The 71,738-nt window shown below is 45.7% G+C and overlaps 1 protein-coding gene and 1 long non-coding RNA gene across 5 annotated transcripts in view; both read right to left on the bottom strand.

Moving 5' to 3' along the window:
- Positions 1-22,454: 22,454 nt before the first annotated feature.
- EMP1 (epithelial membrane protein 1) lies at positions 22,455-42,623 on the bottom strand. Its single transcript, XM_027129552.1, has 5 exons — positions 42,491-42,623; positions 27,705-27,817; positions 25,655-25,751; positions 25,400-25,540; positions 22,455-24,714 (listed from the first exon to the last, which is right to left on the bottom strand). The coding sequence occupies exons 2-5, from the start codon at positions 27,780-27,782 to the stop codon at positions 24,548-24,550; spliced, it is 483 nt and encodes a 160-aa protein (XP_026985353.1). The 5' UTR covers positions 27,783-27,817; positions 42,491-42,623; the 3' UTR covers positions 22,455-24,547.
- A 24,498-nt stretch (positions 42,624-67,121) lies between these two features.
- LOC113632410 (uncharacterized) overlaps positions 67,122-71,738 on the bottom strand; it is an 8,392-nt gene continuing 3,775 nt past the window's right edge. The window contains exons 3-4 of one of the 4 annotated variants that reach the window (XR_003437797.1): positions 71,145-71,233; positions 69,562-70,791 (exon numbers count right to left, since the gene is read on the bottom strand). This is a non-coding gene — a long non-coding RNA (uncharacterized LOC113632410). The other 3 variants (XR_003437794.1, XR_003437795.1, XR_003437796.1) reach the window with 3 other exon arrangements.

The raw sequence follows: 71,738 nt of genomic DNA on the forward strand, positions 1-71,738 counted from the left end.
CAATCCTTGCTAATGGACTCATGGTTGATAAGAAACCACGTGTTGAGGCGTTAATCCTCCCAGAGGATGTTGGAATCTTTGAACTTTGATCCAAAAGAGTCGTGAAGCTTGGATTTTCACACTCTCAGATTGAAGGAGATATCTGGGGACAAACGTCTCCCACCCCACAGATGACTCTGCAGTGCCCACCACCCTCGACCATCCTATCACTTCCAGATCCTGCATTGTACTTTTATTCAAGTTGATTCTGATTTAGATGACCATCAAAGGTAAAAATTAAGTAAAAGGGAGGCAGTGGCATAAGAGGGTGGGTCAGTGTACAAGGGGACTTTTGCTGGCAGAAGGACATCCTGACAAAGCTGACTTGGACAGAAAAGAAGCTGAGGTTTTCTGTAACGCAGGCTCCCTGGCTGCCTCTCACTGCCCCACCCAGTGTCCGCATCCCCGAGCCCTCCTAGCAGGGCTGGATGAGATCTCTGCAGAGCCCGGGATGCTCATTGAGTTTGCCCTTCCCCGGCTGGTCCTGCTAAGGGTTACAGAAGCCACAGAACAGTTCGGATCATTGTGTCAGAATGTGCACTAACGTCATCCCCACTAGAGCTGCCCACTCTTCACTGACTTATGGACTTCTTGTGAGCTTCGAGGGAGCCTGAAACTGGCCACCACAGTTGGCCCCATCTCCCCAAGAGTGGCTCCAGGCTGTGAGAAAAGAGATGAGGGCAATGTCCCTCTTTTAAATATGGGAAGACACAGTGGGTACTGAAGATCTAGCATGTGATGATCTCAGAGGATGTGAATCCACAGTCCCTTCCTGTCTCAGGGGGCTTCTACAGAAAGTGATCCTGGCCTGCTGGAGAACATATATACGTTACAGAAGTGACCTCCTCTGGGATAAGTTCTTTGCAACTGCAACCTAAGCAATTCAGCCGTGCTTTAGAATTCTCTGAATGCCCCTCCCCCTCTCTCCCCAAGGGTGTCTTTGAATATAGATGAAAGTGTTCTACATCATTCCCATTTTTATTGGTGCATAGTTTGTTCACATTTTAAACTATTGATTCATTCTTTCGGTGTTTTCATTCCTTTCAAAGCAACTGTGTGACAGTGCATCATTTTTATGTATTTTGGAGAACGACGAGCGGTATATTTTAGACCAAAGGATTTAGCTGGAAGGAGAAGGGAAGGGCAGGGTGGGGGGAGGCGTCATTTCACTGACTTTGTAGAGTGGCCAGCTTAGCACATGCAAGTGGCAGTGCAAAGTCGATTTTGAAAGAAACTGCTTCTCATAGGTCTCCTCTGAATTCTTGCAGTGGGCGTTTTGGTTGCCTCTCAACAGTATCCATTCCAACCCCTCCCCCCATTCCTACTGTGAAACACTCGGGGTTTTGGTTGAATGCACCCAACTCCTGGCCGTAAGGGTGGGCCTTGATTGGAGTCATTTGTAGTGAATGACTCAATGCCGGACAATGAATTCAGGCATTACGTCAATCAGCACATGTCAATCCCTTGGTCATGTCAATTCCAGCACATATGACCCTGGGCAGAAGATCCAAGGTAGTTTAAAAAATAATAATAATAAAATTAACAAAAAGAGGTTGCAGGAGCCTCCTTCTCTCCATCCCTGGAGGAAGCTTTGGTCCCTGTTGCTGCTAGGAGTCATCCTTTCATTCATTCTTCCCTTAGGTCTTGTTTTATTGGTGGTCTGTGTCCCAAGCACAGCTCAGTTCTAAGTGTTGGGGATACCGGATCTTCAACCTCACAATCCAGTGAAAAAGGTGGAAAACAAAGAAACATATAAATACATTGTATATTGTCAAGTGAGAAGGGCTAGGAAGAAAGAAACAAAGCAAGATAAGAAAACAGAAAGTCATGGGGTGTGATACTTAAGTAACTTGAGAGAGATGCAAACAAAGAAACAGAGCTGCTTGGCCGTGGTGGTGGTGGGGGGATTACCCTGAGTGGAGGAACCCAGGACGGCTGTCTCAGGAGCGGACATTTGGAAAAGTCAGAGAAAATAGGGAAAAGAGACTGAGTATGCAAGACATTTTGAAAATAAATGTTACTTTGACTGATTAGATTTGGGAGTTTAAAAAGGAAGATCAGGGGGCTTCCCTGGTGACGCAGTGGTTGAGAGTCCGCCTGCCGATGCAGGGGACACGAGTTTGTGCCCCGGTCCGGGAGGATCCCACATGCCGCGGAGCGGCTGGGCCCGTGAGCCATGGCCGCTGAGCCTGCACGTCCGGAGCCTGTGCTCCGCGACGGGAGAGGCCACAACAGTGAGAGGTCCGCGTACCGCAAAAAAAAAAACAAAAAACCTAAGGTAGAGTGTGACTCCAGCAGGACAGTGCAGGCTGAGGACTAAGAAGAAAAACAACCCGTCAGAGTCTGTGGATCCAGAGAGTGGCTAATGATGAACCTAGAGATTATCATACTAAGTGAAGTAAGCCAGAAAGAGAAAGACAAATACCGTATGACTTCACTTACATGTGGAATCTAAAATATGACACAAATGAACTTATCTATGAAACAGAAGCAGACTCACAGGCACAGAGAACGGACTCGTGGCTGCCAAGGGCTGTGGGGAAGGATGGAGTCAGAGTTTGGGATTAACAGGTGCAAACTATTCTATATAGAATAGATAAACAGCAAGGTCCTACTCTGTAACACAGGGAACTGTATTCAGTATCCTGTAATAAACCATAATGGAAAAGAATATGAAAAAGAATATACATATGTATGACTGAATCACTTTGCTGTACAGCAGAAATTAACACAACATTGTAAGTCAGCTATATTTCAATAAGATTTTTTAAAAGAGAGAGAGAGTGGCCAATGGATTCTAGCAGCGGTGGTATCTCAGACACAGTTTCACACTGTTCTTCCCAAGGCTGTAATTTTCCTATAACCTAAAGTCTTCAGTAAAGTTTCTTCATGGTTACAACCTGTCACTAATAATAACGAACATTTATTGAGGCCTTACAGTGTGTCAGCTGCTCTTCTAAGGGCTCCACAAATTATCAACTCATCCTCAAGGCAACTCTGGAAGGAACTATTATTATCGCCCTCATTTCACAGAGAAAGAAACCAAGGTACAGAAAGGTTATGTCACTAGTTTAAGACCATGCAACCAGCAAGGGTCAGAGCCGGAGTTTGAACGCACGAAGTCTGACTGCAGAGCTCATCATCTTAACCATTGTTACTCCCTACATCGTCATTTAGGTTCATGTTAGCCTGGGAAATAAATAAAGGGAGGATCTGCGATGACATTTTGGGGAGGAGCGGACCAGAAATGTTGGCACACCACAGAAAGGTGGAAATGAGCCCAGCGGGAGAAATCTGGGAGAATCCCAAAGCAGAAGCTAGGCAATGACGTCAGGAGGATATAGGGAATTTCCGGGAACCTCAGAAGCCTTCGGGAAGGACCCGGCGTTCCTGCAGTACCGTGGAACAGGGACTCTCCCTGGAGAAATTTGCACATGGAAAGGATGAGCTCCACCCCTGTGAACTGTGATGACACCGGCATCGTGCTTTTCACAAGGCTCCCACGCTCAGTAATTGGTTGCTTTGTATTGTTAAGTCTTCCTGCCATTTTCTGATCCTTTTTCTAACATCCCTTGAAGGACAATCCAGCTTTTCACTCAGTTACCACGATTCAGTGCCTATTCATTGTCGATCATTTGCAGGTCAGCAAGATGACTTTGTAATGTATTTATTTATTTATTTGTTTGTTTGTTTATTTATGGCTGCGTTGGGTCTCCTTTGCTGCGTGCGGGCCTTCTCTAGTTGCGGTGAGCAGGGGCTACTCTTCATTGCGGTGCACAGTCTTCTCATTGCAGTGGCTTCTCTTGTTGTGGAGCACGGGCTCTAGGCACACGGGCTTCAGTAGTTGCGGCACGTGGGCTCAGTAGTTGTGGCACATGGGCTTAGTTGCTCCGCGGCACGTGGGATCTTCCTGGACGAGGGCTCGAACCCGTGTCCCCTGCACTGGCAGGAGGATTCTTAACCACTGCGCCACCAGGGAAGTCCCACGATGACTCCTTTTCTATCAGTGTCACTTCTCAGGCATCTTCTCAGCCTCCTAAAATGCTTTACATACTGGAAAAGAGTTCTATTTCTCCACAGATAAATCGACTAGGATAAACCAATTTTTTCCCATTAAGAAAAAAGATTCAAGTGAAATATGATTTTTTTAACTTTTTATTTTCTATTGGAGTATAGCTGACTAACAATATTGTGTTCATTTCAGGTGTACAGCAAAATGATTCAGTTATACATATATGTGTATCTAAGATTCATGTGAAAATGATTTTTCATCAAGGTAACTGAAAGCAGATAGAGGAATAGGAAGTTTGTAGGAGCAGTGAGTGGTCAGTTCTGCAGAGGTGAAAGTGTAGTAGACCCAAACAAATCTGAGGTGGAACGATATGTGGTCACTTTATGCCTTTGGAGGAAAAATTCCAAGGAGAAACGTAGGTGTGGAAAGTGACGATAACTGCCTTCCCCCCAACCCAAAAGGAAAATAGGCTGCTGATCAGGCAGAGTGAGTCTACGGTGTATGTCAGCCTTATTAGCATATCCTAATTGGGAATTAGACTGTCATCGCAGGACACATTATAAGTTAAAAACTTGGGAGACAGCATAATTCATTTAAATTCCAAATGCACATCTCCTTTCCTACCTATTTGTTGAACTGTTTCCCTTTTGCTTTTCCTTCTTCTTCCCCTGTTATTTGTCTTTCTCCTTCCATCTACAGCTATACTCTCAATGTCCCTGTTCGCTGTCTTAATCCCTTCTTTTCCACAATTGTATTTGTGATATATTTCCGCAATTACCAGAATTCACTGCTTCATTTCTCTCCGTTCTCTGTGTTAGATTGCTTTTCATTTATCTCTACCTCCCGTTACCCGTCCTCATTCATCTTTCTCATTCTCTTCCCCTCTTTCATCATTCTCTCTCCCTCTTTTCCTCTCTACCTGTCTGTCACTCATTCACACAACCTCAAGCTGACATAGAACTTAACTTATAATTAAAAAAATTTTCCACTGCTGACAAATTCTACTCACGGAGCTTACGCCCGGGGATTGAGGATTGCATAAGACTGGATGCATCCCACAGCCTGTTGCTCTAAGCTTCAGATGCCTTCTTGACCCTCTCCCACTTCACACAACTGGTGGAGTAGCATCATCCGTTATCTCCTTAGAGCAGGGCTGAGAGGAACGGACCACTGAATATATTTGGCCGAGACGGCATCTCTCTAAGGAAGACAGTGTTCGTCCCCAGAACAGAGGACACGGGCTCCAGATTTGCAGCCTCATCTGTAACTGTGTTTGCATTGCTCTGCAGTTGGTTAGCTCATAGCAGCAAGTGCCTGGTGGGCCTCCCTGCCCCCTGAACACGGGGGAGAGTCATGAAAGCTATTGAACATGGCTCATATCCAGCCTAGGAGTGGGTATCACCAGTCACTTCAGGACTCAGTAGTACCGCTGGGTGGCGTGTTTGAAAGAGACTTTCAAATAAAGCAGTATGACCACACACCTTGCAACGGGCTGTTTATCTCACAGACCCGATCTGGCTGTGAGAAGAATGTAATGAGACATGAAATGTTTGCCAGGAGACACAGAAATGCCGTTGACGGGGGCTTTGTCTTGGTCCTCGTGGGTGGTGGTCTCAATTCCAGAGCCGTGCTCGGGAGCTTGGGTTTGCAGGGAACATGATCTTAATTGTACACTTGTCTTCTGTGTCGTGGATGGAACTGTTGGAATAACTCTTCTATAAGTTTGCACAAGCATGAAAGATCTGACCCAGGGTGGGTCTCCAGGAGCAGTTTCTCCTTGTGGTGGGTCTGAGAATGCCAAGTTCCTGCTAATGTCCTTAAGGAACCTCTGAACCTTGGCCCAAGGATGACTTTCAGGGTCTCCAACAGATCGGTGCTAAATGAAACATTCTGAACAGTCAAGGAGCATCTCCACTTAATTGGCCTTCAAAGTACATAAGATCCAAGATTGGCCTAGGATTATTTTTTTAAAAAAAACAGAAACAGGGACTGTGGAAACCTGCTCCAAACCCACCTCACTCCAATTACTCTAAAAAGTGCACTTGAGTATTTAGTTGACATGGTTATAAGTCACATAGCTAACTGTTTACAGCATGTCTTGCCTCTTAGACCACATGGGGCAAGTGGTGTGTAGTATGGTTGGTTCCTTTTCTCATTGGTAGGACATGCCCATGAGAAAGTGTATTTCTCCACCTAGAAATAGAGACAGAACCCCAAATACTGGCTCAGTGGATCCCAGCAGTCTCTCCAGCTGGTTTGGGTCTCCCATTGAGGTTGTGTTGTGTGGACCTGGCCTGATGTCATCTCCGTACAGAAACTGACAGTGTGTTTTCCACACCTAGCCCCCTGCTACTCCCTTCTGAACAAGAAGGGGATCTTGTGTGTAGAAATTATGTATCTCATCAATCAAAGAATGTAGGAAGGCTGTTCTCTGTCCTCTCCAAGACCCAAGAAAAGCAATAGAAGACAATGCACTAGGGGCTTCCCTGGTGGTGCAGTGGTTAAGAATCTGCCTGCCAATGCAGGGGACACGAGTTTGATTCCTGGCCCGGGAAGATCCCACATGCCGTGAAGCAACTAAGCCTGTGCGTCACAACTACTGAGCCTGTGCTCTAGAGCCCGCGAGCCACAATTACCGAAGCCCACGCGCCTAGAGCCCGTGTTCTGCAACAAGAGAAGCCATGACAATGAGAAGCCCGTGCACCGCAACGAAGAGTAGCCCCCACTCGCTACAATTAGAGAAAGCCAGCACACAGCAATGAAGACCCAACACAGCCAAAAATTAAAACTAATAAATTAATTAATTAAAAGAAAAAAAAGACAATGCACTATATGTTGCTGGTCTCAGGGTGTAGGTATGTGATCTAGAAAAAAAGTTCCAAGTATGTAACTTCACATTTGATTTTTTTCTAAGATAATTGGCATTTTTCTAGAAAATGTTCAGTTTCATTGGTGTGACTCAGTTGGTGTTCATTGGATGCCTAATTTGTTAGTAATGTTGGAAATCGTATATTTCCAAATTTTGCATGAGAAAACTAAGACAAAAGACCATTAAGAGACACACAAAGTGACTCAGGGAAAAGATAAACTTATGTATCTGGTTACTGACTCTCCAGGACTGTGTTGTGTTAATTAGATGTTCCTGAGTCCTTTGTCTCAAAATTAGTTGAGAGATTATACCATAACGTCAATCTTGTCCATCTCAACTTCTTGTAATATAAAGCTACCTTGGGATCCAAAGCAAAGAAATGTAAAACTCAATTAAATTTTGGGAAAGATAGAATGTTGCAGGAATACAATTTCCCATACACATGTGATCGATATTCTAATAATATCAACTTTTACATTTGCCTTTTATTTTGGAACATCAGATTACAGAAGACATTATCCCCAGATCTTCACCTTCATCCTCTCAATAGAGAGAAGGAGATTCAGAAATGATTTTGTGTATCATCTCCCTAAGGAGGCTAGGGCTCACAGGAGCCTAGAGGGGACTGTACTTCCAGTGCTGGGTGACTCTAAATCCCAGATTGCCCAAGGCACTTCCGCCTTCAAACATCCTGTCCCAATATCACCACATGTGCCCTCTTACTTCTTAGAGAAGCCTGGCTGGGCTCCAGATGACACGGATTCCAATCTGAGTGTTGTTATTCATCTACCCATTCGGCAAGTATGACTGACCTACCACGCACGTGACGCTGTGATACGTGAAGCAAACACCATCTCTGCACTAGAGGAACTTAGAAAAGTGGCAAAGACAAGTCTGTAAAAAAATCATACCAATTTTAAGACATAATTGTGGTGGTGGAAATATGAGCTGTGGACTACGGGCACAGTGGATTTCAAGAGAGGGGAGTCGGCTCACGGGAGTCAGCATTTGAGCTGGCTTTGAGGAGTGTGGGATTAACCTGGCAGGTAAACGTGAGGGGAGAGCATTTCCAACAGAGATAACAGCGTGGCAGTTAATGAAGTAGAGGCATGTTTGGGGGAAAGGTCAAGGTGCCGTACACATAAGCATGTAAAAGGGAGAAAGGAGATGAGTAGAAGTGACCGTCACTGGAAAGGAAGGTTGAACCCAGACCTTGAAGTGTCTGGGAAATCAGGCTAAGGAGATGGGACTCTGTTCTTCATGCATTAGAGAGTCATTGAGTATCTTTTGAGCAGAGTAATGGCAGGTGACAATCTGAACTTCAAGAAAATAACTGTCTTCTTGAAGGAGGACAATGTGGAAGGGAAATCAATGAGGGTGATTTCTGAAATGGCCACCAGGGGGCACACTTACACTGACAACTTTCCTGGTCCAGAAAAGAAGCAGGCCCAGGAGGGGTGTAAACGCCAAGAACTGGAGCAGAACACAGGTGGGAAGGGGTGAAGGCGAGTAGGGTAATCTGGGGGAAACTCAGAACTAGAGGCATGGAATGTTTATCATTTTAGGAAACTTGAGATGAATTTGTAATATGGGCAAGAGATAATGGAAAATCACATTTACTGAGTTCCTAATACACACCAGGGACTGTTGCTAATGCTTTTCTGCTCTTTCTAATCTATACCTGACTGCTACATGATGACTATGCATAGTCTCATTTTATAGCCAACAAAACCGTCTGAAAATTTCATTCACTGAGATACTAATTGAGCATCTACTCTATGCCAAGCACTCTTCAAAGCACTTGGGATTTACTGAGTGAACAAGACAACCCCTGCTCTCATGAAGCATATGGGACACGACAGGGAGGAGGTGTCAGAAAGCAAGTGAACAAACAAATGAATGAAGAGATTCAGATAGTGAGAAGTGCTATCAAGATCATAGCCTGGTGGGATGATTGAGTATAACAGGAAGGACTTCTGTAAATGGGTTGATAAATGAAAGCCTCTCTGAGCAGTTGAGTTGAAATCTAAATGATGGGAATGAAACATTCAAGTGAAGACCTTCCAGGAAAAGAGGATTCCAGGCAGGGAGAACAGCCAGGGCAAAAGTCCCCATGGAGGGAATAACCTTGACGTTCTCCTGGGACAGAAAGGCCTGAGTAGGCTGGGTGCGATGAAGAAGGGTGGATTGGTAAGAGCTGAACTGGAGATGTGGGTGGTGGCCCAATTCCAAAAGGCCCTGTAGCTATTACAAGGAATTTGAATTTTATTTAACCTTATAGGAAGGGTCCAGGCCGATACTTAACTTTTGCAGGGCTCGGGACAAGAGTTTAAAGGGAAGCCCCAGGCTTCCCAAATTTCTCTTCCATTCTGCTCCATCCTGCACCACAAGTGCCTTCCCACACGTGTGTGTGGACACCCTACCCCCCACGTGTAAGCTCTGCCCTCCCTCCACCCCCAAACAGCCATCCCATGCTCACCTCTCAAGCAAGGAGTCCAGGTGTCCACCCTTGGGAAGGTAAACCTGGTGGTGGGGCCCCAGAAGGATGCTGAGGTCTCTTTGGGCAGGAAATCCTAGGTCCCTCATATCCAAAGTGTGGTCTAGGAGGGGCCTGAGCTCTAGGCAAGAATGTCCCCTTGGCCCCTTGGACTCCCCCCAGAACAGAGCCCTCTAGACTTTCAGGACCCAGGACAGGGGCCCTGGTTGTCCAGGTCTAAAGGGATATTACCCAGGTCTGCGTGACTTCAATTACTGGCCTCTTTTCACTAAGCATGTTTGCTATGTTGGTGGGATCTCCTTGGGGACTCAGGTCCAGCAAATCTAACATGTCCAGTTGTCCCATAAGCACAGGCAGTTAAACGGTGGTAAGCTGGACATTCTGGGCCAACACCTAGGTCTTTACTAGCTTCAAACTCCAAGCTGGCAAAAAAAAAAAAAAGTCTATGTAGGAACATAGACAGTACTCACCCCAGAATTGTTGGCAGCTTTCAGTTTTATAGGGTTTTCAAACCTCCAGGCAATTCCTTTTTATACCCCACACTATGTACACATAGACATCCTTACTAATTAACAGTATCAGGAATCATCTCCCTAAAAGTGACTTAGTAGGGGTCTTGGTAGGGGTCTCCCTCAAACTATCACTTGCCTCCACCCTGACACAGATACTCACCACACCGTAAAGGCTTTTCCTCATCCGTATCCACTACTAGAGTACTAATACCTGCAAAGAGACACGTGAGAGCTCACATCCACTAACGCCTAGTGCGCAGCTGAATGCCAGTGAAGACTGGCTGACCACATGAAGAAGCCAAGACACTTCCGCCGGTCAGGGTGCGTTGCTCTATCACAATGGTCCACAAGAGGCTGGTTCTCAGGGCAAACTTCCTCCACTAAACTTACATCGGGAGTAGAATGTTCTGTGAGAAGTGGGGAGAAGAGTCCCGTTGGACCTACTGGAGAAAGAATAGGTGAGGGAAAGTGTATTCGTTGCCTACGGCTGTGTAACAAACTATCCCAAACCTAGTGGCCTAAAACAGCAATAAATACTAATGATTTCATAGCTTCTGAGGGTCAGGAATCTGGAAGTGGCCTGGCTGGGTGGTGCTGGCTCAAGGTCTTTTATGAGGTTGTGATCCAGACCTTAGCCAGGGCTGCTATCAGGTGAGACTGAGGCTGGGAATCCACTTCTAGAACAGCTCACTCACACGGCTGGCAAGTTGACCCAGGCTGTTTGTGGGAGGACTCGTCACTCTGTGGAGTCTCCACTGGGCTCTTGGAGGGCCCTCGTGACCTGGCATCTGGCCATTAGACTACATAAAGCTCCATTTCTGAGTGGAAGAGAAAAAGCACAGCTGGTCCAATGGGACCTCAGGTTGAGTAGAAGAAAAGGTAAATGAAAGCCCTCCCTCCCCACCCCACCAGGACCGCAGCCCTACCTGCCAATACTTGGGCAAGTTACTTAACCTCTCTGCCTCCGTTGACTTATCTGAAACACGAAACTCATAGCGGTACCTACTTAGTAGGGTTGTTCTAAGGTTGAAATGGATTGACATTGATGCCTGGCATATAGTATGTGCTATAGGAGTGTCTGTTATAAATAAATCAATAAATCAGTCAACACATCCGTCAATAAATCAGTAATACTGAGAGCCCTCCGTATTTTTAATCCTGTCTGAGTAATCCTCTAATCTGAGTTACACTGCGAAACCGCCCCTATTTTTTGTCCCCATCAATTTTTTATCTGAAAGTTCCAAGTGGACGGGGTTGTTGAGATTGCTATACAGGAATATCCAGCATCCAGCTCACAAATAAATGAATAGTGTGATAGTAATAATGCTATTTTTGATGATGATATAATGACTTCCAGAGTCACCAAGAGGACTGACTCCCAGAACGTCGTTCTGAAGGCAGGGTTGCTACACCACATCTGGGTGGACCCTCCTCCAGCTGTGGGAGTGCTATTTTTAACCTTGGGCGGGTAGATGACTAGTTATTTCCAAATGGTGGTTGAGAACACGGTGGCCGTGACCCTTTGGAATTGGGAGGGGGGAGGGGAAACGTACATAGTGAGGAAAACCATGTCCCCTTTTCTGGCTTTGTCCTTTATCACTGTCCTGCTCGACTCCAGTTCGCTCACATTGCCTTCTTTCAGGTCAAAAAAAAAACGGAAGAAAAAAAGAAAACAGTTTTTTGAATGTGGCATCCATAGTAATGAAAAAACACTTTTTTTTTTTTTACATCAGGAAGCCTTGCTAAGGGGCTGAGGACCTTGGGAATCTTGCAATATAACTAGAGCAGGCCAAGATTTAGTTATTCTGCAGCAAAACCACATTTTTACTTAATGTCATTTAAAACCAAGTGCCAGTTTTACAAAATGAAAGGAACTACCACGGAGTATTGGAATGATCTTATGAGACTTTCATGCAATTTTTAATTGGTTTGACTGTTTCCTAACTCACGAATAAAAAGGATTATAGGAACATGACCCTGTTATATCTACTGCCTTTTTTTCCTAAGTAAAATTGAATATCTTTTATAATAAAGTTGAAAGATTAAATTGATGATTCTCTTCCCCCCCCCCAAAAAAAATCTATTTCTCTGAAATGACCTTGATCTAACCCTTTCTATAAACTAGATTCAGCTGTATCTAGAGTACGTCTAATAGAGCATTAGCAGGGTAGTGATGTTTTGACATAAGAACCCTGGTGTCCTCAGCGGCTCACAGTTGGAAGTTCGCCAGTTTTCAACACCTGGTTTCTCTCTGCAGGCAGCCTTCCCTTCACTGAAGCGGTGCGAGACCTGCAAATTACAATGTTAAGTCTTTCCCTGACATCTAGTGTCAAAGTGTGAAATAACAGACAGGGAACCAGCCACTCATTAGGAGAAGGATATTCTCGTCATGCAGCATTCCTTAAGGGTTGACTCTTGGTCCCAGGGTCCATCAGGAAGCAGCTGGCAACTTCATACCTCACAGGTAGCCCCAAGACGGAAGAAGTGAAGAGGGACCAAGAAACTGGAAATGCATTCTTTTCCTTACTGTAAAATGTTCCTGATTGACCCAAGACTGATACAGCATCCTTTGGGCTTATTTATCTTCTGGCCGAAAAATAAAATCAGAAATCATGGCTTCTATCTTTACAAAGTGTCTTCTTATTCCAGGTCCTTTTATTCCACGTCTTCTCCAACTCATTCTCTGCCTTCACATGACCTTTTTACTCTTGATTTCTCTGCTATATGGAATTTTTACAGAATGCACAATATAGGTCAACAGATGCTAATGCAAAACAAGATGGGTGGGAGTAGCTTCTGACTTCTGTTTCTTAACACTTGCTAGCTAGCACCAGTAATGATGCACTATATTTTTTAGCAGAGAGATCATCGACCCCTTACATTTTACTCCTTCAGCCATCTTGGCCCATGACACCTCTGATGTAATTGAGAAGGTATCATCTTTGCTCTGAAAAAGACTGCCAAGACCATATTGTCAAAAATGCTGCAGGACCCGTGGCTCCTGTACTGCGGTGATTATAAGGAAATTCGAATCATCTGGGAAATAGACACAGGGGAGCAGAGAAGAGGGAAAGCTTCCTGAGAATCAGAACCATCAACAGCAAGAGAAGGATGAGAGGCTCTGAGTAGCTACTCTGTGCCCTCCTCCAGGCAGTCCACTGAAATCATTCCAGTACTGTTGACGTGTGATCATGCATCCCCTTAGATTACGTGAAACTTAATAACCTATGACAGACTTCAACAGTATTCCTTGCCAAGAAATTCCCTGCAAGTATATCCTACATCCCTGATGCTTCAATGAAAATCTATTCCTCCTCCATTTTAAGTTAAAATTCTTTCATTCCTCCCCTTATTTAATCTGTTCGATAAATGTTTATTCAGCGTCTACTACACGAGCCAGGCAATGTGGTGGGCTCCAGGCAAACAATGGAAGAAAAGTTATAGAACATACGCTCCACATACGTACAGTCAAGGGAGGGATACTTGATGTTAATTGATGTTAAGTAACTTGATGTTACTTGATGTTAAGATCATGTCTCAGTTTTTATGATCTGGCCCTGAGTCAGAGCCCCTCAAAACATCATTTCTCTGCCTCACAGCCCTGAGGTCTGTCAGGTCCTCCTGGTTGCTTTTTAAAATCCTTTTCTCTCTTTCTCTTTCTAAATAATCATTATCAAGTGGCAGGAGGCTACCCACCCTTCTGGGCTCTGTCTTTAGATCAGTCAGGTGAGCCTGCAGTCCGTAGGCAGACAGGATAGGGGAGGCAAGAGGAACCAACCCCCCCTCTGTAGTTGCAGTGTCCCTGCATGACAGGAGCACAGGGCTGGGTATATTCTCTCCGCAGTCTTGACTCTGACTGTTCTAGGAGGTACGCGGTGGCTACTTCAGGTAAGCAGCAATGAAAGCATCACCATACACCTGTGTGACGGGCGGCGAGAAGTCTCCTCCAATGACGTCTCGTACATTTCTCCTGGTGACTGGCCTAATCAGGATCTATAAAACAGCAAATTTCCTAATAGCTGCCTTGTTAGCTCAAATTTTAAGAAGCTACTCCATTCTTTAAAAGGGGGGTGGGCGGTGCAAGGAATATAAATAAGGAAAAGATAGGAAAATCAATAAACACTAAAGGACAACAGCTGCCCAGAAAACAGCAAAAATATCTTTGAAGAATTTTTTTCTTTATTATTTTTCAGAGGTGAAACTTCAAGTTAGTATATGTATGTATCTGACTCAGACGAACATGGAGAATTTGTCTAAAATATGGTGAAAATTGTGCTGACCTCACTGGAAGAAATGGCTTTTTAAAAAATCCCTCTTATTTTTGTATTTCAAATTTAGTGACTGCAGAATGTATGGTTCTGAGCCAAATGGCACTAAGGAAGACGCCCTTGAAACTCAGCATAGGAAATTCTTAAGGTTTTGTTTTTTTTAAAAGCACAATTAGTTCTTTTCATTTTAGTTTAATCCATTTTATGATCCAAAGGCTTTCCTTCAACAAAATAAATGATGCTAGTCACCATTAGAAGAGCTAGAGAAAGTAGATGATAGAGAAGAAAATTCAGATATTAACAAGTTGAATTACCTGCCACTTTTTTAATTGTCCTGATGTATAGCCCCATATGTTTAGGGTATATATGGCAAAGATAGAAACTTGGACCCGCAGGGAGAGAGGAAATGTGTAAACAACTGAAGTTCAAACAGTGTGATTTGAAAAACAACATCTGTCCCAATCATCCAAAACGTCTCATAATTTACTACAGAGTAACAGCAAGTATTGATTTCTGCCCTTCAGCTTCCTGATCTGCCATTTATCACTGTTTACCTCCCAGAGACTCTATGTCGGAAAACCACTGTTCATCAGGGTTTTTTCATAACAACACATAAAGAGCTACAGAAAAAGCAGAGATTTCAATTAGCTTTATCAGCGCATCATGATGCCTTCCCCAGCCAATCAGCATTCAGGGTCAACCTAGAGCCAATTTTCTTCTCCTGGACATTTTTTTTTTTTTTTTTTTTTTTTTTTGGCGGTACGCGGGCCTCTCACTGCTGTGGGCTCTCCCGTTGTGGAGCACAGGCTCCGGACGCGCAGGCTCAGCGGCCATGGCTCACGGGCCCAGCCGCTCCGCGGCATGTGGGATCTTCCCGGACCGGGGCACGAACCTGTGTCCCCTGCATCGGCAGGCGGACTCTCAACCACTGCGCCACCAGGGAAGCCCTCCTGGAGCTTTTTTAAAGAGAAGGTCCTAGAGACGCTCTTCCCTTGTAACCGGCTCCATCTGTATATTTCTTTTTGCTCGAGCTTGTGAGCATTATGAGACTTTCTAGGCTGACTCTGAAGAGCTTTTTTTGAGAGGACAACTAAACTCTATATGCTAAAATAGTAGCAAACCCTACAATTCCTTAACTAAAAGTGTTCCAAAGATGTCCCAGTTTGCTGAAAGGGCCATGATCCATTCTTATCTATAAATGAAGTCCAATCCTCATGAAATTCATTTAACCAAAAGACTTGGCAGAACCATGGTTCTGGAAAGAGCTTGGAGAAATCATTGGGTAAAACCTCAAGTCTTCAGAAAGTTAAATGTCTAAACTTAGAGTTGCAAATGTGTTTCTTCTTAAGTAAAAATTCCAAAGGACTGATAGAGACTCCCTGGAATTCCAAATGAAAGACTTTTGAGGACTGGCCCAATCTCTGTAGAAAAGGGTGTTGTGATTAATTGGTAATGTCTACCAAGAGTACAGGACAGGGCAAAATGTTGACTCTGGCCTAAATTAAACAGGATAGAGCATTTTTTTCTTCTCTTAAGTTTGCTCCCAACCTTCCTCCATCATACATTCTAGTTCTATCTTTCCATGAACCTATCCCTTATAAAGACCTTTCAGAATCAGATCCCACCTCAGTCTTCTCGTCCAGAGACATCAAAAAACCTTTTCATCTTTCATCCTGGGACCTATTTTCCAACACTTTAATCATTTTTGTTGCACGTTCCTACAGTCACACCAAGCTCTTCACATCCCTTTGAACAGTGGTGACAAGTGCTTTAATTCAGACTATAATTCAAGTCCCCAATTCAGACTATAATCCAACTATTTCAGAATATAAAGAAACTATTGCCCTCATCTGCATATTTCTTCATACTTCCTAGTATCACACGGACTTGTTCATAACATCATCTGACTCATGTCCTTGCCAGGTCCCTGTTACCTGTGTCCAGGCATCATTCTCTCATTGGTGAGATCGATGTTCAGAGGCTTAGCATCAAAATAGTTTGCCCCAAAGAAGTCTCCATTTTAAGGGTAACAGAGTTTGGACCAAAATAAAAGATGTCTTTAAAAAGGAAAAAAGACAAACATTTTTAAAACAAAAGGAGATGTTAAACATGTTCCAAAGGGAAACTTTGTAAAAGGCAAAATTTTTGAAAAGCAAATTTAAGCAAATAAGATATTTTTAACAAGAATTTTCATGGGGGGACTTCCCTGGTGGTCCAGTGGTTAAGACTTTGCCTTTCAATGCAGGGGGTGCAGGTTCGATCCCTAGTCAGGGAGCTAAGATCCCACATGCCTCGTGGCCAAAAAACCAAAACAGAAACAATATTGTAACAAATTCAATAAAGACTCTAAAAATCGTCCACATCAAAAAAAAAAAATCTTAAAAAAAAAAAAAGAATTTTCGTGGGATACCAAATTAAAACTCCCAGTGTGCCCTGGATCTATGCCCTGTCCTCTTGTCAGCCCTCCATGGCCACCCCTCCAATTGCCTTGTTCTCCATGGGGCTACAAGATCCTGGTTGGAATTAACATAAACAGAAAATATGATGCTAATTTGAGGAAGCTAAATTTGGCCATAAAAACCATTTAAAAGTAAAATTTAAAACAAGTGACAGCTGAATTAAAACAGATATAAGAAGGGTCGGTCCCAAGAGAGTCGACCCAGAATGATGGATGTGCCCAGAAAAACTTAACTATCTAGAGTTTAAACATGGGAAATATGCAGCCTCCGCGGGATTTAGATTCTGGGGTTCTTCAGAGACCTCCAAGACCACTCTAGAATGGAACCCTTTAGACTTGAAGGGGAGAGCTTCCTCAATGTCCAGCTGGTTCCTCATACTTTGCGAGTCCAGATCTGAGCTTATCATCTTCCCCCTCATATTAATTCTTCCTCCAGCTTTCCTGTTTCATTAACAGCATGGCCAGTTTCCCAACGTCCAGTCTCGTAACACCCAAATAATCTTTATCGGCTTCTCCTTGAATTCCTGCTAAGTCATGGGGCATCTAAGTCATGTCTCTTGCCTTAATCTCTTCCATCCCCATCCACTTTGTCCAGTTTCTTCAATTATACTTCTTTCCTCAACCACTGTGTCAGTTTCCCACATTCTCCAATCTTCTTTCTCTTCCCTTAGAACCCACTCAATCATCTACCAAAGTCATCCTCTCAGAGCATGCTCCAATTATGTCATGCCCCCCCAAGAAAACCATTGAAGGACTTCCCATGATCCCACCAAGTCAGTTTAAAATTCCTAACTCTGGGGCTTCCCTGGTGGCGCAGTGGTTGAGAGTCCGCCTGCCGATGCAGGGGACACGGGTTCGTGCCCCGGTCCGGGAAGATCCCACATGCCGCGGAGCGGCTGGGCCCGTGAGCCATGGCCGCTGAGCCTGCGCGTCCGGAGCCTGTGCTCCGCAGGGGGAGAGGCCACGACAGTGAGAGGCCCGCGTACCGCAAAAAAAAAAAAAAAAAAAAATTCCTAACTCTGAGAGTCAGCACCTTCTGCAGCAGAGAACTTACTCTACATTTCCAAAGAGCTCGCTCGCTCCAGCTAGCTTTCCCCGCTCCATGCTTTATCAGCCCATCCTTCTGAACTACCTTCCCTCTTCCTCCTATGGGTACAGCTTCCAAAATTTTACCCACCCTTCAAGTTCATCTCAGATGCTCCTCAAAGGCATGAGCCCACGGAGCACAGCTGGCTGAGGGCCAGAGCAGATTCCTCTAAGACAGGGGTCACTCTAATCCAGGTCCAAGGGATGCGTTACTTAGGAAATCCATGGATGGCTCCAGGGCAATTTGTGAGTGTCCTAAATTTTATGGGGAAAAAACATATGTATGTTTTTGCAGAGATAGCTTTTATCAAATTTAAGGACCCCAAAAAGGTCTTTAAACACCCACCTAAGGGCATCTTTCCCCTCTTCCTTCTCAGCATCAGTCATGCTTGTACCTGCATTGGAACCACCCGTCCAGTTCTCCTTAAACCACCATGGCAGACAGGGTCTGTCACTCATCATGCTATCTCCCAGCACCTTCCCTGACACCACACAATTATATTAAACATCTGCTAATTGCCAGGCAGAATGCTAAATGCGGACGTAATGAATGAACAATGGGTTCCCTGCCCTCACGGTGCTCTAGTGAGGAAGCCATGCAGCTAAACCCACGATTAAAATAGTTTGTAAAGAACATTCTGATGACTATGCACAAGGTGTCATGTAAACACTGACAAAGCGCATCCCAGTAGGGCCTGGGGTGGTCTGGCCACCCTTCCAAAGATGAGAAATGGCTGAGCTTGAGGTATCAGAAAGGGGGAGCCAAATACAAAAGAAAGGAGGGGAAAAGGAATAGCATGGGGGACGCTTCCCAAAGCACGGAATAAGTAGTACATTTTAGCTCGAGGATAGAATGGTATGGGGAGGAAAGGCGGAGATGGACAGGTTTAGCACTCTGAATTTTATCATGAACAACATGAAGGCGCCAATGAAGGATTAACAGCAGAGGAAGAAAAAAAAAAGGCAGAGGAAGGACATGATGGTATTTGCATTTTAAGCCATCATCTTTGCAACAGAGTGGAGAATGAGCTATAGCTGCGAATTCTTAAGAGACTTTTCAGCTACTTTAAATAAATGCTATTAAAGATCTAAACTAATATCATAGCAAAGGAGTTAGAAAGAAAGGGAAAGGGTCTAGAAATATTTAGGATTTAAAATCAAGAAGATACAGTTACTAATTAGATATAAAGAATTAAGGAGAAGGTGGAATTGTGAATGACACTTGGGTTTCTAGCGTCTAACTGCATCTAAGTGATGGGTGGTTATTTCCTGAGACCAGGGATACAAAAGGGGGAGGAAAGTACTGGGTTCTGTGGAATTTGTGGTTCTTATGAGACTGGATCCAGAAAATTGGTTTGAGCCAAGATGCAGATTTTGGAATCATTATAAGATCGGTGGTGATTAATTGTATGAATTTTAATGAAGTCTCTCAGGCAGAATACAGAGATAAAATGAACAGAGGGGTCAAGGAAAACCAAACAAACAAACAAACAAACAAACAAACAAAAAAGAATATTCACTGGACTAGGGAATAGAAAGTGACCGTTGACCCTTAGGAAAGCGATCGTTTTGGAATGGTGACGGCAGAAGCAAATCTGCTTGAGAAAGAGCCAGTAAGGAGTCAGGCTGTAAAACCGCGCCCTGGGCTTCCCTGGTGGCGCAGTGGTTGAGAGTCCGCCTGCCGAGGCAGGGGACACGAGTTCGTGCCCCGGTCCGGGAAGATCCCACATGCCACGGAGCGGCTGGGCCCGTGAGCCATGGCCGCTGAGCCTGCACGTCCAGAGCCTGTGCTCCGCAACGGGAGGGGCCACAACAGTGAAAGGCCCGCGCACCGTCAAAAAAAAAAAATTGCCCTAAGACCAGGTGAGAGGGCCTTTCCCAGGCCTGCGCTTTATGGCTCTGCTCTGCTCGTCCTCCAGCCACACCCCTCCAAGCCCAAGAAGTCCTTGGGCTTGGAGCCAAAGGAGCATACCCGCTGGAGCCCACATGCTCCTTCCAGATTATATTCTGATTATCCAGGACCCCAAATTCCCTGCCCAAACATCCCCAAGCTCCTTTCTAGGCCTCCTTCCCCTGGACTTTCTCTCAAGTCTAGTCCATACAGAGGTCAGACCATGTCATAGGTGTGCACACTCTTGGACCAAGAAATGGCTGAGGGGTGGCCATTTGCAGGATGCGGAAGGGGTGAGGATTGGTTTTGCATGTGTGGGGCTGGGATCTCCACAGTCGTGCACTCAAGGTCCCTGAGGATGTAGCCCGGAGTGAAGGGTGAGGGAAGCAGGCTGTGAGCCAGAAACCTGGTACCAACTCTCCCCTGCAAAACCATGTTCTACCCCAGAACCCCAAGGACTCTGAGAATTCTAAATTTGATCCTGACCTTCTAGGTCTATTTATCAAGGTAGAACAGTAGAACACACTTTATTTAGCAGCTCATTAACTTGATATGTAACCTTTAAATATTTAGACGTGGTGTGCAGACCTCCATTTGTGCTCTTACTTGGGGCCCACAGGTGTCAAGGTGAGGCCTGGTGGAGACATAGATAACAAGACACACCTTCAATAAACATGAGAGTGAAGAGACAGCAAGAGGTAAAGTATTAGGGTAGAAGGGAGTGTTTTGTTTTGTTTTGCTTAAGACGGGATAAACTTAAACATAAGTTACCCACAAGAGAACACTTCCGGTAGAGGGAGAGAGAGGTTGGAGATACAGGGAAAAGGGGTGTACCAAAAAGTATCCTTAAGGAACTAACAGCATGGAATTCAAAAAATGTGGGTGGAAATGGGAACGTCCAAGGAAAGGCCATGGGAATGAGTGGCTGAAATGAAGTTAAACTGAACAATTAAGAGTTGTCTGCATCGATCTTTTACCTGTCCTTCCAGGAGCTCTGACAAGCATTAAACACAATGAGAGGTAAAGAATTTGAATTACTCTGGAGCAAGAAATTAGTAGAGTCAGTTCAATTATGCCATGTTGAAGTGAGTGTGGTAACTTGGTTTATGGAAACAAATCTGGGTTTAAATATTACGGCCAGGATGATTTTAACTTCTTTAAAATAAGGTGACCAAGTGTCAGATTCATGAGTGTAATCTATGTCACTCTTAAATCCAGTACTATAATTCTCAAACCTGATTTTGCAATGCCTAGTTACCTCAAGAGCTATGGCAAAATTGTACCCAAATATTCAAAACAGCTTTACTTTTTTTTCTATTTCAATCAACTTGTATCATGTCAGGCATCAGAATCACCAATTGAAAAGTATACCTTTTTAATACCATTTTTTAAAAATGCAATTTATTTAAGCTAAAAAAAAAAACCCAAAGAGTTCACTCATTTCTCCCAGCCCCCAGCCCCACCGCTGTCGACCACTTGATTCACCTTAAAAATTATAGATATATGTGCCCTTTGTCATTATTTTACAAGAGGGAGGAAAAGTTGTGAAATCAAACCAAAATAGTAAGGTTTCATCATTTTCAAAAGCTTGTCAATTATTATACTAAGGAGTTAGAATCATTCTAAAGTTCCTAGGTAAACTGGGTTTAAGCTATTGATATGCTAATGAAAGTGGGAAAATTAAGATTGATTCTAAACCATGAGATCAGAGAATGGAACAAGCAGTCCTAGCTTAAGAACACCCAGTTTACAAAATTATATATGTATATTTATAGCCAGAGTCATGCTAAAGGCCACGTTCTCCTATATTCAATGGCAAACTCTGACATGACCGGGGAAGAGTGATTCCCAGGCAGCCATATGTCCATCTCCCCCTGCATCAGATATACTCCTCTTACCATGAAGGGTCTGGAGGGGCAACAGAGGGTTCCAGGCTCCAGAATTTAACTAACTCATTTCCCATTGAAAACAACAATAATAGTCAAATCATTATGAAACTTCTTTTCCAGGCTAGACTTACAAAAGTCTTTTTAGCCCATATGATAAGTAAGATTGTTGTAAATTGTCTCTATGGAAAATATGCTCTGAGTCCCAAACAATCAGCTTAAGAAGATAACTTTTGGAAGTGACTCATATAGGTCTCTAAGAGGCTATCAATAACCGATGCCATTTGAGATTAATTTAATTTAAAATATGTTGAGGTCTTATTTTCGGGTTCCATTGTGTCTTTTTTTTGTACATTACTCTGTGTGCAGTTATTTCATCCAGGACCACAGGGGAGTGAGAGATGGCCTACTCCACATTAAAACCACTCTTATCGTATTGGTGTTGACATGATGCTGGGGTCCACAGCACCAACCCTGCTTTCCACGCTTCGTTCTGGTCCTTACTGCACCCAGAAAGCCGCAAATCTTTCCTTCTCTCATAGAGTCCATACAGATTACGCCCCAGGTAATGCAATGAATGGATTCCTGCACATGTAGGTGACGCATACCATCGTGAATTGTTTATATGTTGAAGACACGTTACAGGAGTTCGCTGCTTCAAAGAAAATGTACAAGCATCTCATTTGTGAACGTCATAACCCATTCTGATTCAAGATAATAACCTCTCTCTAATGTATTAGCTTATAAGGTTCCATTTTTTGCTTAAGAGGTTTAATTAAAGCAAGATAAAACTATACTTTCAGTTCCTGAAAGTAGCTTAATGTCTCTGATAAATGCCAACTTGTCCAAATCGAACTGATTGACAACTTAATTAGGAATAAATGTCATTATGATCCATATTTTTCCTACATTTTTTGAAAGAAAACATTCACACGGTAAAGGGAATCAGAATCTGTTTTTATATGCCTAGAGTTATAAACATTTGTATCAAAATATTTACAATTATAGTATATGAAATACCAATCTATTAAAGAAGAAGCCAAATACAGTACTAGAACAACCCACCAACGTAATGCAAATTACATGAGACATAAATGGCACAGAAACAAAGTAAAAGACAAGGGAATACATGGTTCACTCCAGTCACAGTTTGACTTTTTAACACAATGCTAGTATCTCTTTTGGCTGTATCTGATATGTAAATCTGCTTCTGCACTCAAGACAGCCTTCTAAAGTCATGTGATCATTAAATCATAATTTAAAAGTTCACTATCCCACAGTTTTTGCCTGACAACCAATTTACCCAACAGCCCAGATAATTTGGTGGCCAGCTCTCAACATTCCCCTAACCAGAATGAACACAGAGAAATATGCTTAGTAATAGTCCTTTTACATAAATACCAGCAACTGTGGCATAATAGCTCCCCAAAAGGAAACGCATATAAGAAACGGGATGAAGAGGGAGCTAGAAGATGAAAAGTAGGCAAGATGTCTCAGATTCTCCCTAGGGTAGATATTCTCAGATTGGTAAAGGAAATGTCTTCCACCAAAAAAATACCCTTTAGCCAGAATCTGAGATGGCTTAAAATAGCTGCGCCAGGCCAGAGCAATGCCTGCTTAACCAGGAACACCACACTAATACCATACTTCTAAGTCCTATATAGAAACACTCTTGTGGCAGCAGACAAGCTCAATTACCACCGGACTGGGTACCACAAGAGTTTTTAGGGTTTTTTTTTTCCTTAAAGAAAATATCTGCCCATCACCTATATTTTTATTTCTCTCACGGAAATTTTCTTATTTTCCTGGAAGCACAGACACTCTGTTCTTATTGTGACTGAAATCTAGTATGCTTAATACTTGACAATAATATAGCACCTTTCATCCAAGGATTTGTTGTTTGGTTTTGGTTTGTGTGTATTTTAAGAAGCTTCCAGAATTGCCTTGCCTCACCTGTGTTGTGGGATAGGCAGGACCTCTGAAAGGCAACCCCACCAGCTCATGTCAAAGCTAGAGCTGTCTCTGAGCCTAGGAGCCCTGATCCCCAATGTGGCTAATTAGATAAAACTTCCTCAAAAGTGTATAATTTAGAGGGAGAGTAACAGATTGTGTTGCACGGGTCTTTGTCCTTCTCTCTCACGTTACGTACTTAAAACAGACATTGATTGCATGGAGAGAGGTTCCTAATAACATAACTCTAACATAACCCTGCTATAAGATTGTCCCTTTTTCCCATAATTTGAGTGGTGCTTCCACCACTGAATTGGTCGTTAGTGGCTTTGCAGAAACTCCAGAGAGCTGCCTTGGCTTTAAAGGAGAGGCCAAGCAAAGTCTGTAGCAAGAGGTCTCCACGAGGGACAGCTGTGTGAGGTCTAGTCTGGGTTCTGACCACGCCCCAGGCCTTCCATTGTGAAAAGTTCTCTTTCTCAGTTTAGCTAACACACCAACTTAGCCTTAATCACTATCTCTCTTCCTCCCATTTTGTCACAAATACCACAGAGCTAAATCTCTGTTCCAACGAGGGATAATGGCTCACTGGCCAAAGTCCTCCCGCAGGGCCCTTCAGATGGTACTGTTTTGCTTTGGGTCAGAAGGGCAGGATGGCTTCCAAGCCTGGCGTATTCCGCACAAGAACAGTATCTGCCCTTGCCGGAACTTGTACCGCTGTATTAACTAGGTGCAGTAGGTCTGAAGACTGAATTCACCCTCGGAAGTAGAGTCAGCAATGTGGCAGCTGCTGGGGCCCCAGGCAGTGCATGTAACTGATAACAGCTGGAGGCTGGAGGGAGGCCCTCTGGCCTTCATCCAGGGAGCATGCATCCCAGCCCACGGCTTTCTCCCAGGGCAGGGGCTGGACAGTACGGGACCCTCTCAGTCATGTTTGGGTTTCAGCCCCTCCCCCCTGCCTTCCCCTCCCCCCAATTCCCTCTCTTGGTTTTTCCTGCTTAGCAACGTCCACTCCTCTCCCAGATTCAAGGACTCCCTCTTCCCCACCCCCACCCCCCAGATCCCCAATAACGTGTTCAGCCTTATTTCTTTCTCAGGACCAGATAGAGAATGCCGATGATGAAGCTGAAGCAGAAGCAGATCCAGGTCAGGATGAAGGAGTAGCCGTGGTGACTCTCCGGGTACCAGTCTTTAGAGTTATTGGCATAGTGATGCGTATAGATGGAGGCCCCCACCAAGATGCACAGCCCTGCAGGCGAAAAACAACAATTAGCTGTTGGTTTGATTTCTTAACATGAAAACCAAGAAAAAGATTTTATAATTTTAGGAAGAGCCTATTTCCCTCATGGGCGATGGGAAAATGAAATCTGAAATTGGACCCCCAACGGTAGTTCTGTCAATTTGCCCCAAACCAAGCTTGATGGCTGTGTTGGCAAATCAGAGGTGCTCAGGTTCTCACATCCGCACTGGTTTGTGTGGATGAAACACAGCGTCTCGGGTCCACCCCTCAGCCTTCCCATCTGGACCCCAGCACACAAGGGCAGGCTGCCTGAGGCATGCAGAAGAACACGCCTTCCACCAAACTGCGTGTGTGGGGGAAGAACGACAGGAGAGTGGGAATGGCGATCATTGCAGGCATTCTGGCAGCAGCTTCATCTCTCTAAGGAATCCCACATCCCTGCCCCCTTCAAGGGTCCTGTATACAAGTGCTACTGATGGACGGACTCCAGCCACTTAGTAGCTGCCCGGGAGCCCAGGTTTAAACAGTGAAGCCTACGAGGGTTCTTATTCCAAGCAGCTATCAGGGGTTCTCCCAGAAAGCACAAATCGTACAAGGCGGTTTCACTGCCCCACGTGCTCAGCTGTTCAAGCTGCCGGGAGCACCCATGGTAAGATCTACGGGAAAAGCTTTTTCTGGGTAAGCTGATACTCACAGCACACCAGCATGGTGGCCCCTGAGAGGAAGAAGCGGTTGCCTTTCTCCATGGTGAACAGCTGGAACACGAAGACCACGAGGGAGATGACGGAGAAGATGATGGACAGAATCATGAAGGCCTGCACTGCCTTGAGGGCATCTGTGGACACAGGGTGGGGGGAGTGAGGGTGTTAGGCTACCCAGTCCCCGAGGGACTGGCCATTTCCCTGAGCGCACCAACTGTCAGCACTGAGTACAATATCTTTGTACGCACCTTCACTGCCGTATAACAGGTTGTGGCTGCAGTCAGCGGAAGTACAGTTTTTCCAAAGACCTACTGATATTTTTCCAACATCTGAAACCATCCAGGCCTGAAATCAAAAAGAAATAAAGGAACTCTTCTCAGTACTCTGTAATGACCTATACAGAAAAAGAATCTAAAAAAGAGTGGATATGTGTATATGTATAGCTGATGCACTTTGCTGTACACCTGAAACTAACACAACATTGTAAATCAACTATACTCCAGTAAAATTTTTTTGAAATAAATTTTAAAAAGAAATAAAAAGTTGTTTAAAAACTAACCCCCTGCTTTGAAAGAAAAGGAAACAACAGATCACCTTGTGTCAGGACCAAATCTTAACCAAGACTCCATATTTAGCCAAAAACATGGTTTATTTCCATCTCTTGGTGGAAATAAGGTCTCACTAAAACTGAAGTCACAAAGGTCCCAAGAAAAAAGAGAGAGAAGAACGTGTGACCAAGGAAAAGTCACCTCATTCTCTGGGCCTCACATCCCTCATCACTTAAAAAAAGAAAAGAAGTAATTCAACCATCGCGATTTAAAATTCTAAGGCTCTAAGAAATGGAAACCCTGCGTGAGGAAATTGGTTTTAAGGAGGCACACTTCCTACACCCCACCAAGATCGTTTCATGGAAGGGCCTGGCTAGAGGGGAAAAAAAGTTCAGGAAAAATGTTCAACTGGAAAAAAGTAAGAAACATAAAGGGCAACGGAGAAAATAGCTGAGTGATCAATAAGCCACGTTCATCTAAACAGAAAGATAAACCTTGATCGTCACAACATGCAAAGTAATTCCATAATAACATAGTCTAGCCACAGCCTTCCTGTGGCGGCAGCTGAAAGTAGAAGAATGACCAAAATGTGTTCCCCGAGGCTCACCACGGTGCCAGCAAGACACTTATCCTTCTGGGATGGAAAACAAACACCCAGCCCTGTCTACACAGAGCGTCTGTTAAAATGAGAGTTAGTGGAAAAGCAGGGCCAGGATGCCAAATCGCCTGCCTGCTCTTGATTAAATAAACAACTCTGTGTCCAGCCCTGTATCAGAAGCTGATAATTCAGATATTCAGCACTCAGCATCCACTAATACACTTTGAAGTTGTTTATCGGACCTGTTATCCTGAGAGACTTGAAGGGCAGCATACAGAACGGCTAAATTAGAGTCTGGGGGAGGCCACATGGGTGAGCGTTCTAGCTTATCACAGTGGTGCTTCAATTAGCCTTGCCTATAATTATACCCACCGATGTTGGCAAAACTCTGAACTTGAAAACCCATTTATCCTTCAACTGTAACAGGGACCTGAACAGGTTCTGGAACCCTTTTTGTCTGTCTAGTGATGGATGGCCTTGGTTTTGGGGTCCGAGGAGCTGTCTTGTTTTTTTCTGAGAAAAGCACAATGGACCCTGCAAACTACCACTAGAGGTCAGAGTAGCCCAAGGTTCAGAGAGAAGAGCCTGTTGCTACCTCCATATTTTTAGGTTGTTTTGTTTGAGTTAGTTCAGGGGAATCGGGTTAATCTTGCAAAATTCCACTCTCATATGCTACTCTCTGCCCAGATCTTGAATCTGGCGGTCGGGCCACCGAAGTGTCTTATGATCTCACTCCCTTCTAATCAAGGTCCCCAGAAGGAAGGGAAGTTCTGCCCTGCCACGCAGGTGTCCTCATTATGCCCTGAACAAAGCCTGTCCCTCCCTGCTGGGCTCCTTGACCCGCACACCTAGAAGGCGTCCCATGCTCCTTTCTCTCTGCATCTTTAGCAGAGAGAAACCCCACCCATTGACCCGTCCTCCAAGCTCCACCTGCACTGAGAAGCCTCGCTGTGTTCTCCAGACTGGCGGGATCACTCACGTAGACACTTGTTACTTAGCTGTCTGAAGTGCAAGTATGTGTTTATTTTTTTCCATGACTAAACTGTAAATTCACAAAGGGCAGGAATTATGGCTTAAACGTCCTTTGTAGCACTTTATGTAAATATGCAAATAACTTCCAAATGAATGAATGAACAGAAGAACACAACTCACATTGGCGATGGTGGAAACAAATAACATGATGACGGTGGCGATGTGGACCACAAAGATACTGGCCAGTAACACCAACATCTTGGCTTTTTGATGGCTGGGGAGTGAAGAGAGTTCTGAAAAGAAAGGAGAACAAGAAGGGGAAAGGGCAGGTTACTGTCAGATTCAACACAGTAATTCAGCTTTCCCACCTGGGTGGGCTAGCTACTAAAATCAGGAAGAGCTGCAGTAAAAACCATCAAGATTTCGTCCTAAATTCCTGCAAACAACTAGTTAACCCAGTTCCCGCAAGTACCTATTCGTCTATTTAAATAGACCTAAACAGAAACAGAATTCTGCCTCTCAGGTATTTATGTACTCATCCTTCTGATACAGCCTGTTTCAAAACAAGAAAACTTTATGGTAACTGTTATCATTTTATTTTGTTTGTGTTTTAGAGGCCAAAAGTAGGACTTTGGTTTTTAAAAGGGCTTTCACAGCTGTAATTTCCAGATCTCTGTGCAACAATGTCACATAAATTTCTATTTTCCACTAGGGAAGTGTCCACGCTTCTATCAAACTGCTCACCCAGCAATTTTAATCGAATTTTCCTCAGACCAGCAGCTATTACTCAATGCCCAGAGACTGAATGGGCTACTAACTTGATCCCAGATGAGGTATAAAACGTGAGAGCCACATCTTCTATTATAATAATGCTGTTCAATATTCAATAATTATAACTACCTAATTACAGTTTAATGGTCTGATCATCTACCAATGGAACATTTTAGACTGGTATTACTGCACCGGGGCGTTTGGGCTGTGTCATGGTAGGGACTCTGTTATTGACCTGGGGGCATAGGGTTCTGTTTCCTATGATTCAATACGACAGTTCTGGGGGCTGCATGCAGCTTGAGAGACTACATGTGCCTTTGACTTGTGCTTGACATTTACCCACATGCCAATCCTTCAGGACTCAGTAGAGCAGATGGGCAAATGCATCCGTCACACGGTGGGTGGGGGGATGGGGAACTCGTAGAGATTAAGAAAGTGCATGGGTAAACAAAAGCGTTCAGCCGTAATCTCAGCAGAATAGAAGGCAGGAGCCCCTGGGTCCTCAAACCTAGAAAATAAAGAAAGTGTGAAGGATGCCTGAGAGGGCAGCTACTCTGATTAATGTCAGCTACAGGAGTGCTTCGTCACTCACGCCCGAGACAGTTCAGAGGCGGCGCCGGCTCTGCTCGGGAACTTCAGAAGGAAAGGGCTCGGGTTATTCACACCCTAGGCAGGTGGATGTGTGGCTGTCCCCTCTCAGGGAGGAGCTGGCGGTGCACATCTAGTAACTGTGTCCCGCTTCTCGCTCTCTCCCTCCACCTCATTTGATTGAAGCTTTGAGTGTGCTTGAGCCCCTTTCACATCGGACCGGGTATTTACTGGAAAGCACGGATACAATCATTCCAACACTTCTGATGTTTTTGATCTCCTCTCCCTTTCCTCATCAGGCACTCAAAGTCTAGAATGACCTACGGAACCCCGGGGGCCTTGCTCTTGACAGGCTAGGGATGAGAGGCAGACACTGGCCCCCACTGCCCACCCGACCCATTCCAACCCCCACCCCGCGCCCTCCTTCCCCATCCGAGCACCTCCTGCCACCTAGATTCTTTTTGTAGAAACGTGTCCAGTGGAACTGTGAACGACCAAAATGATGACGTTTCTCCTGCGGCTTCAGGGGAGAGCTTGGAGCTTTCGTGCCTGCTATTAATAACCTCCCCACACGTTCAAATGCATTTTTGCTTTTCTCAGGTCCTTGCACACTTCCTCAACTCTCTGCTTGACTTTAATGCACAGTGAAAAGAGGTTTTTGAATTAGACCGAGGTTGAGTTAGAATCGTATAAAGTTGTTTGACCTTCCAGTCTCAGTTTCCTCCTATGTAAAGTGAGGGTTGCAATGCTACTCATACAAGGAAATGTGAGGGGTACATTGGATCATATATGGAGAACTTCCAGCACAGCGCCTGGCAGGTGGCAGATACTAATGGGGTCGCTTTCGTTGTGATTATTAGTATTACTATTATTATTATTATTATTATTATATGAAACTGAGTAGCCGGCACCAAACCAACCCAGTCCATCCGTCACCAGGCTGCCCCATGTTAAGTGCCAGTAATAGGATATCTGCTCTCCAGTTCACAAGGCAGTGTGTATAAAATCATTTAGGTCCTCTTAGAAATTGTCCTTATGCCTAATCCTTGCCCCTTGCGTGGGAGGACCACTAGGAACACCCCCTTAGAGATGAGGAGGAGAATCCTCACTCTTCTCCGCCCTGTGCTACCCATCCTCCCGGCACCCCCAAGATTCACACCATCACTAGATCCTGAGCTCACCCCTCATGGAGAAAGGAACAGGCATGAATTAATTCTCTGAATGCAGGGAATTAAAATATTATATAACATGGGCTTCCCTGCTGGCACAGTGGTTAAGAATCCACCCGCCAGTGCAGGGGGTGCATGTTCGATCCCTGGTCCGGGAAGATCCCACACGCCGCGGAGCAACTAAGCCCGTGCGCCACAACTACTGAGCCTGCGCTCTAGAGGCCGTGGGCCACAACTACTGAGTCCGTGAGCCACAAGTACTGAGCCCTTGTGCCACAAATACTGAAGCCCATGCACCCAGAGCCCATGCTCCGCAACAAGAGAAGCCACCTCAATGAGAAGCCCACACACCGCAACGAAGAGTAGCCCCAGCTCACCGCAACTAGAGGAAGCCCGCGCGCAGCAACGAAGACCCAATGCAGCCAAAAATTAAAATAAATAAATTTATTTAAAAAAATATTATATAACAAGTCATGTTTAATCCTCCTTGGGCTCTACAAATGACTTTTTTATTCCTTTGCTTCCAATTTACAAACACCCTCCTCCTAATAGGGGTTGAGGGACCAAAGACAGAATATAACACACCAGGTGATGCCTCTTAAATGAGGTCGAGGAAAATGTTCTGAGTGTCCTCCCTTACATGCTGTTGGGGATCCAGCAGTGTTTTCCGTCTCCTTGGATTGGTCTGTAACCCTCCAAAGTTGAGTCTGATTCCTTTCTCCCCGGCTCACACTGTCCATTTTAATGACTTGAACATAATTGCCTTCCAATTACCCTGCACCTTCACCGTGGCTGGTCCACTGCACCCCCTGGGCACGTGAGTTCCTGGCCAATGGCTCTCACTTCTGATCTAACCCACAGTCCCCCCTGACCATTATTCCCCTGCAGGGTGCAGGCAGGAGTGAGTGGCGGAATCGAGCAAGGAAGCGACTCTCTTTCAGGGTATTTAGATTTCTGTAATCATGCCACATCTTTTCACCAAAGAAAGGAGCAAAATGTGTTGGATTAGCAAGTGTTTGTAGTGCGCGGAACACACAATTCTCTCCACTGTTGGCTGCTGTGTCCAGCCGGAAGTAGGAGCTGCTGCATAACACATATAGTAACGTCTCCGTTTTTCATTGCCCCGAATTTGTCAGGTTTTTATTAGTATCATCCATTGTCAGCTTAGAGGGGCCTCCTTTAATTTCAATGGCTCTCCCCAACACATTTGGAAACAGAATGAACTGTCTTCTTAAATGCCTGGCCTGCGTCATCCCTAGGTACTCAGTCCCTATACTAGAGGCCCCCCAGCAGATGAGTGGGGACCTATCAAGTTTTAGAGCAGTTTGGGTAGAAATCAAAGAAGACCCCATGCTCCCACGGGGTCCACCCACCCTTCACAGGCAGGGAAGATTTCTGAGAGCCTCATTCCCTGGCCTCGTGTATATCTTGCTTCAGATAAAAGCGCTGAAAAGAGACCATTTCTGAGCATTTATATCTTTGGAAGTATTGGCTGCTACAACTTTCTTTTGTGGCAGTATGTTTCACTAAAACAATAACTGAGTTCTCTCTCCCACCTCTCCAAAATGCTACGGATGGCACGCACCAACGGAAAGCAGACCCCTAGTCATAGCCGGGCAGCTCAAACCAGGCAGCAGAGGATAATGGCATGGCGGTTCTAAAGAGCTGGGCGCCACACCTTCCTCCCAACAGAGCATCGGTGCTCGGGAACGTCCCAAAGTTTGTCCCGTGGTTGCTGGGACTTCCCTAACAACGTGATCTGTGGTTCTTGGAGTTGGACCCAGGCCACCAGAGCTAGTGAATCCACTGCATTCTCAAGGGATAGGATGTCCACTGACTGTTCTATGTGGGGTGCCCACCACTGGAAGCAGAGTAAGATCGCCCCCTTTACCCTCATTTACCCAACAAGCTTGGGGACAGGGCTGGTCAGGGCTCCGCGGGGCTGGGTGGGAAACTGAGAAAAGTAGGGGAGGCATGAATGCTGCCTCTAGAGAGAAGTGATCATTAAGAGAAATGGAGGTTAGCGACTTAGAGCCACACACAGGCTCTCTTTATTCCTTTCCTGTTCCTTCTGCCCTAAGGGACAGGCCCGCCGGTTCCTTTGCCACCACCGCCATCTTTGTTTCTGACCATGCTTCCCCTGTTCTCCCCGCATCGCCCAGACCACACTAGGGCGGTGGTCTCTTTACACTCCTGTCCCCGATACAAGCCTCACAACCACTGACCATTCTAGATCTGGATGAAGTTCTTTGCTAATAGGACATTTATTACAGTTAGTGAAAATGAGCCTGACGATTACGGCTGCTGGTGACTGGAGCTGTAAATCACTAACTCATGTTAGGGAGAAAGATAACCGCCCTCTCTAGTTGGCTCCGCCCACTTAAACCTTTATTGGTTTCTTGCCTCCCTCTTATACCCAACCCCGCCCCCCCAAAAAAGAAAGAATCAAAGGAACATATCCCTGAGACTGCCTTTCTCTTTGTCTTTTTCAGGTAGCCTGACACTTTTAGGGCGTTCTGACCAGGAGAAATGAATCAGGCCTCTGTGGACACCTTTCCTTTTCTGATGGGTAACTCATACTGCAGAGACTTTGAGAATCATTGACTTCTAAACAGACAATTGAGATGTTAGTAATTTGGCCCCGGGATTGCTAAGCTAGGGGGCAGATCACTTTCTTTCTGCCCCGGAGTCTGTGAGTTTATTGAGCAGCGACCAGAGTCTAGGGGAAGCAACGCTTGAGGGTGGTCTAAGGAACAATAATTGGGAGCAATACAACAGAATAGAGCCCCCCAAACCCACTTCTCCAGCAAAGGCAGTGATGGAAATCCTCGGCTTGAGTCACTGAAGGACTCGCCAGAGACTGGAGGTGTCACATAATCAGAAACAGGGATCTGGGGGTTGTGTGAGCAATGGGGGGGGGTGTCCCACAGAGCTCAAATGTCTGTGATTCACTAGGAGTGTGTGAGAGTCTCACAGACAAAGGCAGAGTGGAGGCATCCTCTCCCAGATGGCACAGGGTAGCTTTCTGAGAAGCCTGTGGATCGGGCTGGCCAGCCAAAGACAGTTTAGTCATTTCCCTGGCAGCTGAAGACAGCCCAGGCTTTTCCGGGGAGACAGGAGCAACAATGACCAGATGCCAAAGTCCCTCCCCATCACTCCTTCCTCTCATCCCAGTTTGTTTGTTTTTTTAACATCTTTATTGGAGTATAATTGCCTTACAATGGTGTGTTAGTTTCTGCTGTATAACAAAGTGAATCAGCTATACATATACATATATCCCCATATCTCCTGCCTCTTGTGTCTCCCTCCCACCCTCCCTATCCCACCCCTCTAGGTGGTCACAAAGCACCGAGCTGGTCTCCCTGTGCTATGCGGCTGCTTCCCACTAGCTGTCTATTTTACGTTTGGTACTGTATACATGTCCATGCCACTCTCTCACTTTGTCCCAGCTTCCCCTTCCCCTCCCGTGTCCTCATCATCCCAGTTTCATTGCTGAAAATAACACAGTCAGGTCATGCATTTTTCCTCCAGTATTTATCTCCCATGCATCTGTACTTTCCACTCCCACTGTCATTGTCTAGCTCAGGACCATCAGCCTCTCCCGCGATCCTCTCTCTGAACTCCTCCCTCTTAAGTATATGCTCTGTGTCACTGGGTTATCCGACCAAGTCACTCATCTTCTCAAATCTTCCAAACACACCACCACCCCACCACCAATCAGGAAAGAGGATCCAAACACCTCACGCTGGCCCTGGGAACCCGAGGAATTTTAAACCCAAACAGAAGTAGTCATTTTCCTCCTGTTGTTAAAATCACTGGTGGCAACCCGCCTAGTAACAGAATTATTTGTGGAAATGTTTCACTCCCCCACCCCTAAGATTCTAAGTTCCTGAAAGGAGAAGCTTGTCTATGACAGGTACAAAGTATCTGTTCAGCGAGAAAATAAATGAATCAAGGAAGGCAATATTTTCTTTTCTGTGGAAAAACAATCAATGTCAAAGTAACTGAAGTCTTCATAGAAAAACAACAGAATTCTCCAGAGAAAATGTTTCCCCCTTTTTTATATAGGTGAACTTTAGTCCTGTGTTAGTTTTAGAAATTATTTATATATTACTGTAACTATGTATTGAACATCTTACTACAGGCAAACTCTGTGAATATTTCCTGAGTATTTTTTTTTTAATTCTTATTTATTTTTTGGCTGCATTGGGTCTTTGTTGCTGTGTGCGGGCTTTCTCTAGTTGTGGCGAGCAGGGGCTACTCTTCGTTGTGGTGCGCGGGCTTCTCACTGCAGTGGCTTCTCTTGTTGCGGAGCACAGGCTCTAGGCGCTCGGGCTTCAGTAGTTGTGGCACGCGGACTCAGTAGTTGTAGCTCGCGGGCTCTAGAGCGCAGGCTCAGTAGTCGTGGCGCACGGCTTTAGTTGCTCCGCGGCATGTGGGATCTTCCCGGACCAGGGCTCGAACCTGTGTCCCCTGCATTGGCAGGTGGATTCTTAACCACTGCGCCCCCAGGGAAGTCCTCCGAGTAGCTTTGACATTTGAATATTCAAGGTTATATGTGTGTTTGTTCCCTTTTATTCAAGAAGAAACAAGTAAATGCAAAGAAAATATCTTAAACTTCTAAATACTATTTTGTGTTTTTAACTTCCTTATCTACCTCTTTAAATTACAGAATCTCTGACTGAAAGGAGGCTTTAAAATTCCTCCCCAATGCATGAAACTCATCTATAAATCTACACCAAGGAACTACCTAAATCATGCTTAAACTCCTCCAGTCACGGGGAGCTCACTACCTACCAAGACCCCCTTCCATTAGAAAGGTCCTGACAACACATCAGAGGCTGCTCTTGACAATGACTACCTTGATCTTACTTCTGCCCTTTGTCGAAGGCTTCCTTGTTAGCATTTTTCTAAAGTGGTCACTTTTCCAGCAGAACTGCCAGGTTATCAGAGAATTAGCCAGAGGACGTCACCTGAGATCCCCAAATCTCACTAAGTCGTAACACTGTCCTGAGATGACCCAACTGCTGGACACACTCCGTCTTTTCATTGATTGATGCCGTCAGTGAAATCCCCATCTCTTTCTGGGTACCTGCAGACTTTGAAGAACGCTTTCTCAGACCAAGACACAGTGCTTTCTCCAGATGAAAGGCAAAGCCACTCCTGGTCGTACGATCTCCATGAGTCAGCCCACATCTGCCCATCTTCCTTCGTGGCATACCCCAAACTGGCTGTGCTTCTCCTGGGGACACTGTACAGGGCGGTAGCACGAATGCCTTTCTGTCCTCTACACATCAGGATCATTTTGCTTTTGTCAGTTTATTTTGATATGTTTCTTTCCCACTGAGGATCATTTGGGTTGGCAAAATGAATGTCCAGCAGAAAAGGAAATACTCTCTTTGGGGAGCAGCCGTAGAGGATGTATCCGGAGGAGGAAAAGGCTGGGATTAAAGGCAGGGCTGAGTGGATGAGACCTTGGATGAGCTTTTCTGACCATTGTTCTTGTTGTTTTATGTCAAGTGTACTTTTCCATTCTAAATATTGTTTTTATGTAGGGGTGGGAGAGGGGGCATTCATTTCTCCGTGGGAAACATGTGGAGAAGAAGAATCCTGAAGGGCTATTTCCTCCTGCTTCTGCGTGTCTGATGTTTGGTGTGGAAGGAAAGAATTTCAAGCTGTACCTCACTACATACACTTCATTCCAGGGTCTGATGTTTTCAAGTGCACGGGGCAGTTTTTATGACCAGGAGAAACATGAGCGGTCAAGTAGCAGGAATCTACGTGCGCCAAAGAAAACAACTATTTTTTCACGGTCCTGCGGGTAAGGGGACTGCACCTCCCAAATGTGGGCTCTCATGAACGGGGGTTATTATAGAAAAGGTGATGTTTTTCCGGCGCTGCTGTCGACTAGCGTGATTCTCCCGTAGTTAGGGATGAGGAACTGGGGGTGGGGGTAGGAGGATGCTATTGAAGGGGAACAAAAAGAGAAAGAAAGAAAAAAGAGCACCTATTTGAAAACCAGATTCTCCTAAAAATTCTGCCTCCGACTAACTGCTAACTTTGGGAAAATAACGTACCCTCTCTGGACAGTAGCTCCTAGAGAGACACAGTATTGCGCAGCAAAAAGAGCACAGATTCCAGGTTCAACTCCTGATGCACCACTTTAAAAAAAAAAAAAATTCAGTGTTAATGAGGTATAGTTGACATATAAAATTGGAAGCTATTTCAAGCACGTTGAAACTCCAGCCCGTTTTAACTGTGATCTGCAGACCTCGTAGCCTTAGTGTGAGGACTGAAGGGCTCCTGCCTGACACAGAGCAAAGGCTGTACAGTTGTTGGTTATTCTTTGTGTTCCTTTATGGAAAATGAGAAGCTCGGCCCAGCGAAATGGGCTTGAAGCTTCTCGGGCAGAAATTGAGGGCCAGCGACTCTGCTAGAAGCAAACAAGCAACATGAAGCTTGTCTTTCCAAACGTCCCCAAAGAGAATAACCTCTCTCTCTGGTTTCCTCTGGTCCTCTTTTGTGTCAGGGAGTGGCTAGATCTGGGGGACATCTGCCAAGGCTCAGGCCAGACCTGGGCAGTGAGGCCGGGCCCAGCCCGTGTCCCCGGCCCCGGCCTGCAGCTGGTCAGGCCATTGGGCAACGTCCCCTGGGCGAGGAAGGAAGCTTCGTTGTCTTCTGCTCCTAACAAAAGAGGAGTGTTCTGGTGGCCAGAATGTCTCCGAGGGAGGGAGAGCTTGCCAAGATAATAACTAGGGTTTGGGAAGAAAATCAAGTTGCGGCCCGGCCCCAGGGGCCCTTGGCAGGGGGGCGGTCCGACAGTAGGTGGCAGTAACAGGCTTGCACCAGTGGGGCCGCAGCCTGGGAGGTGGCAGGGCCGGACGGATGCAGGTGCAGCCAGGGCCGCCGCAGTGCCTGGGGTGGGCTGCGGGCTTGTTGCTCTTTCTAAGGGCAACTGGCTGTTTAGTGGCTTAGCAGGGCTGAGGTTTTCAGTCCAGTTCCTCGACAGACGAGGAAAAGCTGGTCTCCAGAGTGAAGGCAGCGTCAGGATGAAGCCCACCCCCTGGCATCTTCCAGGTCAGGCCTTCTCCACTGCAGCACGAGCTTTTCTCTCCTACGTCGGGGCAGAAGTTCTAGAACTTCTACCGGATCTCCCCTTCGCTCTGTTCCTCCCACCGCCTCCTAGTTAATCAGAGGGTCAGCAAAGCCCCTCGAGAGAGCGCCATTGGAAGAAACGAAGGGCCTTTGGAAGGACGCTGCTGCTTCCCATTAGGTTGCTGAGAGGGGCCACCAGCTGAGCCTGCCCCGGCCAAACCCGACTCCGCCCCTCCTTGCCCCTCTGCCACTGCCTTACCTCAGACGAGCTTCAAACCTTCCATCCTGGCTCCCACCTACAGCACAAGCCCCCCTCCCCAGCGAAGCATGGCAGGCAAAGGGAAGCACGAGGTCTCCGCTTCACAACCCTTTCTCTGAAACAAGTGTGGACCCACCTGGCTGGTCCGACCCCTGGTTTCAGGAGCGGAAACCTCTCCCCAGCTCCCCGCACCTAGCCTCCTAGGCAGGGTCTTTGATTATTTCAAAGAAGACATCAAAGTACCCAGGACTTCGATCTGCTGTCAGCCCTGATATGACCCTTCTGAAAAGGGAAGAAACGTCCCCGGGGAAGATCCCCGCCCTGTTGGCACAGATATTCGATGGAAACTCAAATGTTGCGTCCATGAGCAACAGAAGATTATTCACGGCGGGGGAGACAAAGAAGGAATACTTGGCCCTAAGGACTGTCTCGAGGCATTGAGGGAGGGAGTCAAGAGTGCAGCATCTTCACACTTCTGCCTTGTTCCTTCTCCCTGGCTTCCTCTTTCCACTTTCTCCCTCTTCTAGGCCTTTCCATCTGCCCCCCTCCTCCCCGGACACACAGGCCTAAGGAAACCCGCTCGGTCCCCTTGCTCCCCGCCCCCTTCCTCCTGGCACCGCCCCTTTCCTCGTCAACGTCCGCTCTCCATCAGCTCTCATGCACACCTTTGCGCCCGGCCGCACCCTCCCTGACAAGAAGGTGGGGCTCCTTTCCCAACAAGACCAGCTCGTCACATTTCCCCGAGCCTGGTCTGGCTCCTGGCAGATCCCTTGCTGTTGTCAATATCCCCACAAGGCTTGGCTAGCCTGGCCCTGCTTATCTGAGCGGGTGCTCCTCGGGTTTCACAAATCAAACCTCTTACCTTTCTTCCCAGACCTGGCTGAATGCTCACTGCTACCCGACGGTGAAGCCCGCGGACCCGGTCCCTAAGGGATCTCTGAGCGTATGAAGCGAGGGAGACCGCCTGGGTCCTCCGTCCTCCGTGAGATGCCTGTTCCCATGCAACACGTGGCTTCATTTCACTTTCCTACCAGTGTTTACGGATTAAGCTTGCTGTTAGCGTGAGCCGAGGGACTCCTCACGACAAGAATGGTAGGATCTTAGAACAACAGGGTCTCAGAGCCACAAGGGGCCGTGGAGACCACCAAGCTCAGTTCCCTCCATCGAGAAGACAAGTGTCCTGCCCACGTCACACAGCAGAGTCGGGACAAGACGACGGCCCCTCGGACCTCCTATTCAGCCATCCTGCACCTACCTCAGGATTCATGCCACCGATTTCAACCCAAGCCCAGCGGGTTCTCACTTTTAATTACCCCACTGGAAAAGAGAATTCATGAACCAGGCTCGGGAAATGTGAAAGCTGCCAGATCTGCGTAAGGCCAACGGCCCCGAGAATAGAGGAGTCCATTTTAGCTCCGGAGAAATGCCATTTCCACAGCAGGGAAGGAAAGGTTGACCCAAATGTTTTGTTAAAAAGGGAGAGAGACACAGCAGTCCCAAGGGCTTCTACTTTTATCCTTGAGCTTCAGTATCAGCGGATCCCAATTAAATTGAGAGAAATGACTTGTAACTGAAGTGTTACAAACGGTGGTCTGGAGACATGCATGTTTGGGGAGTGGGGTTTTGGGAATTCAAGCAAACTCCTAACGGGAAGCGTATTTGGGCTCCCTTGATTACTGAATAGAAATCCAGGGTCATCTGGGCAGAACTGGAAAAGGTATTGGAAAAGGGACATTTACGGTCAGAAAACTCCAGTTCTACGTTAGTTAAGGATTAGGAGCTCTTTTCAAGGGACTGACGTCCAGACTGCCCACCAGCAATTAGATCGAGGTGATGTTGATTGGCAGCCTGTTCCTGTGCTTACTAGGACAGGAGGTTCACAGTGGAAAGGCGTGGGCTGCGTGAACTATGGACCAAGTTAAGGGACCAGCCCCAGAAGGCCAAGTCAGAAGCCTGTGTTTCTGGCACTGGATTGATTTAACCATGACCTGGTGGTAGTAACTGGGTGTGTCCCTCTGAGTATGTATATCTGAGAGTCCCAAATGGCTCTGAGCTTTTGTGCTAGGCAGCTGTGTGTATACATGTGGTCGGTTCAAGAAGGAACCGTATACATGTGTTTAGAAAATAAAGGACCTCAGAATCAGATCACTTGCGCATGGATGACTACGCTCACGGTTTCAAAGCTTCGAAAATGCTCCCTGCTCTTTCTGAATCTTAGGTCGTAATAATAATAATACAGATGCATCAGGTTTTATCCATTAAATATTGAATAAGGGTCAAGTGTTTAGAGGATAAGGAGCACTGGATGGATGAACAACAATGAAAATAGAATGGGTATTTTCAGCACTGGAGAGCTAGGAACAAAGTATAGGAGTTATAGAGAAGCCAGTTTTGCTGGATCTAAGAAACTCTAGTAATTAGAGCTATCCAGCAAAGGTGGGAGAGCACGGCAGTACCTTCTGAGGTACCAAGCCTCTTCTCTGGCAATTTTAGGGAAATGTAAGATTCCCATCCATCCAAGGTGGTGTGAAAATAAGATTTCTGCATATGGTAGAGAATGAATGGGTTGACCTCCAAGATCCCTTCCAAACTCAGGGCACAAAATCAAGGATGAAATGTAACTATATTTGCCTTGTGCCCTTTTCTGAGGCCATTTTTCGGGTCTATTCCCTGTCAGGCTCTGAGACGTCTACAGAAAAGCCATTTTGCTTCACCTCTAAGCCTTCTAGGTCTCTGACTGCTTTCTCTCCACTGGTCCCAGGGGTTCTGGTACCAGCTGAAACCCCCAGAGCCACCGAGTCCAAGCCAAGAGGGTCTGCATGCCCCAGGTGGCCTCTGTGGAACTCCTTCTCTAGGTCCCCCAGAGTCTGGATGTCCCTGGGAACTGGATGGGCCAAGTCTGGCCGAGGAGAGAAGCAGGAAGAGTAGAGAAGGCCACAGTCTTTTCTGCGGTCTGTGGAGGGGACGTCTTTCCTCTCCTAGAGGCTGTCCTGTACTCCTGGGAGGGGGCCAGCATCTGCTCTGGGATGTGATCTGCCCTGGGTTGGTCCTCGATGGCCTTCTGCCAACTCCCAGGACCGTGTCCTACCCTCAAACAATGTAAACTCCAGAGGGTCCTTGGACCAGGACGCCAGACCGGACATCCTGCGGCCCTCCAGACAGCGCTCCACGCCCGCCCCAGTCCTCGGAGTCTGGGGTGGAATTTGATCCACCTCTGAGGGCAGGAGGAAAAACAACCCTCCCGGTTCAGTCTTGTCAAAGGTTCACAGCTGAACTCCACAAAAATTCCCTCAGCCACGGAACTCTCTCACTACTTCTTGGAGGAAGAGGGGAAGGTGGGAATCGGAACCGCATTCTTTAAATTGACGTCAAACCCCAGGCAATAACGCGCAGCGCACTCGGTCATTTATAAAACTCCAGCGGAAAGTGAGATGCCGCACAAATAATGAATTTCACGATGACGGTTTACGCCCCCAGAATTGTCAGTGTTGTCTATTTGCTGACCAGTTAAATCTAGCTTATTAGTTTTAACCTGCACAGACTAAAAGATTTGAACTAGCTTCCTAGGATACCACTACCGTCAACTTAATAATGACTTCCCTAAGCCACGTCCATATAAACTGGGAAATAATCAACATTTCAAGCAAAGGCGGGAGTTCCCTGCATCTTGAAAAGTTGCCCTTGCACTAACTTAATCATCCCCTTGAGGGCAATCTTACCAAGCGCCTTGCCTGTACCAGGTACGTAGGCTGATTACTTTTGAATCTTCTCTTCGTATGAACTACATTTCCAAAGAAAAAGCCTAATTTCCTCAGACAAGCTGAATCCTGTCATTCTCCTCACCTTGTTTACCTGGGGGAAAAAATACACCAGTATCTATATTGAAATGGGCCACACCTCCACCAAAATGCTAACCTTAAAAAAAAAAAAAAAGCAAATAGAAATCACTCGTCTTCCTTTTCCAGATCCCTTTCATGATTAGCACGAGTGTTTGCATTTGTACAGCCGTGTTTTGGAAAGTGAGAAGATAAATGTTCCAAAACAATCACTGCCTTCCCCGCAGAAAAAAAATCCCACATCCACCTAAAATAAAAAATGATTTTAACATTTCTGATATGCCATATTTTCAACTCAGCACGAAAATTTGGTGGTTTCTGAAGTGAAAGCACAAAGCGATTTTTTTACAGGGACAGATGAAGTTCCCCTGCCCTGCCCTCCCCTCCCCTCCAAACCCAGTTTCCCTCCTGCTTCTCCCCATCCTCCATGTCTGGCCAGAGGGAGAGCTCTGGAATCCACATTAGACTCCCAACTTCACCAAAGGCACCCGTCCTGCGTTGTATTTCAAACTCCACTTGAAAGAAAGCGTTTCCTCTCTCTCGCTCTCTCTCCCTCTAACGGTTTTCTTTAAACAAACCAACCCCCTCCTCCTATCCCATGGAAAGAAAAAATATTTACACTTAAATAAAAGTGTATACACTTTTATTACACTTAAATACACTTAAATAAAACATACCGAAGGACAGCAGGAAAAGTAGCCACAAAAATAAACTGAAATGCAGATCTCTATCCACCATCACCCCAAAAGACCGGCACACAGAGAAACAGTTCAAGTCCTGAAGCGCTTCGCATCAAAACAGGAATTGACAACGTCGGGCAAGCACACCCTGTCATTTCAAAGGTACGTCGTGGTTCCTCCATAAAGAAAACCCATAAAGGATACGCTAGTGGCATCCTAGGAAGCTAGTACCAATCTTTGGAATACCCTGTTCCAAAGTCCCTGCTCCCATCACGCTTTCAGAACAAGTACCCAGTTCCTGCAAGACCTAATTACAGCCCAGCACCCCCCACCGATGGCCCCGACCCCCCAGAGCCCCCGTCAAACTAGATTTTACTGAACCTTAAGGAAAAAGTTGTCTCGGTGGCCCACTTTTAGCCAAAAATTCGTAGGGTTCATTTCAAAGGGTCATGGAAAAATAGCAAAGGAAAAAAGAAAAAGCAGAGCTCCAGTGAGGTCAGAAGGAGGAGAGCAGTGGGAAGGAAGGAAAGTTCGCAGGGCTTCCCCACAGTGTCGGGAGCTGTCCTACCTGAGGGTCCAGCGACCGAGGTGCCCAGAGTGACAGGAGCTGGTGGCAGGCGTCCGCTCTTCTCGAGGTTTGTGACCACAGTGAGGGGAGGGCTGGCCTCCCGAGGTTATAAGTTGCCTGCGCTGGTGTGCTGGGGTGTGTGATGGGCGGTTTCTTTTTACTGTGCTTTAAAGGAGTTTCTATGAATCAGTCTGGCTTAAAAAAAAAAAAAAAAAATGTGTTGGTAAGCTACGCCCTGCTAAGCTGGCAGTCCGTCAAGAGAGGCTGGGAGGGAGCCGTCAATTCAGAGGAGCCAGTTTAGGCTCCCTGTGACTCAGACACACAGACCACAGTGGAAAAAGGAGTGACATTGCTTCAAATGAGTAACAGGAGTCACACAAATAGATCTGTTTACCGAAGCCCATTCCTCCTCTTCAAAAAGGAGACTTGGTTACCATGGATACAAGCAAAACACAGGTTATCTGCCCACACTTTCATGGGGGGGGGCAGGGAGGGGGACAGTGCCCTGCCCACTGACATCCTAGCTAATCATCCCACGAGACTCCCATTCTTCCTCCCCCACCAAATGCATCCCAGACTGCTCATGGTCGGGAATGATCAGATTTACTTCTGATTTACTTCCCTGCCTGGCCCTGGGCACCATCCTGGGGGTGGCTGGGGATGAAGAAGGGAACACACCAGGAGCCCTCGGAACCCGACCTCTCAGTGGTGGAGAGCTGGATAGATGGCCCTTTAATTATGCTCCGTGAACGCCCAGCCAGACTCCTCAGGTTCACAGTTGGGAGGAAATCATCTCGTTAAGAACTTTGCTCTCTGACCTGCAGGTGATAACCCCCTGGACCTTGCTCCAGAGTTGAGCTCCTCGGGCATGATCATCCCAGCCACCTCTCTGCCTCACTCCTCTCTCACTCAGCAGTGGAGTCGGGAGTGGCCCTAGAAGTCATGTCATCCCAAGGCCAGGCATCCGCTGGAGTCCAGAGCCCAGCTGCTCGCCACTTAGCTGTGTGACTGCGTGCCTCCATTCGCTCGGGCACAAGTGGGGTAGACAGTACATTATGGTGAGAAATACACGTAGGGAGCGTATAGCAACACTTGGTGCAGAGTAAGCACTTGATAAATATTACCTAGAATGAGTATTTTACCGAAGAAGGAACCCAGGCCCAGAGAGGTGAAGTAACTGGCCCAAAGAGAACAGCAAATTAGCAGGAGCAGCTGCGTTCCAAGTCGGCCACATCCAAGCAACTCTATTTCTGCTGTTCGCTGCTGTATCATGACAACTTATTTCAAGTCATATTATTTTCCTAGAGTTATTTATTGATCCATCCAACCAATGCATTTGCATGTAGCCGTGCACTTAGGCACTGTTCAGAGCATGGGGTCACGGATGTGAGCAAGATCCCTGTCCTCCTGGAATTTATATTCCATAAAAGACTAGAGGACTTCCCTGGTGGTACAGTGGTTGAGAGTCCGCCTGCCGATGCAGGGGACACGGGTTCGTGCCCCGGTCCGGGAAGATCCCACATGCCGCGGAGCGGCTGGGCCCGTGAGCCATGGCCGCTGAGCCTGCGCATCCGGAGCCTGTGCTCCGCAACGGGAGAGGCCACAACAGTGAAAGGCCCACGTACTGCAAAAAAAAAAAAAAAAAAAAAAAGAATAGAGAAGGGACGGATGACTATTCAACAAAATGTTTATAAAACTAGGTGGTAAAATTACAGGTGAATTTTTGTTTCTTCTGGGTCACATTTCTATATTTTCCAAATCTTCTGCCATGAACCTACATTACTTTGATTTTTAGGAAAAAACATTTTTTAATGGATAGGAGGGAATATTATCTGAAATGAATAATGGGAAAACAGCACACACACACACACACACACACACACACACACACGCACGCACGCATACTCCATCACTCATTTGATAATAAAAATGTCTGTTTGAGAAAAGCCCCTCCCAGCAGTGGGTTAAGAGTCCCGTGATCTCTGAGCAGCCTAAGCCTCGAGAGTCAGGGTGTCTGGTGGAGAGACCTGGGAACCCTCACGGCTGTAAGTGCAGAAGGAAGGCACAGCCTACCTGAGCTGCATGCAGTCTGCCAGCCCATCCCACCCCCAGGCCTTCCCCCATCCTTTGTTGGCTTGTCTTTCACTTCCAAGGCCTTCTGCGAGTTTCAAACTCTCCCTTCCCCCAGCAGCATGTGCAGGGGGGCTGGGTCCAGGGCCAGAGTCCAGGGATGCTGAAGAGTATGTGGTCTGGTTGCATTTTTTTAAAGAGAAACCTGGGGCTTCCCCTGGAGGGGACGCAATCTTTCTCCTGCTTCCCTCTCAAGATGAACAGAGGAAAAAAGCAGAAACTTCCCTTATGGTACTTGAGCAGAGGAGTCATTTGGTCCTCCTGGATCCTTGGATTCCCACACTGGGTCTGAAAGGGAGAGGCAGCGGATTGAGAAAGGGGTTCTGAAGACAGAACTCAGAGAATGGTTCTACTTTTCCTCTCCCACCACCTGGCAAGGGGGCCAGTGAGTAATCTGCCCTCCTGCAGTTCAAACTTAAAGTGAGTCCATGTCATAGCCTTCCAGGTGGGCCTAGTGAATCTCACATTCCTTTAAACTTCTGGAGATGTTTAGGGTTTGGAGAGAAAATGTTAAATGCTTTGATCTCTTCACACACACACACACACACACACAGCAGTTGTGTAAATACAATCGTCCCTTGGTATCCACTTGGGGGAGTGGTTCCAGGACACCAAGGATACCCAAATCCATGGAAGCCCAAGTCCCTTATATAAAATGGCACAGTATTTGCATGTATATGCACATCTTTTCATATACTTTAAATCATCTTTAGATTACTTGTAATACCTACTGCAACGTAAATGCTAAGTCAACAACTGTAAATACAAGTAAGTGCTACATAGAGAGATGCCAGTGCACAGCAAATTCAAGTTTTGCTTTTTGGAACTTTCTGGAATTTTTAATTTTTCTGAATATTTTCAGTCTGCGGTTGGTCAACTCCATGGATGCAGAGCCTTCGGATACAGAGGACCGACTGTATTTTTAAAAGATAAATGCCAGTCCAGGATTTCTAAAGGCTCTCAATTAACCCTTGAAATGCCACTGAGCTCTCTTTATAAAGTTATCAGGTCTGGGCAGGAAATTGGATCTGTTCTAGCTGAAGCTCCAGCTTACTCTGCCTCTGGATGTGATTAAAATATTAAGCCTGATTCTTTTCCTGGCCGTGAGCCCGACAGTTTTGAGACTGGAGATGGTAAAGTGTTCAGGGATCTAAAACCACGTGGGACTGGAGAATGTCACTCTGTCTGGCACACACAGTCTTTTCAAACCATTCAGGGTAATCTACCTTTCTCCTCTCCTCTCCCATTTCCCCTACTTGGATTAGACATACTCATTTTCCACATGGGTAAAGAACTGGGCAAAATTTCATTTGACCTCATTGAGGCCCTAGAAAGGAATGTCCCCTCTTGCCCAGTGCCACAGCATTGCATCCACACACAGGAATAAGCCCCCTCCTTCTGAAGCAATAGGCATCCACTTGTGGCACAATGCCATTTGGGGCAGATTTTTGAGTCTGAAGTGGCGTAAACACTTTAGATGGATGTGTAAATCCAGGGCTCTTCAGGACAAGATACAAGGAGAGATCATCTAAGGTAGGTCTGGCCCCCTCTCGCCGCCAGAAAAGAAAACTAATAATAACCTGAATTTGATTTTGCTCAGTTAGCTAAAAAGAATGTCAAGCATGTTCCCCAAAGCTAGTATATGTGCAGGGGATGTCAATGGTAATTTTAGAAAACACTGCTTGAAAGGTAAATAGATTGAAATGAAAGTTACATAGTATCTTCCAAAGTCAAATGAAAAATAGTTTGAAATTTGAGGATTTACCAAAAATGTCACCTTCCTCCCTCTTTCCTTCTTTCTGCTGTGCTCCTGTCTACTTCTCCCACAGGCTGTTTCTTTCCTGCTTTTATTGTTTACTTTCTTAAATTCCTCTCAGTGAGATCCTTTCACATAATTCCATAAAATGAGAAGTCTCTAAGTTCCCCCCTGCATCTTCCTCTTTCTTGTCTCTAAGTGAGCTTGCCCTGAAACTGCTTTTGAAAGAAAAAACTGATGAAACTCCAAGAGCTTCCAAGGATACGGGCTGTTGGCTATTTCCCATCTGAGTGGAAAGTCTCACTAGGAAAGCAGTATGATGCATGTATTACAGAAGAGGGAGGGCTGCATTGACAATGACATCTGAACTTGGAGGGGGAAGCGAGCCAACCCTGCCACCTTGGACAGTTACCAGACTGCTACTAATCGCTGTGATCAATTCTTCAAGCGGTTGTATGTGTAAGGATGGTCAGAATGGCTAAAAGAACAGACCTCCAGATCCATGTCCGCTTGGTTACAGATTCATAACCAGAGAAGAATAACAAAGAAACAAATAAGCAGTTGTGACCAAAATAAAAAAGTGAAAAGATACTGCCTTCTTCCAACTAATTTCAGCTGTAGTCCGTTCTGGAAGGTAGATATTAAAGGTATGTCACCTTCTCCACTTGACCTCTCATGAATACATTATTCCTGCTGCTTAACGGACCATTTCAGGTAAAGGGCTAAATATTTATAAGGAATTCAAGGCTGACTATCCCTCCCTTTGCCTAGAAGGCAGCAAGCCCAGGGGATGGATGCTAACTACATACCCTGTGTTCCCCAAGTAAGGGAATCTCACATCCTCCTTCAAGATTTTCGCCTTGAACTCAGGGGCTGCTCAGAGCACCCTGTTCACTAAGCCCCCACAGCTGTGAGAAAAGTATTTAAGACATATCTTTAAATTTACCTGAGGAACATTGTCAGGGAAGGGGCACAAAGCTGGACAGTCAGCCCGGCGGGGGGGGGGGGTGTCTTAGAATGTGTTTCCTACTGGGGCCGTACAGTCAGCAGAGCCCACAAGACATAGGGAGCCTCTCGAAGTGAGCTTTGAGAGCAAGTTATAACACTTTCAGAGACACACTGTTTCTTGGCGAAAACCAACAAACACTAAGTAGAGTGACTCAAACATTCAGCCTCATTGGAAATTCTTTGTGGTTAAATTTTAGGATAATTGGTTGACCATTTTTAACCATTAAGTCTTGCAGGACTGAACAGACCTCTTTCAAATCCTCACGACTCTCACACAGGCACACATACACACGGGTGATTTGCCCCCTCCGACACACAGACGCCAGATCCACCTGACTCTTTGTGGGTGGTGTGCAGAGCGGTGTCTCAAGGCTCTGGAACCTGGCAGAGCTTGTGGCCATAGGATTCACAGCCATTCTTCCCTAGCAGGACTGGGTTAAACGCTGACGAACACACAAAGCTCCTTTTCCGGACCCCATACTGATCATCCTCCTTTGGTTTCAGCTGTACTTCAGGCAAATTCGAGGGCTATCCAGTGCAATTTATTCCGTTTCATCTTTCTACTTATAAATTCACTTTAGGACTTCCCTGGCGGTGCAGTGGTTGAGAATCCCCCTGCCAATGCAGGGGACATGGGTTCCAGCCCTGGTCCGGGAAGATCCCACGTGCCGCGGAGCAACTAAGCCCGTGTGCCACAACTACTGAGTCTGCGCTCTAGATTCCACGAGCCACAACTACTGAGCCACGTGCCACAACTACTGAAGCCCACGTGCCTAGAGCCCATGGTCTGCAAAAAGAAAAGCCACCGCAATGAGCAGCCTGGGCACTGCCACGAAGAGTAGCCCCCGCTCGTCGCAACTAGAGAAAGCCCGCATGCAGCAACAAAGACCCAACATAGCCAAGAATTAATTAATTAATTAAATAAGTTTTTAAAAATTTCACACCATTAAATAAATAAAGTCACTTTAGCCATGCTTGCCTGTGACTACACCCCAGCATCTTAATTACAGCTGGGGAACACTACATCTCCTTTGCCACCCATTGGTGACTCTTTTTCGGGTGGTCACAACCACAGAGGCTCAAACCAACCATTCCATTCTTCCTAATTTTTACTCTTAAATGGAGATTTATCTCAATGTTCTGGGAACATCTTAATCTACCCCCTGTAGTAACAACTTCCCTTTGAAGATCCAAGGCTTCAAGTCATCCCTAATGTACTTCTTTCTGGATTGTGTGCTGGGAAGCACTTGCTGATTTTTGAAGGACAAGCAACTCTAAACCAGCTGGATGTGGGGAAATGCACTCCCAGCATCTTGCAGTCCTCTGAAACTGCACACGGGATCCAGACAGAAAGGAGGATGTCATTTACCGTTTGGTTTTCTGATTATAAAAAAACATGATTTTTGAACACAATGCCAACAGTGCGTGAAAATGTAAATAAGAAAGCTAAAAATCGTCCAAAACCTCCCCTCTGAGATATTAATGTAAACACTCCTTCATAGCTGTGTATACACGTACATATATAAAATGTTACCCAGGATGAGGTACACGGTACACTGACACCTGCTATTGTCACACAGTCCCTCTAGCTAAGCCCCACAGCTCCCCATGTCAATAAATGTCGATCCACATCATTATTTTTTTAATTGAACTATAGTTAATTTACAAGGCGACACATCATTATTTGTAACAGCTACAAAGTATCCCATCCTGTGCATCTATCAAAGTATTTAAATGATTCCCTATTAATGGATAATGGATATCTATGTTGCTTTGATTTTTTGTCACTATAAACAGTACTGTGGGGAGACTCTTTGTACATAGCATATCTCTACATGGAATGACATATTTGCCATCTTATTAAATATTCTGTCCCCCATTCACTGGACCGGCATGTAGTACTGATTTCATCCCTCAAAGATGTGCAATCTTAGGGCTTCCCTGGTGGCGCAGTGGTTGAGAGTCCGCCTGCCGATGCAGGGCACACGGGTTCGTGCCCCGGTCCGGGAAGATCCTACATGCTGCGGAGCGGCTGGGCCCGTGAGCCATGACCGCTGGGCCTGCGCGTCCGGAGCCTGTGCTCCGCAACGGGAGAGGCCACAACAGTGAGAAGCTCGCGTACCGCAAAAAAAAAAAAAAAAAAGATGTGCAATCTTAGAAAACTGCCTTAAGCCCTCTGGATCCTATTCCTCATGATTGGGAGGGTGCCTTCTAGGCTTAGCATTTTATGGCCACTTTCCCAACTCTAAAGCTCATGCAAAGCACGTACGAATGGAAGCCAGCCAGCTCTCTCTGGCCTCTGCCTTCTCTTGTTATCTCATACACAGGATGGACAGTTCATATTGCTGTCCTTCTGATCTTTCATCTAAGAAAATGGAGCCAAATGAGACTGCCCAGCCCTAAAGATACAGTGCTGGGTGGTTGCCAGGAATTTGAGATTTAAAAGATTCTCTGGTTCTGGCTAAATCTCCGTGGACTACCCCATTCATGTTTTCAGCTGGAGGATACCCATTTCCCAGAATTCCAGCCTCATGGCATCATTTCGCCCATTTGGGGCCTCCGTCCCACATCTCAGGGTGTGATCCTTGTCAGTTGCACAGGCTAGAGCCCACACAGCACTCCAAGGGGCCGCAGGAGGTGAGCCAGTGGTCTATCATCTCTGATCGGCTTCTAGCTCCTTGTCTCCTGGTGCCATGGGGTGCTCTCAGCAAACTGGGGGCAGGGAGACAGACCAGTCTGTGCTGCTGGAGCCCTTGCTAAGGAATTTCCAGCCTTAGCTCAGAAGTAATAAAATGCAAGATCTGAGACCCCTCAGCCCAGTGCTGGCAGACTGATGGGCAGGGCAGGGGGTGGCTCGCTGGGCACTGGCTGTTGGGCTGTCCTGGGCCTGCAGGAGGGAGAGCCCCGGTGCAACTCAAGTCCAGAATAGTGTGGACTCCGGAAGGAGGCCTGCTAAAAATAATAACAACAAAAACTTAATATTTGCATAGCACCTTCCAGACACACCTTCCTTGCATTTAATATCTTTTTCTTTCCACATGATTGGAAAGGTAAAATTGAGGTTCAGAGAGACCTAATTGCTCAACTAAGCCCACAGAACTATTAAGGAATAGCATTTAGGTCTCTTAGGGGTGTGTCTATGTCGCTGACCCTTTTGTGGCTCGTGGAAGCTAGAAAGGGTCTGCTATAGATCCAGGATGATATAAGAAGGGTGGAGAGTTTCCAGATGGTTTTGAGCTACTCCAGTTGGATGCTGTCCAAATCAGAGGTTTCTAGACACTCACAGAGCAGCCATGACTCCAAGAGATACCTGTATCCATGTTCTCTGAGTGAGGAACTCCCTCAGCGCCAATGACCCCTGTAAGGCTTATCTTGATGATCCCAGGCTTATCTTGCATGCCCTGTGATCTGGTGGGAACCAGCCTCCCCAGGGACCTTTGCTTGAGTATCCTGCTTTACCAAATTCACATCAAGGAATCAGCTCAAGCTTGGGTTCCAGGCACTCTTTGGACAATCTGCAGACTTTCCCCCAGAAAGGACTCTTCGCTGGGGGCAAAGAATGAAAGATTATAAGGACTTTATGACAGAAGGTACACGTGGTGGATTGATTAATGGGAGGATTTAAAGACACAGTTAAATTGTCTTCTCAAAAGAGCATAATTGTTTTCAGAGTAGGTACGGGAGTTGCCTTCTATGGGATTATAAAACAAAGTTATGGTCAGAGAAAAGGCAGTAACCGTGATATTTAGAACTTGGGCAAAGCACTTAAGGTTCTTTTGGGGACAGTGGCACTCCAATTGCCTGGGTAAGGAGCTGCCATGCTGTGCATAATCTGTAGTTGGGGAATGGAGAGTCTTAGATGATGGAGAGCACAGCCCCACTTGAGAGTGGGCTGCAGGGAACATTCTCCTGGCTGGGAGGAGCCCATCCGTCTGTGCACATCCCCAGGGAGCAACAGAGAAATCAACAAGAGCTAAATCATTTAGGCTGCAGGGAAGTAAGTCTGCATAAGCACAGGAGTCCTTCTTTGTTCCGGGATGCATCCCAAGCACGTAGGACAGCTCCTGGAACACAGTAGGTGCCCAATAATTATGTGCTGAATGAATGAAGCGAAACCTCGCCTGTATTTGAAAAAGAATGTGGGGTGCTCTCAGGAAGGAGGAAGAGTGATGAACAGCACAGAGAATTTCCCCCTTAAATAATCCACCATGCAACAATAAGAATACCTAAAAGAAACCAGGTCATTCACCACAACAGCAAGGAGTAAGCTAAAAAAAAACAAGCCCAGGTTCCTTTTACAAATATTGCAATGCCTAAGATGAACAGCTAGGGGGAAGGGAACCAGGGAAGGCACGGATAACAGCGGTCACACCAGCATCTGTGACACTTTCAGCCGTGTACCCACTTGCGCTGACCATTTTAATAAAGGGCAAAGGGAAAACACGAAGCAAGAAAGGAATGTGTTGTATGTCTGGACTTTTGACTGTCACAGAGCTAAAAACAATGGAGAGCGGATCAGATCACGGATTAGGCTGAAGTTAAGGTTCAGCTCCACACATTGCAAATCAGTCTCCTGATCTCTCTCACACGTGCCCGTCTCTGGGGCATCTACCCTCCAGCAGGCCTCCTCGATAAATTCCCAGCTCCTCTCACCGTGGTCCGGTGTCTTATTTGTTGCTGTATCTCAGCTCCCAACACAATACCTTGCATCTAGCAGGTTCTCAATATATAATTGTCCCCAAATTAAATGAATTAATGGCTCCATCATCCTCCCAGTCAACCTGGACTCCTCCTTCCAGCTTCCATGTCCAAAGTCACCAGGTTCTACTTAACCCATTTTAAAGTATTTCTGGTCTGCCTCGTCCTCTTCACAGCCAGGGCCACAGCCTTTGCTCAGGCCTCTTCTTCTGTCTAGACTATCACCATGGCCTCTCGATACTGGTTTCCTTGTCTCTACATGATCTCTATTCCAAGCCACTGTCCACACCAGAGGTGGCAAACTAACAGCCCACATACATAATTTGTTTGGCCCTGAAAATGTTCTCAAAATCATCCTACCTTTTTTTTTTTTTTTTTTTGCGGTATGCGAGCCTCTCACTGTTGTGGCCTCTCCCGTTGCAGAGCACAGGCTCCGGACGCGCAGGCTCAGCGCCATGGCTCATGGGCCCAGCCGCTCCACGGCATGTGGGATCTTCCCAGACCGGGGTACAAACCCGTGTTCCCTGCAACGGCAGGCGGACTCTCAACCACTGCGCCACCAGGGAAGCCCCATCCTACCTTTTAAAACCAGGAAATGTCTAATAAAATGCTGGTTTTCCAAAGTTTCTTTAAAAATCACAGAGACTGGCAACAAAAGGCCTAGGTGAGCTGGGAAGAGCTGAAAGTGTGAAGCCTGCCACCCTCAGTGGGGACATCCCCTCCTCCCCACTGGGCCTGATCCCTTGGTTTTAGGGGGCTGGTCCCCTGAAGGCATGGACGTTTATGGCCCCTGCTCTGTCCTGCCATCAGAGTTAGCTGTGTGGAACACACGTTGGATCAAATCAGATCACGTGACTGCACTCTAACTTTGCTGCAAGATAAGATCATGCGTGTGAGGCCCATCATACGCTGGCCCTGCCCAACTTTCAAGCCTGGGCCCTCCTCGCACCTGCCCCCAACCCCCGAGGGCGCTGGGCACATTCTCATCTCTGACGCTTTGCTCAAGCTCTGTTCTTCAACTTGATACCCGCCCTGCCCCTGTGTTGCAGTGATCGAGAGAATGTGCTAGCGTCAGACAGCTTAAGTGCAAACCCTCTCTAAGTCTTCACTTCCTCAAATGAGGATAATACCAGGTGACACTTCATGGAGTCACTGGGAGGAGCAAAGATATAATACCTGTAAAGCTCTTAACCCAGGGCCTGGCGCATAGCAAGAGCTTAGCAAGTGATACCCATGGTGTTGTTGCTGCTGCTTTCCAGCCCTTCTCGCCCTGGAGAAATGCTGCTTCACCTCCATAGCCAGTCCAAATGTCAATTTCTCAGTGAACCCTTCCCCATCCATCTATCCCACTCTAGGCAGTATGAGTAATCCCTGCCCACGAGCCAGGAGGCTCTGCACATGCCTCTAGGATGGCATGGGCCACGCCGTCTCACCTTTGGCTGTACTGTATCCATCTCCTCTGGGTACCACTCACTCCCTAAGGACAAGATGGGCATATTCAAGCACCCAGTGCCTGGACCTTGTAGGTGTTCAGTGTTTCCTGAATGAGTTGGGTTGACCAGAGGGTCAAACAATTTTTCCCCCAGAGTTCTGTATACCAAAAGATCGTTCCGTGATGCCACTCACCACCTAAATGCAGTCCATAAAAGACAATAAAAAGGAAAAAAGATATATTCAGAGCATTAACCGCAAGTTATGTCACTTCGTTGTATGACTTTTGCTTCTCTGAGCCTCGATTTTCTCATCTGTAAGATGGAGATAATGCCTTTCCCACCTCACTAGAGTGGATGAGGATCTAATAAGGGTAACATAGGGGAAAACATCTTGCAGATTACGAATCCGTCCATCCAATGCCTGACACGACCTGTACCCTTATTCAATGACAAGAATTGGAGGGTACAAAAATGAATTTCTTAAAGGACCTAGATTACTAACCAACAGTCATAAAGTGTGGGTGTGGGTGGGAAAGGGAAGAATTAACTCCCAAAACAAATACCAAAAATCCACAATGGGACTTCACCAGGATCACTGGGCTTGTTTGAAGTCAGCTTTGTCACTCTGGAGGACCCTGAGCAAGTTCTTCATCTTCGTGAGCCTCAGTTTCTTCACTTCTAAAATGAAGCGAGGGCTTCCCTGGTGGTGCCGTGGTTGAGAGTCCGCCTGCCGATGCAAGGGACACGGGTTCGTGCCCCGGTCCGGGAAGATCCCACATGCCGCGGAGCGGCTGGGTCCGTGAGCCATGGCCACTGAGCCTGCGCGTCCGGAGCCTGTGCTCCACAACGGGAGAGGCCACAATAGTGAGAGGCCCACATACCGCAGAAAAAAAAAAAAAAAAAAAGTGAATGGAAGATTGAAAATGTACTATGAATACGTTAATCTCCCTGCCCTCTCAAAAAAAAAAAAAAATCAGTCATCTTCTGTCTCTAGGAACTCACTTTTACAGACATAAAGAAGTCGAAACTTAAGTGATGGTGGATGGTAAGGCTGCAGAGCACTGTGTTCAAGCACACAGACGTTGGCGTCTGAGGCTGAGTTTAAATGTTGGCCCTACTACGTGTCAGGCCTACGCATACTGTGTCACCTCTCTAAAGCTCAGTTTCCTTCTCTGCAAAACAAATACAATAAGAGTACATGCTTCATAAAGTTTTTATGAGAATAAAACAAGATGGCGTGGCAAAGCACAGTGCCTAGCACACAATAAGTGCTCAGTAAATGTTAAAAGGAAACTAAGGGTTAAGCAATCCTAGTAATGGCCTTGTTGATCAATGAATGAGCAAGCAGTCGAATGCCTGTCTGATAGACCTGTTGGCAGCCAAGAGAGGCCCGGGGCACCATGACGACACAGAACCTAGATGGTGCGTGGGCAGGACAGCGTACAAAGCTGCAGAAATGCCTGTCCCCTGTGCTGAAAGGGAGACTGGGGCTCAGTGGTGAGCATGCTCTTTGGCAATGCAGCTCAAACAGACTGGGCAGTCTTCCTACCACCCGGAGAGCTAGCCTCTATCACACTCCATGGACTTGTCATTTGCTGTGAAACACTCAGCTCTCTCAGCCCCAAGCTTTATTTACCAAACTTCCCAGGGCCTTCTGCCCTTCTTCATTATTTTTTTTTATTTTTTTATTTTTTATTTTTTTGGCCACACTGCGTGGCATGCGGGATCTTAGTTCCCCGACAAGGGATCGAACCCGTGTCCCCTGCAGTGGAAGCACCAAGTCTTAACCACTGGACTGCCAGGGAAGTCCCTCCACCCTTCTTGACTCACTCTCTATCATTTCTCTCAGGCCTCTTCCAGGCCAGTTTTAAGCACCTGAAATTTGCAGAGTGTCCTAGTTGGGTTTATCAGGTTTTTATCATATGCCTTTTGAATGCTCACAGAGGTGAACTGTCAAGATCGGTAAGAGAGAGGGAATAATAGTGCCTGGCGAAATGCAGGGGACACGGGTTTGAGCCCTGGTCCGGGAAGATCCCACATGCCGCAGAGCAACTAAGCCCGTGAGCCATAACTACTGAGTCTGTGCTGTAGAGCCCGCGAGCCTCAACTACTGAGCCTGTGTGCCACAACTACTGAAGCCCGCGTGCCTAGAGGCCATGCTCCGCAACAAGAGAAGCCACCGCAATGAGAAGCCCGCGCACCACAATGAAGAGCAGACCCCGCTCGCCGCAACTAGAGAAAGCCCGCGCACAGCAATGAAGACCCAATGCAGCCAAAAAGAAATAATAAATAAATAAGTTTAGTAAAAAAAAAAAAATAGTGCCTGGCGAGGCCGGAAGTGCCAAGGCCAGCTCTCACCAGGTCTCATCCTGAGGGACCCTCCCGGGGAAGGATTGACAGGCAATCAGCATCTGCAATGCTGGTGAACCAGCACCTGCTGGTGGGAAGGCTTCCAGGAGCTCAAGCCCCTTGCCTGATGCCCTGTCTACCTTCTCCCTACCTTTTCTTGACTCCCCTTTCCCAGCAACTGTGTCAAGGCCCTCAAAGTGCTCTCTGCCCTGAGGGCCCAGGTCAGAGTGTTCAGTCTGATCCAACCACAGCCCGTGTGTCTAGTGACAACTGTGCATCACTTAACCTCTCTCTGTCCCCCACTTAGTCACTCGCCCCATGCTGAGAGCTCAGCAGTGAACCATAGGGAGGCCATCGCTTTATTTCACATAGTTATGCAATTTCATGATAATGATAATAATGGATATGCCTTCTCGTGTGCTTTATGTATATCTATTATAACAGCCCTGGGTTTCTTTAGAAAAGTGGTTATATTCCCAATTTAGAGATGAGGAAACAGGCTCAGAGAAGGAAGTATTGTGTCTGGAATAGGAAGTTGCCAAGCAAGACTTGAACCCATGTCCCTCTGGCTGAGGACAAAGCCCCTGCTCTTCTGCCCATGCCACCTCCCCAGCGAGGACCTGCTAGAGCAAGGGACACCCCTCACCCGCACTGTTTCCCAGTCCCGCCATGATGGGCGCCCCCCAGGCATCCCTGGTAAATTTCTAGATCCTAAAGTAGCTACCCAAAGGGTATAATTAGGCAATATAATCGTTTTTCTTTAAAGTATGTAACATACGAGACACAGATAAGAGAAATCATTTATTGCAGTGCTCGGAATTTCAGGATAATGATATCAATTTTGTCCTCTCCTTCCTCCTTCTGACAGATAAAGCTTGTTCGACTTTCAAAGGTTTAGATTTGAGGCTCACCCCCTGCATGAATTTCCTCTGACTACTCACTGATCTGCCCTTCTGCTAAAGTACTTCACCTGCCAGGAAGATGCGATTTCAGTACTTACATCTTTGATGTTTTTACTCAAATGTCATCTTCTCAGTAAGAAATTTTCTGGTCACTATTCTAAAATTTCAATTTCTCTTCAGCACTTCCTATCTTTCGTCACTGCTTTATTTTTCTCCTAAGCACTTACACTATCCAGCATGCTATATATCCTTACTTATTTCTCTTAGTTATTTCCTGCCTCCTTAGTAGAGCATAAGCCTCCTGAGGGCAGGCACTTATTATGATTTTTTTTCACAGCTACATTCTCCAGGGAATGCCAAGGTTGAATGCTTCGCATGTTTTGTTTCCAGTTGACTTCAGTTGAGTTAGTTCTTTCTTTTCTTTTTTAAGATTTTTTCGATGTGGACCATTTTTAAACTCTTTATTGAATTTGTTACAATATTGCTTCTGTTTTTTGTTTTTTGGCCTGAGGCATGTGTGATCTCAGCTCCCCGACCAGGGATCGAACCCTCACCTCCTGCATTGGAAGGCAAAGTCTTAACCACTGGACTGCCAGGGAAGTCCCAGTTCTTTCTCTTTAAATAACTATAAAGCCCCCAAAGAGAGCAAATAGGTCTTATAAATCTTCTAAATGCCCACAACACTATGGGAGATGCCGGGCGCACAGAAGTTATTTCAAAACCCACTTGCCTGATAATTGAGTAGCAAATTAAGTAAAAGTGGGGGCATAAGACGAGGATCTTTTCATCATTGTGAATTTACCTCTGTTGGGAAGAGTTTAATCCCCACCGCAGTGGGTAGAGGTGGGGTGTTTTATGGTAAAAAATGATTTCTCCTTTATTCCCCAAGATTAACTGCTAGCAACCCTTTGTTCCTTCTCAAACTAGTTTTGTCTCCTCCCATCCTTGGAAGACCATTGGGTCGCTTCTGTACCTGTCACTCTGACAGCTCCCTAATGTCAAGAGTAGTATTCAGCAAATTGTACAAATTCTTCTACCTGACAGGTCCGGGTAGGGTGCATTTTCCCCAGATAATAGCAGGAGGGACTGGCTCAGAGGGCAGAGAGGTTTTGCCCCAGCCTTGCCTTCACAAGCCAGGAGGTCTGCATGTGCACAGGCTGTGCCAGGGAGGGTGTCCACGGCCATCTAGCCCGCTATGTGTCTGTGTGCGCACATGCGTGGCAAGCCAGCTCTGCCTGATTCACTGCCCTCCCGAGATAGGCTGGCCCGTGGGAGAGCACCAGGGTGTTGCAATCCTGTGGGAGGGACCAGCCTTGACCCTATGAGAATTCCCAAGGTGCCGAGTCAGAAGACTAGCTCCATCCGCCACCACCCAAATCAGGTCACCGGTGGCTGTGTGCAGACAATGAAATCATCTCTTCTTCTGGTTTGGGTAGTTACTATTTTAAGCATGTTGAATGGCCAGGATGAACCTGAGGGGAAGGTAGCTGCAAAGACCAAGCCCAAGCATAAGTTTCCTATTCGCCAGAGGAGAGGTGTGTTTGGGTGTGTACGGAGGGCTGTTATTCCCTCATAGTTTTAAAGTTTTGCAATGCTTTAAAGGAAGAGAAAGAAGAAATCTTCAGCTCTGTCCAGGCTCAGCCCTCATAGCAATTATTTCTTCTGTTGCCGAGGGCAGGGAGGTTGATGAACAAGAGGGAGAAAAAGAAGGAGGGAGAGCAGAATGGGAAAAAAGTAAGCTTTAGTGGAACAGGATGTACTTAAAATTCTCCCTGTCTGTTATCCATCCGAAAACTGGCCTCTTCATGGGTGTGGGAGGCCCCTGCGACTTCACACATATTTACAGTGTTTGGAAGATTTGCGGAACACCAGGCTAACATTGTATTTTAAATGAAGCTAGATGAAATGTATTCCTAGTCCGTGAGAAAGATCTTAATTTTTTTTTCTTTTTTGATATAATATGGTGTGGAGAGGTGATGCCAGCTTAAGTGTCACAGAGAATCACAGGGCGTGAAGCTGATGTCAGTCTGAATAGGAACCGGGTGACCCCAACCAGACTGGGGCTCCCTGGAAAAGATCTAGTCACTCACTCTAGCCTGAGGTCCTCAGATCTTGGAGCCCCCAGGAGCAGGGTGTGGCTCCAGGATCCTCCCCTGCCCCCGCCCGGTCCTCTGCCTACTACATTTCCCAATGGCTTTTTGATGACCTGAATCTCTCCATCCAGATTAGCCCAGTGCAAAATATCTGTCCGTCCACCAAAGGTTTCCAAGGGTCAGAGCTTTCTAGAATCAGAATGCAGAATTCATGAGTCCAAACCTAGTATTCTGTTTCCTCTAATCTCCCAATCATTTTGAAGAAGTTTCTGTGTCTGAACCTTAAAATTATTTGCTATTTTCTAAATAAAATAAGGGCCTAGTTGAACTTCACTAGCCCATTTGAATTCTGTAGGTACAACTTCTTTACAGACCTGACTGGGCTTTGGTTTCCTCGTTTGTAAAATAACAATATTGAACTAAGGGTGTTCTTCCAACACAAAAATTCAAAACATTGAAAAAAAGATTCAACCAAAACACACTCAATATCATTTCTTCAATCCCATAGCCTTTTTTTTTTTTCTGAGTCCTGCTAACTGTCTGTTCCTCTGCCTTACTTCTTGTTTTGAGATCTTTTTCTCCATTCCAAAGGTATCAACACTGTTTCGTCTTTTAAGCTTCTCATTGCTAGACTATTAGAGCTGTCTTCTTAGGGATCTCCTTGGTTTCGATTTTTTTTATGTTAAGTGATACCACATGTTGCTGGTGAGAAAAACTAGCTTCAAAAAACATTTCATACCTGACTCGGGACCTGTGTATGGTTCCTAACTCTTCCAGGCCCACCCCCTCCTTCAACCCCATCATCACCTGTTTCAGCACAATATGGCCCTATAGGTCCAGTCTGCTTTTTTCTTATCCAGCCCTTCATCCTTCTCAGAGATTCCCACCCCCTTGCCTTAACGGTAACATTTCCATATGGCTTCCACTGCTCTCAAAACCATCCTTTGTCCGTCCTTCCTCCAAACCTTGGCCTGGCTACACTGCCAGGAGGCCAACACCCATTCATTCCCTTCAGTGCTCCTTTCATACCCTTTTCTTTGCCATTTTGATAACATACTCCGTGTCATTCTGTACCGGCTTCATGTTTATTTACTGACCTTCTCTCTAAAGAAAAGTACAAGACCACGCCTGCCATTTCTTCTGTACGAGTTAAATGTTGAAATGTCACAGACCCTACTTCCTCTCTGGTGTGCAATGCAGTATGTGGCATATAGGTGCTCAATATTGTTGTTGGATGACTGTTAATAATGAAAGAACCTAGCTGATCTTGAACTTGCAACTAATTCAACAGCAATCGGACTCGCTGCATCCCACTAACTACACGTGCCCCGTTGCAGTGACGGTACTTATCCAGGGTTAGGAGTATGGACGAGGCTCACGGGCAGAGCCCAGGGCTTGGCTGCAAAGGCCAGGATGAAGAAGGTCGAGCTCTCGGCACGTTCTGCCGATGGCTTTTTCTTCAACTGTGACCTCTCTTGGTTTTTCTTCTTATCTCTGCAAATTAGAGTAAGATGACAAGGCCAAGAAATGCTATGATGAAAGACTCTCCACAGAGGTATCATTTTGTTTTTAAGTATGATACTCTCTGTAGAGTCAACCAGTAAAGCAGTTTATATGTGATGATAAGGATTCCAAGATGTTTGCTCCTGTTTCCTGAGCAAACTTCACTTATAAACTGAAGAACAAGAGACTTCGGTCTCTCTCTCCTAATACCACCCCCATTACTGGCAAAAATGCCCAAAATGGGGATCCTGGAAGCTTATGGCCTTCTCTCCTTTATTTGCAGCTAATAAAGGATGAAAAGGCACTTTCCGAAAAGCTGGGTTTGAAGGCTGAGAAATTCAACCCTTTCCTCTGCAGTCTCTTTGGATTCAACAGTCTCCTTGATGCCATAAAGAAAGCTTCCCGCGCATCCTCCGGAAATACCACTTCTCGCGATAAGACTGCAGCGTTAGACTGTGACTTTCAGCTTTGGGGCTTCCATCGGAGGACTGTGTGACCCCCTCAGGACTGACTGCAGAGCTCCAGGAGCAAGCAAACTGTCACCATTGGAAAAAATGGCACTGTCAGGTCACAGTATTGTTTGCACTGCCTCGAGTGCTCTGTGAAAACAGGCAGAAGAAGGGTGTAAATCCACGCTTCTCTAGACTTACACAGGCTTGTCCTCCGAGGCCGAGAGAGGTCGTTGTCAAACGTGCCAGCGGGTATGCACAAGAAAATAACCTTGAGGGGAAGCGGCTTGTATTTTCTTGTGATAGAAAAAGCGCCATCTTGCTACAAGTTCTGGGAAGAGTATCTGCACTTTCGATTGTTTGACAAAATGAGCTTCCGGCCCTGGATCCTGGGCATATCACTTTGAAACCTCCAGCTCTTTTTTCCATCACTTAGGGCCTGCCAGCTCAAGATTCTGCACCTCCAAGAGCAGGGTCATGAACCTGGAAGGAATCTCCTCCATCAGGTTCAGCTACAGACTTAAATCCATCCACCGAATGAAAGGGCAGTGGCGGGTTCACACACTTACAGCCAAAGTCATTATGGTGGAACAACTGATTTGTAACCTGAAGTCTTTTTTCCAGCGTAGAGGAGGTAAGTTCCAACTTTTCAGTCTATATCACTCTTCTCCTTCCTTTCACTTTATTGCTATGAGACCTATAGGCATTATTATTTTTATTAATAAAATGAATTTGAGAATTTCTTGAAATCACAGAAGGCCTCATGGGGTAACCTGGAACAGAACTTCTAGAGGTTCTGGAGTCAGATGGACCAGGTTTTATCTGATTTCCAGCTTCAGGGTCTTGGGCAAGGCATTCAGCCTCTCTGAGCCTCAGTTTCCTCATGTGTAAAATGGGGATAACACCACCTAGCTGGTTGGGTTGTTAGTAACAGTAAATGTGATAAATAGAAGTCAATTGCTTGGCACATAGGCACACAATAAATGATAGATTTAATCCAATGTAATAGGGAAGAACAACTCTGGCTCCAAATAGGATCTGTTTCTTTTACTCTAACCTTCGTATCCCATGGCTTTTGCTTAGAGTTAAGAATGTTGCCTTAGCCTGAAATGTACAGGATAGCCCATTCTCAAGGCTCTGACCTTTAAGGGGATAACACTTTTCCATAGAGATTCAAAGTTGCAGAACAGAGAATAACATTTGTTTTGTTGGAGGTTTACAGGAACATCATGACCTGACCTACATGGACAGCTGTAAGAACAAAGGATTCTGACACCAAGAAGTTTGTAACAACCAAGCACGCCTCTCCCTCACCTGGTCTTTAATAACGCTTTGCTGAAACCCTTCAGGGAGTTCAGGGTTTTGGGGGGCATGAGCCACTGGTCTTCTTGCATGGTCCTGCAGTAAACCTTTCTCTGCTCCAAACTCCGACGTTTCCGTTTGTTAGGCCTCACTGCATCAGGCACATGAACTTGCATTGGGTAACACCCGTGCATCAATATTAGAGGAATAGATGCCATAGCATGGGAGGGAGAAAACTCATAGATGGAAAACAGTTTATTCCTGAGGCATTTTCTCTAGCTTAGGTCGCCAAAGGATTAGAATTAACACGTGCATGAGGGTAGAATTAAGCATAACAGACAGATGAAAAGAAAGGCAGAGATCAAGTCAACAGAAAGGTACATTCCCAGTGAAATTACACAGGTGGAATCCAAGGACAAGGGCTGGGCTTTTGAGCCTTTGTCACTGCTGAGGAGTCCTAGGCTGGGATCCTCTCTCCAGCAGGGACGGGAGTTCTGATAGAAGAAAGGGCATTTCCCTTCTTTCTGGACAGAGCTGCTAAAACCAGAGAGGTGAGTGAACCAAAATGCCATCGCTCCTGAGCAGGTGTATGACTCTTGGAAAAGCCTAGAAATAGAAGGTGGAGAATCTTTATAATCCAGAAGCTTGTGCAGAATGCAATGATTAAAGGCCTAGCATTTGGGGGCAAGGTAGGCTACTTGTAACACCAGGCTCTCTGGAATCTTTTAAAAATAACAGTGAATACAACCAATTACAAGAACAAAATAACCTTTGCCACCAAAAATGCCAAATAAAAACCTATCCAATTCTGAAGCATGAAATACACCAAGTTTGTAGCTAAAAGCCAGAATGAAGTATAGACATTTTCTGAACCACCTACTGAACTTAGACTAACTTACTTATTTTCCTAAGCCTGAAGCCAATTCTAAGTGGGTTTAAGTATAAAAAATTTAAAGATCTACATTCCAGTGAGCCAGGACAGAGTCAATTTTATAAAACTGAATCAGATACTAATTGGAATATCAAAATATGCTTAGACTCAAACGTAAAACAAACAATAGCTTGAGACTTCAACTCCAATTAGATTAAAACAAAGGAAATAAAGAATTCACAATTAGCCAGTAGTGATGATGATGGTGATCATGATAATGATATTGTTACCAAACCAAACTTGGGTCCACCTGCACATGCACAGTAAAGCCAATCTACTGACCCTGGGTTGTGGTGAAAGAAAGTGTAGCGTTTATTGCAGGCACCAAGCAAGGAGTCCAGACAGCTGGTGCTTAAAAGAGCCAAACTCCCCAAAGGCTCTCAGAGAAAGGTTTATAAAGGCAGGGTGAGGGAGGGGGTTTGTGCAGTGTGTGATCAGTCTGTGGACATTCTTCTGATTGGTTGGTGGTGGCATAAATGGGGCTCAGAATCATCAATCTTCTGGTTCCAACCCATCTGGGGTCTACATGCAGCATACAGTTAACTTCTTCCACCTGGTAGGGGTTTCAGTATCTGCAAAACAGCTCAAAGGACATGGCTCAGAATGTTATCTATACTCCTTGAGGAAGAACTAAAGGTTCTCGATGTTGTTTAATGGCTAAACTATTATTATTTTGTCTTGCTTGACTGTTTTCTTTTCTTTCTGCATTTTCTCACTCCTCTGATTAAATTTATTCTTTGACTAAAGTTTTTCTACAGACAAAAGGCAGGCAGATGGCAGTCATTGGTGGGAGCCTATTCTCAGATATAGTACTATACTTCCTGGTACTTGATTCCCAGAGTAATGACATATCTCTGTACCCAGGGTGCACTGATCCTGACTTCACTCTTCAATGATCTCAGTACCTTCTAATTGCATAATCTACCCCCTGACTGGTGTGGGCTTTGAAAAATGTGTTAGACTTCAGATCACAGGGGAAGATTAGGTCCCTCATGGGGAAATAGAAGATGGCTAATTAACTTTTTCTTTTTATCTCTTTGAGTATTTATTTTATTATTTTTTAACATAATTTTTATTTTATATTGGAGTATGGTTGATTTACAATGTTGTGTTAGTTTCAGGTGTACAGCAAAGGGATTCAGTTATACATATACATGTATCCATTCTTCTTCAGATTCTTTTCCCATATAGGTCATTATAGTAATATTGAGTAGAGTTCCCTGTGCTGTACAGTAGGTCCTTGTTGATTATCTAAATATTTTACATATAGTAGTGTGTATATGTTAATTCACGTTTTCAACTGAGTATTGTGTTATTAGCATAGTGGCCAGAGACTGTGCTTCTGTGTGTGTGTGTGTGATCAGTATGTAGGCATTGTTACATGTGCACATGGGGTTTTTTTGTTTTGTTTTGTTTTTTAACATCTTTATTGGAGTATAATTGCTTTACAATGGTGTGTTAGTTTCTGCTTTATAACAAAGTGAATCAGTTATATATATACATATGTTCCCATATCTCTTCCCTCTTGCGACACATGTTTTAATAATATAAATTAACAGGGAATTCTCTGGTGGTGCAGGGGTTAGGACTCTGTGCTTTCACTGTGAAGGGCCCAAGCTACACAGACAGGCCAAATCATCATCATAATAAACAACTTAAATGTACTCATTTTGTTGGAATGTGTTCTTCAGATTCTGTGAACACTTAGAGAGAAATAAAAATATGGACTTCACCAGTGGGGCCAGAGCAGAGTGAGTTATTTGTTTTGCTAAAAATTACTGGACAGGTAAAAGGGAATGCAAATCACATGTCCAGAGTGACACAGACACAGGGGCTCGGGGACCGTCTTTACATGGAAGGAAAGGAAGGCTTGGGAAAGTGGGGAAGTGGAGAGACACGTACACCAGGAGCAGGGATTTGGCAGGTCTTCCCAGAGACAGGGAAGATGTTGGCTGAGGCCAATAAAGGTATTTTATTCCCTGCAGCCAGGAGTTGGACAATAGCTCTGACTTTCAGAGATGTGACAAACCACGATGACTTGGCCACAAGGCCTCCGTTTTCCATGCAGATTTACTCACCTGAGAAACACGGGACTTCCCAGCCCTGGTGAAAGAACAAACCAGGTGAGGCCCGAGAGAATGAGCTGCTGATTCAGAAGCTGAAGGAAGGAAGGACTGGGCAGTTTCCGGCTCCTTCTTCCGCATTCCAGCCTCGGTTCCCTGCTGCCCTGAGTAAGACTCCAGGCGCCCGGGCTGCCCTGCAGGCGCGCCTGGGAAACTCCTTGATGGGGCTGGATCAGATCTGTTCAGAGGCCTGCAGGCACAACCCCTTCTCAGTTTTCTCTTCAGCAGCACAGTCTGAGGTGTGGCTTCCCCGTGGACCACAGATTTTAAACGTCAGCCCACCTGGGAATGAGCGCTTCAAGTTCATCTGGCCCCTGCACTGAAGAATTGAACTTGGGTTCTGTTCCTCCCGTCTCATTCCTCTTCCGCTTGTCCTCCTTGCCCCCGTGGCTGCGAGCGGTTTTTCCATTTCATCTTGCAGACATGTGAGGCCTCTCACTCCCCCGCCCCACTCTCCCACACATCTGGAAGAGCCATGTTCACATCTGGAGGCCATCCTCATCTGGGAGATTTCTTTCGACATTCTTTTCTTTGAAACTCAATCCATGTAACCTCTTGTTCAAAGGGCCTCTGAACTACTGGAATCATTTGCAGAGTCTCAGGAAGAAGTCTTCAGGTTCAGCCCTACGTGGTGGAATTTATGAGTCAAACCAAACCCAACATGGTGCTTCTGACTGCTTTTTTTCCTCCATAATTACTTTTCTGAGCTTTGTGTTGAAAAGGGCTGGAAATCTAGTCTAGGTCACATGCAGAAGGAAGGTGGGAATCACAAGGGTAAGTCCAGTTCGTAGCTCTGTGACCTTGAACAAGATAGTCATTTCCTCATAGATAAAATTGGGGGTCCTTGTTTCCCATGGGATTAATAACCCCGCTTTGTTAACTCCCAGGATTCTGTGAGGACGAGTTGGGATCATGAATCTGAGAGTGCGTCGCCATGGGAACCTGGGTAAGGTCACGGCGGATGGAGAAAGGGAGGGCTCCCATCAGGAGAGATGGTTTGTGCATTTGCACACCCCCTTCTCCGTAAATCCATGGAATACCCCAAGGCTATGGCTCTGTGATGCTCTGCTGAGCAGGAAAGGGTAGACTTCTCTGGAACTCGAGTCCCGCTGTGAGCCATGTACCCTCATTCTAACCGAATTGACAGTAGAGTATCTGATCAGAGTCTCAAACTTAACGTGTATTCAAATAACCCAGCCATTCGGACAAAATGCAGATTCTGGTTCCCACGTCTGGGGTTCGGCTGAGCTTTGCATTCCTAACACGCTCCCAGGTGCTGCCTATGCTGCCAGTCTCCAGATCGTATTCTGAGTGACGTGGTACTACGGAGGTGGATCCCTAACCCTCAGATTCAACCTCTGCTCACAAATGAATCTGTCACTTTTGCAGTGGCAGGCAGAGTCAGTGGCAGGTGAGGGCTGAAGGGAAACGAACTCCACATTCCTGAAATGCACAAAGACCTGTTCAGCTCGACTTGGATCCGCTCCGGCACGGAAGGGAGGAGCCATGTGGCCTCTTGAATGTGAAGGGAAAACCAACTACTTTACCCCACTCCCTGCCTTCGAATACTTCCCCCCCTGAGTCAGGTTCACGTCCAGTGGAGAGAATGCCACAGCTACGGATGGCTGCCTTTGACCTTCAGCAAGTTGCCCAACTCCCAGCCAGGCTGCCACAAGGAGAAACACCAGAGCTCCTTCAGCTGGGCACTTCCAGCCAGACTCTATTGCCCCTGAGCTACGTTGCCTGGCAACGAGAGGGCAGGAGAAAAGCAGGGATGTAGGTTGATAAGAGGGCAGGGAGGGAATCACGGTACCTGGAGAGACAGGGCTGAAGCCATCTGAGGGCTTCTAGTCACACAGACACCCACACCCAGCACGTGGAATGTTAATTAGCCTCAGAGGGAGGGCACCCTGGGTGTGAACCTAGAAAGCAGGAGACCAGAAGTTTACAAACACTCATTCTTTCCATTTTATTATTTTAAAGATATTAATAATAAAAGAAAAAGGGGGAAAAATCCTACTTCTTAGATGAGTTAGCAAGGCAGGAGGAAAAAACGGAAAAACTGCTTATAAAAACCAAGGAAACCATTAAAGGGTATGGGGGGTGTGGGGAGAAGCTGGTAGAAGTCCCATGCTAAAAACTAAACCACGGCTTTAAAAGGGGCCATAAAATAGTTTATAGGAAGGTCTAAAAAGCTGCACTGAGATGCCGTCCAGGCGTAGGCTTGTAGCAGCTCCCAGGCGAGGAGGGGCTGCAATTCCACGAGGCCCACCCACTGCCCCCCAACGCGCCGCCCATCAGCGCATCGCTGGGCAGGGGCTACCAAGCCAGAGAGAGGGTGCTGGGTGGCAGACTGCAGGCCAGGGCGGCAGCTAGAGTGGCAGGAGGACTTTTGATTCCAGTCACAGGTACGGAGCTTCAGTTTCCTCCCAGGTTGAAAGCCTTACTTCAGACCCGTTAAGTCGTGGATGGCTATAACCATCCCTGCTCTGGTCCTCCGGCTTCCTGCCTTCCCACACTCAGAGCCCGCTTCACACTGCAATAAGGATGAGCCCCCTAGAACACAGATGGAATCATGCTGCTTAAAACTTTTCAACATTCCGTTGCCAACAAAGGAAATTCCAATCTACTTAGCATGGGCATTCGATGCTTTCCACTGCCTTACCCTGGTCTACTTTTCCAGAGTCATCTCCGTCTTCTCCTACCAGCCCCCAATGACCCTCCAGTCCAGTCACTTAAACCATATACCATTCTCCCCAAAGCCATGAACGTTTTGCTCTTCCATGCCTTTGCATGTTGCTGTAATTCCTCATTTGGCTTATCGTCCAAAGAGGCCCTATTTACCCTTTTTAAAATACACAGAAATAAAATTTTAAATTTGCAAAGGAATACAGGCACACAATTTAATTTCTTCAGGTGCAGAAGACTTAAAATGTAAAGAAAAATCTCTTGCCCCCCTCTTCCCCCTGCCCATGACCTCTCCCTCAATTTAAACCCCTTTCACTCTTTTTAAAATTGTATCTCCTCATGGTACATTCATTTCTCTAGGAGCTCTTTCTGGATTTCTAGAAAGTTCTTTCTTTTTTTTCTTTTTTTAAAAATATTTATTTATTTTTGGCTGTGTGCTTCGTTTCTGTGCGAGGGCTTTCTCTAGTTGCGGCGAGCGGGGGCCACTCTTCATAGTGGTGCACGGGCCTCTCACTATCGCTGCCTCTCTTGCTGCGGAGCACAGGCTCCAGACGGGCAGGCTCAGTAGTTGTGGCTCACGGGCCTAGTTGCTCCGCAGAATGTGGGATCTTCCCAGACCAGGGCTCGAACCCATGTCCCCTGCATTGGCAGGCAGATTCTCAACCACTGTGCCACCGGGGAAGCCCTAGAAAATTATTTCTTAATTTAGCAATTTTGCATAGCTTTTTTTTTTTTTTTTTTTTTTGCATTCTGGCTCCAATAAATGCATGTTTAGCACACATGAAACATACTAAAATTTTTATTTTCCTGGTGGAAACCATAAATCACTTTAAGTTACAAGAAGAAACAATGTAAGATAAAAATTAAGAGTTCAGGCTCTGAAGTTAGTCTAACTGGGTCCAGATCGCTAACTTCAGCTGCCTTAACTTTCTGTGCTTATGATGTCTTTATAAATGGCAGAAGATACACATTCATGTTTCCTTCAGCTATAAAATCTGTACTGATCTCTCCTTAGACCTGCAGCAAAACTGTCATTATGCATTTCTCATCACTCCTGTCCAGGGTTGCACGTACTGCTTCCAGAATCCTGTGTCTCCTCCTGGCTTGCTTTAGTCCTTCATTTTTTTGTGGGAGTGTGTCCTCAAAGGACTTCCTTCAAAAGATGTGTGGAATTAAGCTTTTTCAACACTTCACTGTCTGAAAATGTCTCTTCTTCTGCCTTCAAAATTCACAATTTTTTGCTGGACATAGAAGTCCATTGAAAAGTAGTTTTCCTTCATAATTTGAAGTATTTCATTACAGTCTGTCATCTAGAGTTGCTTTTTCAAGACTTTGGTGCCCATTTATTTGTGGGTTATCATTATTTTTTCTTCATTCCTCTCTCTCTCTCTGGAACGATTTAAGATCTCTCTTTTAATATTAGTGTTCTGAATTTTTAAATGTTGCATTTGCTGTCTTTTATTCATTATGGTGAAGAGTAGGTGAACACTTCTTTCTTAACTTTTGTATCCTTACACTATGGGAAATTCTCTTGTAATATTTTTCTGTAATTCCTTCTCACTTTTTTTTTTTTTTTTTTTTTTGCGATACGCGAGCCTCTCACTGTTGTGGCCTCTCCCATTGTGGAGCACAGGCTCCGGACGCGCAGGCTCAGCGGCCATGGCTCACGGGCCCAGCCGCTCTGCAGCATGCGGGATCTTCCCGCACCGGGGCACGAACCCGTGTCCCCTGCATCGGCAGGCGGACTCTCAACCACTGCGCCACCAGGGAAGCCCCACTTTTTTTTTTTTTAAATCTCCTATCAGCTGGATGTTGAGCCCCTGGGTTATTCTAAATGTTTTTATTGTTGTTGTTGATCATTTTATACTCTTCGTCTTTTAATTTTCTCTATTTTATCTTCCAGCTTTTTAATTAGCCTTTTCATAGCCTCTTCTTCTTGTTTAATTGACATGGTGTCTTCATAAATGTCTCTGTGGATACAAATTAGTTTCTCTCAAGCTCCTTATTTACCCTGAATTATCTCTTGTATTCCTGTGAGATTATTTCTCTATTCCATGACGTTTCTTTTCATGTATCACAATTCCCTCAAGTAAGTAGTCACTGGTGGGAATTATTAAAGCTGACCGTGAACTCAGTGTGCCACTGTTGACTACTGGGCTCCGTTTCAGGGTGAATAGAAATGGATCCCAGATGTGGCATTATTGCCCACACTAAAAACAGGTTGTTTGATTTCTTTAGACAAGAACGAAACTGTGTTGAACCCAAGTTCATGTGCCCTACTCACAGTAAGGCCAAACAAATGGAAACATCACAGTTTGGAGCAGAGAAAGGTTTATTCCAAAGGCCAAGCAGGGAGAACAGGCAGATCATGCTCAAAAGACCCAAACTCCCTGCTGGTTTTCAGAGGAGAGTTTTTAAAAGCAAAATTTGGGGTGAGGGCTGTGTGGTGCACGACTTTCTTCTGATTGGTTAGTGGTGAGGTAACAAGGCAGTGCTCCAGGAATCTTGTGCTCAGCCTGAAGTTACCTGGGTGAGGACCTTAGTTCCTATAGAAGAACTCAAAGATTTGTATCAGATTGTTATGTATCAATATATCCCTTGAGGAGGAGCGATCTCCTTGCTTGGTGCCCTGTAATAAATGCTATACTTTCCTTCGCCATAGCCCTGTGTCAGCGGATTGGCTTTGCTGCACATCGGATGAGTGGACCCAGGTTCCATGTGGTGACCGTCCTACTTCTTATAATCCACACATCACATAATTGCCTATCTTCTGAAGACTCTCTCCATGTTCTCTACATTATTGGAAGTTTATACCAGTTTTTATTCCTTTGCTGTCATGTCATGGGGCTCAGAAAGTAAAGAAAATAAATATGGTCCAGGAAACCAAAAACAAAAATGACAATTCTAAAAGTTTCCAGAGAGAAGGTATAGATCCCCTGAAAAGAAATGGGAATTTTTAATATCTATAATAAATGTTGGCCAAGAAAATAACTTTTTCAGCATTGAAAGACAAGAACCTTCAACCTAGAATTTTAACACCAATTAAACTGTTTAAAATTTGGGACTAAATTAATGATATATCAGGCATACATAAAACTTCTCTTAATATTCTCTTGGAAGAAGTACTCCACTAAGAAGAGAATTAATATAAGAGGACGCTATGAGACTTACGTTAATTAAGAATAAACAAATAAATACCGTATAAATTTTTATTTTTTTCTAAAAAAAAGAAGCAAAAAAAATGAAAGTTAAGATATGGAGCAGAGAAATAGAATTGAAGAAAACTTACGGAGTGTTTTTATAAAACATAGATAAGCAGGGGATCCATACCTAGATATATTATAGTGAATTTAAAAAGTGCTAAATTGTATGTGGAATCTAAAAAAAAACAAGAAATGATACAAATGAACTTATTTACAAAACAGAAAGGGACTCACAGACATAGAAAACAAACTTATGGCTACCAAAGGGGAAAAGGAGGGGAGGGATAAATTAGGACTTTGGGATTAAAATAGACTCTCTACTATATATAAAATAGATAAACAACAAGGACCTACTGTATACCATAGGGAACTATACTCAGTGTCTTGTAATAACCTATAATGTAAAAGAATCTAAAAAAGAATAGATATACATGTATATGTATAACTGAATCACTTTGCTGTATACCTGAAACTAGCACAACATTGTAAATCAACTATATTTCAATAAAAAAAATTTTTAAAAAGAAGAATGTGAAAAACTACAATTTCATACAATGGCATTTTACATGACTTAACTAAAAACTAATTAAAAATTTAAAAATAAACAAATAGCCCTTAAAAAATAAAATAAAGAGACAAGTTGGCAAAGAATAAATTTAAACCTTGCATAGATATATAAC

This window comes from Aethalodelphis obliquidens, unplaced genomic scaffold, assembly GCF_003676395.1.
Source record: "Aethalodelphis obliquidens isolate GAN/ISIS:26980383/991018 unplaced genomic scaffold, ASM367639v1 scaffold36, whole genome shotgun sequence".
NCBI classification, from domain to species: Eukaryota; Metazoa; Chordata; class Mammalia; order Artiodactyla; family Delphinidae; genus Aethalodelphis; species Aethalodelphis obliquidens.

Coding starts and splice junctions, on each gene's coding strand:
- EMP1 (XM_027129552.1), bottom strand. CDS start 27,782: ATGTTGGTGTTACTGGCCAGTATCTTTGTGGTCCACATCGCCACCGTC. Junction 25,541..25,654: donor CCTGTTATACGGCAGTGAAG/GTGCGTACAAAG, acceptor CTGTGTCCACAG/ATGCCCTCAAGGCAGTGCAG. Junction 24,715..25,399: donor GGCCACCATGCTGGTGTGCT/GTGAGTATCAGC, acceptor TTTCGCCTGCAG/GGCTGTGCATCTTGGTGGGG.